Source organism: Lissotriton helveticus, chromosome 1_1 (genome assembly GCF_964261635.1).
Source record: "Lissotriton helveticus chromosome 1_1, aLisHel1.1, whole genome shotgun sequence".
In the NCBI taxonomy this organism is placed as follows: domain Eukaryota; kingdom Metazoa; phylum Chordata; class Amphibia; order Caudata; family Salamandridae; genus Lissotriton; species Lissotriton helveticus.
The window spans coordinates 221,755,163-221,827,251 of NC_136057.1; positions in this window are offsets into that span (position 1 = coordinate 221,755,163).

Here is a 72,089-nt window from a genome sequence, read left to right on the forward strand (position 1 = left end):
CTCATTCTTGTTCCTTTTAGCTGAGTGCTGCCACTGATAGGACCTCACCTCCCTCTCCTGTATGCCAAGACTATGTATATTTCTTTACAGGTATGCCATTGATTTGAATAGAAAGAAATGTTCTAACACTGATAGTGATTCTAAGTGCTAGAGAAGACAGGGAGGGGTGTGACGCTTAACACCTTGTCTTTGTCATTTCAGATCTCCCTCCCCGCTGTCCCCTTCCTTTCCCGCGCTCACGGGATCATCCTGTTGGTCTGTGATATTACTATCTGGCCGCGGGGTGGTCGCGGGGGTGCGGAGTGAGGTCTTTCGACAAAGCCCCGAGGAGTATCGCGTGGAAGCTGACAAAGACAACCCCTACACTTAGTATAGATAGAGCGAGCCCTTTTTACCCTGTTCTGTCTATTATTAATGCTTGGGGTGCACCAATGTGTCTTGCACATAGAGCCTGACTTCCTGGTATAAACGTATCACCCAAGATGGTCCTCGCACCCACATACAACTCTCTAGCTAGACTTTACAAAAAATATTTTAGCATATGTAGTTTAAATAAACTCAAAAAATGATTGCCAATACAGCAAAAAGACCTTTTGTCCCCTATTCAAGTCTGACAGATAAAAGGGGCCAAACTTTTAATGAGACAACCATGAGGTAGTTGGCTTGTTTATCACTATTTAATGTTAACCAAGTCCTCATAAAACAAGTGCCAAAAAACACCCCAGACTGATTCTAGAGCCTACCTGTCCGTCGTTGTCCCAAACGATGACTGAGTCAGGGGGAGGCATTGGGCTGCTCGAAAGAGCCTCTATTTCATACGTTGAGACCAGCTTAACTCGCGTACTCTCGCGAGATTTTGATGGACTACAGAATGATGTCACCAGACCAGGAAGGAGTAGTTTTAACCAACCGCAGCCTGATTGTATTTAAACATAGCGTTGGAAATAGCAAACAGAAAAGGGAAACATTTCGTAAACTCTACAGGATGATGTCACCAAAACCAGGAAGGAATAGTTCAAAGCAACCCCAGCTTAACTCGCGTAATCTCGCGAGATTTTGACGGACCACAAAATGATGTCACCAGACCAGGAAGGAGTAGTTTTAACCAACCACAGCCTGGTTGTATTTAAACATTGTGTTGGAAATAGCAAACAAAAAAGAGGGAAACATTTCCTAAGCTCTACAGGAAGGGTTAGGAAAAACAGATTGCGTATACCGGGATATAGTTGTTAAAGCAGACAGTGTATACCGATAACATCTTTAATCGAGTGCTCTCGCGAGATTTCAAACGGACTACAGGATGATGTCACCAAAACAGGAAGGAGTAGTTCTAAAGCAACCCCAGCTTAACTCGCGTACTCTCACGAGATTTTAGACGGACTACAGGGTGATGTCACCAAACCAGGAAGGAGTAGTTCCAACCAACCACAGTATCAAGAATGGTACAAACCCCAGATCTTATGAAATAGGAAAAAACTACAGAGTAATGTCCCTCAAATAACAGCTGTAGTTACGCAGAAAATAAGCTCAGCTATATGCACTCAACAACTATCGTCTCTTGCATCTTCTGAAAGTTATAAAGACACTTAGTATGGTAGTCTTATAGGTATCATAGAATGCTGCAAACACGTTATAGTGATAAAATAACTCCAACTGTTAAGAACAACATGGAGTGGAATCACATCTTACTGACAGGGTGGTCATGATCATTGTAAATTGAACCACGGAATATCATCGTTGAGCCTAATCCTGTCAGTGCGTAATTTGAAGACCCATTTCTGTTCCTTATAAAATAGGAATTTTGATTTATCACTTATATGTGATGGAATAAACGGTTTCCCAAGAACAACCCACATAAAATCTGTTTCACCATTATGCCCAGGGGTACTCAGTGGTGCATGGGCCAAGTCTTTGTGTGGGGTGTCTTGAATTTAAACATCATTGAGGGCATGGATGGCCTCGGATTGGGGTGATTTTTGTGTGTTTTTCGACTTTTTGGTGGGTTGTTGGGGCCTGGCCATGTGGATGGGGGCCATTTTGAGGCCTGGTACAGGCAGGGCCTGGCCATGTGGGTGGGGGTCAAGGGGCCATTTTGAAGCCAGGCAATGTGCTCAGGCCTGCACACAGTTTGCCTTGCTTTCATCCATTATGCCCAGGGGTATTCAGTGGTGCATGGGCCAAGTCTTTCTGTGGGGTGTCTCTTCCATTAATGTAAACATCCATTTTTGATTAGAATTGCAATTTTTATTTTGGGCATTTCCGTTTTTGGGTGTGTTGTAAAAATAAATGCCTAGTTGCAAACATTAATTGAAGCACGACATATGCAACATTTATTTAACCGATGTTCCTCTGGCTTCCTTTGCTTTTAGGTGCACAAGAGAACCACAAAGGAGTCATTGTTCATCATCAGTGCCAGGAAGAAGTCCTGCTGCGGTGTGTGCAGAACAACGTCATGTGACGTTACGTGTGGCCACAGAAAACTCTGCAACTCGTGCAACTGCGACCTGCTGTTCTGACATCTGAAGAAGATGGGCCCAAAGAAAGGTGGCCGTAGCTCCTCCACCAAGAAAGTGGCCAGTGCCACTGCCAGTAAGAAGGAGCAGAAGAAGCAAGTGGTGCCACTTACCAAGGAGACTGGTGTGCCTACAGACACTTTTTTTTGGAAAACAAGACTACGCCTGCAGCAGCGGGTCTGCCGGGGACCAAGCTGGGAGCAGCACCTCCGCTTCATTGTGCTCAGTGCCACCATGCCAAGTTAGGTCCAAGGCCATGAGGGCTGCAGAGGCAGCCACTTTAATTGTTCAATCACCATCGACCAGTGATGTTGGCTCATCGCAAGAAAGTAGCATCCAATCAACGCAGGGTGTAACTCAACAGCCGCAACGACAACCACAGGTGCAACTACTACAAGCGCAGTACATGCGCAAGGAGAGGCGCATGTGGAGGCGCAAGTGGAGGCGCAAGTGGAGGCGCAAGGAGAGGTACAAGGAGAGGCACAAGGAGAGGCGAGAGGAGAGGCGCACGGAGAGGCGCAAGGAGAGGCGCAAGGAGAGGTGCATGGAGAGGTGCATGGAGAGGTGCATGGAGAGGCGCAACTAGAGGCGCATGAAGCGGCACAACTGCCACAATGCTTGCTCCTCCAGAAGTAGGGGCACATCAGGAAATCGAGATTGAAGCGGAGGTATCATCCGGATGAAGCCACTCCTCCTAATGATGATCCATTGTCTTCCAGATCCCCAGCAAGAAAAAGGTCAAGGAGGGCTACTACAAGTTCTTCTTTAAGCCTCCTTCCTTCCGATGATCTTGATGTTAATTAAAACCCGCCAATGCAGTCTGAGAGTGAGGCACGCCATAGGCCGATAAAGGTAACTAAGCCTAAAAGGAAGGTTCCCGCAAGGCTTCCACTCATGGGTGATGATGACGAACAAGAAGTGGTGTATTCTGCTGCTGATGAACAGTCTGACGACGACCCAGTCATCACAGTCGTCACTCCAGGCCCAGCGGGCATGCATCAGACAGACATTTTTACCCTATCCCGAATTGCTGCTGAGCGAGATGTGGGCGGTGTGGCACTGGTACCACCACCAATGCAGTTAACTACTACACCAACACGACCTACAGCTTCCATATTTTCTCGTCAGTAGGGCCGGCAGGGACCTCCATCCAGATCGACCTCCATTACCTCAAGTAGTGGTGCTGTATGTGCACAACGGAGTCAAATTCAGCCACGCCCATCCTCCACTTCATCTGGCATTGAAAGTAGCACCTCCACCACCAGCAGACATCTCCAGTCCCCAGTTTGGGACTTTTTAGTGTTAGCATAGAAGCGGAAAACATGGTTGTTTGTTTGATTTGTAAAACTGTAGTTAGTCGGGGTAAGCGTGGTACCAACTATGGTACCGGAGGCCAGAGAGGTCATCTCCAAAAACACCACACTATCATTTGGGAGGCGCACATGAAAAAGATCCGGGAAACCAAACGTACAACAAATCCAAATGTATCCATTCATTTTGCATCTGATGATGACGAGGGGCTGATCGTGCAGGGGGGAAGTGAAGAAGCGACAGACATTTTTTCTGGTACACCCAGTACCCCTGGGTGCAGCACTGCAGTGGTAGCGCACACACCCTCTACCCCAGCAACATGTATGAGGCACACTAAGAGTCTGGGAGAGACACCAATGCGAAAAAGTACATCAATAAGCCTAACTGTGTTGAAGAAGTCTGGATCATCATCATCACATATGAAAACGGTCCAGACCACCATTAAAAGAATGTTTTGGTCGGAGGCGCCATTTGAACGCAACCACCCAATGGCACATCTGTATAACGCAAAGCTGGCTAAAATGCTAGCGCTGGACCTTCTCCCTTTTTCTTTCGTGGAAGGGGTGGGTTTTCTAGAATTCGTGGCAACAGTCTGCCCTAAATGGAAGGTTCCTAGCCGGTCCTATTTTGCCAGAGTTGCGGTTCCAGCACTACATGAAGATGTGCTGGAAGTGATTGGGTCAGCTTTGCAGAAGAGTGCTGTTCACACTATCCACCTGACAACAGACATGTGGACCAGTTGCCAAGCCGTGGATTACATGTGCATCACTGCACACTGGGACTCTTTTGCAGGGGTTAGAGAAAAGATGTCTACAGGTGTTGACCCTGCCACAATTTTTCAAGCGAGTCGGAAACATGCAACAGTAGCCATGTTTGCCATGAAGAAATCTCATACTGCATTAAACATTTTGGATGAGTTTAAGAGTAAGGTCTCTAAATGGCTAGTGCCAAGAAGTTGCATGATTCGTTATGTTTCCACGGATAATAGCAGTAATATAGTTAAGGCCATGCATGATGGTGGCTACTTCAGAGTGCCCTGTTTGGCACACTGCATTAACAGTGTTGTGCAGGATTTCTTGAAAAGAGAAAACACAGTTAGCAAGTTACTGACCACCTGCCGAAGAATCTGCACGCATTTCAGCCATTCTTTTAAGGCCCGGAAGGAGATGAGGATCATTCAACGTAGCCATGGAGTGCCAGTCAAAGGACTCATTCAGGAGGTGGCAACACGTTGGAACTCAACCTTCTACATGCTTGAACGTCTGTTTGAGCAATACAAGGTAATCAATGAGTATGTCAATAGCATTAACATACGGTCTGCTCCTATGAAAGACATGAGGCTAGAGCCGGAGGAATGGACCTAGTTCAAAGCCTGACAGACATGCTTCGTTCTTTTGAGGTCTTTACCCATGAAGTCAGCAGGGAGGATTGTAGTTTGGGCAAAGCTATCCCATTGTTGTTTATGCTGGAGCAACAACTGAAGGCGGTGTCTTCAACGTTCCAAGCTGATGTTCACAAACAAGACGCATATCGGTTGGCGGAGAGCTTATTATTCCTTTTGATGAAGAAGATGTTTCACAGCCGTTACCGACAGCAGCAACAGTATCCTCGGCATCATCAACTGCACCAGGCCCAGCCAGATTTAATATTGTCGGAAGTGGATTGGATAACTCGGCAAGGGTTTGCTTGCTCCATTGTTGATGCAAAGGAAACACATGGTACGCAAAGTGGCACACCACCCAGGGAGGCTCTTGAGTGAATGGTGCAGGCCTATCTGGATGACCCAACAGAGGTCTACATTCATCGTGACCCATTGGTGTATTGGTATGGGAAAAGACCTCACCGGCCACTGCTCAGCAGCCTGGCTATAAATTATTTGGCTTGCCCACTCGCAAGCTTGTCTTCAGAGCGAGTTTTCACTGCTGCTGGTGCCATTGTCACTTCAAAAAGGTCCTGCCTCGCACCCAAAAATGTGGAGAGATTAACAATGATCAAGATGAATCAGCACTTCATACCACCATATTACAAAATACGTGAATCCACGCAGGAATAAGAGGACACCGACTTAGGTGATGCAAGCTCCTCTCTGTTAGCTGACCTACTCCATGTCTAATTCACAGAGTTTGAGGAGAAGCTCTACTTTCCAGGCTTGAAAAACTTACTTTTTGTTTTGTTCCGTCCTTTTTGACTTTTATTTCTGTGTGTCTTTCTTTGATTTGCAACTTTTATTACAACAGAACTTTAATCACAACAAATCCATCAGCAGCACTGTCTTCGTCTTATTTTCCATATTGAAGGTGCCGCTGTCTGCATTCCTGAAGTTCACAACTCAGTCATGCTCCTCTATCCTCCTCCTCCAGACTCCCCCTACCCATTTCCCTCAAGGCAGATGGCCGGATTACGCAGAATCTAGAAACTGTCGCTTCAGTCTGTACATGAGTCCCCTCAAAAGAAGTGGGACTGGAATGACTCACTATGCTGACTGCACCTTCTGAAATTGACACGAGAGGCTACCCTGTGGCCGTTCACTTAAATAAGATGATGACAAGTGGAACAGGTAATGAATGATGAGATGGCATGCAGTGGTGACACTGGCTGTCTGGCTCTGATGAAAGCAATTGTTGTTTGTTTGTTGTGCATGGAGTGAATCCTATCTATGTGTTCTGTTATTAATATTTAATCTTTTACACACTAAATGTGATTCAAGTGCACTCTGTTACTTTGTTTAATACAAATTGTACTTCTACTTCAGGGGCCAGCCACTACGTTGCATTTTTCAATATGGAAAATGTCCTTGGGCTCAGTGTGTAGACAACATTGAGTTTGCCAATAACATACCATGATGATGATGAATCTTGATGATTAAAGTTACATAATATCTTTATTTCTTACACAGTCACTGACTGGGATGGATGGATCATCATCATGGTCGGTTTACAGAAGAAATATGGCTGTTTCGTGAGTGGCAAGGCAAACAACAGGCAAACAAGTCAACAACAACCACAGCAGACCTACATGTCTGTCTAGTCTTTGTATGGGAGTGGTCGAGCCAGTGTAGTGTATGCCACAGACCAGACAGCAGTTCATGTAAAATTGTGGCTATGTGGCTTGCTGCATAAAAATAGATATGCTTTGTCTGTCTGTGTCAAAGAGGTATGCTACATCATCAGGTTGGTTCACTCAGTGGTGTCTGCCTTGACCGTCTGCATGGCCCTGGCCTGCTGTGTGCAATTACTATCCTTGAAAAGGAGACTTAGAGCGCGCAGTTTAGAAATGAGGCCTGTATGTGTCGCCTTTGAAATTGTTATTTTTGCTCTACACACCGTACCTTATATTTTTTCTCAGTGCTGTTTTAATATCCCTTCCTGTTTTTCAATCAACAATTGCAGGCCAGCTTTTACCTTGTGCCATGGGAACAACATCAATCCGCAATCCCGCATCCGCCAGGCAGGCATTGGACAGTGTGTCTGGTCACCAAGATTGATCGACGGAGCGTCAGATGGAATGGAGGAGTATCGCAAAGCAGAGGAATGGCTGGATGCATTCAACTTCCCAAATTGAACAGGACAACAACAACATACAGTTACAGTATCCTCTTCACTTCTCCTTATCTTTTAAATAACTTATTGTTGCGAACTTCTATGAGTGCGTCTCTCTGATTCAATTTCATCCCTACAGCTATTTCATAACTTTCTTTGCTATTTTTAAAACTAATGTAATGTACTACTAAGTCATTCTCTCTGAGTGAAATTGCGTAATTACAGCAGCCCTGTACTGTCTAATAGTCTAGTACTACTTAGTAAGTTGTAGTTAGCAGCACTACTGTTCAGTGACCGAACCATCCATTTAGCTTACAACTTCATGCATGCACTTCCTTTATGTCCCTGAAAAGATTTATGGATATCTCATATCTTCGAATCCAAAGATTTGTTTTTCTTCTTTTGTTGTTTGTCCATGCTGTGTTTTTTTTTCCTCTCTCCACAAAACCTTCCCAAAAAAAAACATTCTCATCCAATTTTGAAACCCTAACCCTCTTACCCCGGGCTGTGTAGTTTTAATTGAGGTGTGACTAAATTCCAACAATAATTCCATACTCTTCTCGGGGAGGATAAGGTAAAAGCAACAGAAAATAAATGATGGTGAAGGAATCTTACTGTGTACTGTACTATCCATCGTACTGTTCTAATGTTACGCTCAGGCCACTCAATGTTTAATTTCCTTCATTTTCATATGCTGCTACTGCCAGTGTGTAGTGTACCACTACTACTACCACCACCACAACGATGACATTTCATCTGTCCAGGATTCAACCTTAATCGCCATTTGCCATGCACCCAGCCCTGTGCCGAGCCCTATTCTCAAACACGAATCACAGGTAAGCATTTTGGGGGAGGAAGAATAATGAAGTAGGAGGAGAGGAGAGACTGACGGTAGTACTAGTAAAGTAGTAGGACAATTGAATTCACTAACTCTGTCAGTGGCACTTTTCAAAAAATGTTGGCGATTAGACAATTTGAATTAACCAGCCAGTTGTTTCAGGAAAAGAAACGTACAGTTGAGTTAACCCCCCTTGCCTCCCCCACAAAACAGTAAAAACGTGTATGCTATGTTTAAGTTGAAAATAAATAATAATTTACACCCTAACAAAAATAAACTAACCCACAAGACCCGACCTACCCCCTCCCTAACCCCAACCAATGTCCATGAAATGTCCCGATGAAAAGTTCCAAAACCCCAACGCCCAAGTCCCACCCCCCAACAGTCTTTAAAAAAGGGGCAAGGGACAGTCTCTCCTCTTCTACTGCCGCCGGCGGTGTCCTTTGGCCAGGTGGTCCCGATGCTCCCTGCGGAGGTCCTTGAGCAGGGTTTTCAGTCTTTCCACCTCCTGCTCAAGGTTGGACACCCTGAGGGTCTAGCGGTGCAGACGAGCCTTGCACCTGCTGTGGGGGCAGCTGATTTTTCTGCTGCTTGGCGGTGGCGGGTGGCTGCGGTGCCACGGCTCTGTACCGCTGAAGGCTTGCGCTGACTGGATGACCCAGGGTGAGCGGAGGAGGATGCAGCTGTCGTGGATGTTGTAGATGTCGACTGAGACTACGTGTCCTCCTCCTCCTGGGCCACCAGCCTCCGATATTCGGTGACAATCGCCTCCAGCTTCCGTTGCCTTGCCCGTCTAGCCAGTTCCTTCTGTGTTAGTTTGGAAGGAGCATCTATATGAAGAAAGAAAAACATACTGTAACCAATGCTCTTTAAGATTAACACAAAATAATTCAGCAGAAAGTTGTGTCACAGTAGCACTAGCAACTTGCAAGCACAGTATATAACATTTGTGGCCTGTATGTATCTAACCTCCCACTTCGTCGGCCTCTGCTCTAACATTAGTGGGAGTTTCAGGAATTTTTACTAGCACTATATGGACTCACTACATTAGACTCAGACAGTACACCAGTCTTCTTCTTCTTCTCTCTTGTTTAGCAAAATTGGTACGTAAACTTGTGGAAGCCGGCATAATGCCAGCGTAGTCAACTTACACACGAGTACCATGATCCAGGCATCCATCCATTCAAAGTAAATCTCAATCATTCTTCTCAACTGGACAAACCTTACTTTTTCTCACAGAAAAACAACCTTTTATTTTATTTTGGAAACCGACAGCCATGCATCCATGCTTGACTCACATTTGAATTTGAACCAAATGATATATTGCGCACACATACAGTTTCTGTTTCACCCACCCAGGCAGTCCTCTTTCCTTTCTCCTTCCACCCATCCTTGCTTCAGCCTTCAACCAACCATGCATCATATTCCCAGCCACCTCGTGCAGCATTCAAAAACATGTATCATTCTTTGCCAGTCATTACTTTTAACTCACTCGTCCTTCCCTACAACCCATCTTTCCCTTTTCGTTCATCCCATCCATCAAGTTCATCTCTGATCTGACTTGAGTTCTCGATAAAACTTTCACAGCTGAGTTGAAGTCAAATTTAGAGGAGGCCATTGGTTACTCGTCAACTCCCGCCTCTAATGCTATTGCTAATGGGAAGTTAAGGGTGAATTTATTCTACCTGGTTGACAAAAACTTAGTTCTAAATTTGTAAGTCTTCTTAACAGTAAAGTGTACTTGTACTGTACAACATATACACCCCTGCAGAGAGCCCACTCTGCAGTCTGCAATCTCAATAAGTAACAGAGTATAATAGCTTTGCTTACCACTGCCCGCCACTTCCGTTGCATCCCCCACAGCAGTTCCTGATGGTTCTTGCACCGCATCCGACCCTGGAGTGCCCACCTCCGCGTTGGCCCCGGCACTGGTGCTTGGCTGTGCCGATGTTCCGCCTAGAAAATACATTTCATATTTTTAGATGCCATATACACCACTCCCTATTTTGGCTAGGAATGAAAAAACTTTACTTATACTACATAAACAAATTGACTTATTTGTGACTCTAGTCTAAACTACAAATTGCTCTTTCTTCAGGGAAGGGTGTTTTTTATTTATGCTTAGCCATAACATGTGATGCTACACTTTTTGGCACAACTGATGAATGCTTGCTTTTTAACACACACCATTTTTCTCATAACAGACAGAAGCTTCCCTTCTAAGAACAAAAGCAAGATCATCATTATATCATGTTGGGCGGAGTCATCCCCACCAAGACTTTAAGTTCCAACCAGGTGAGGGCTCTCCCGCAATTAATGTGTGATATCAGCCACTTTTCAGTTTTGAATCCTTCACCGTTTATCTTGAAGTTGATTTTAATACATGTTTTTACTTTTAATAGAGCTTTAAAACTTACATAGACTCTGGTTTTTGGTCATGAGTGAGCGAGTGAAAGGGTTTGCAATTTGCAAGCATGAGTCCGTGGCTCTGAGAGGTCGGGACTCTGACTCCGTAGTCTTATGTTCTGGGTTGCATAATCATTGGGGATCATCACTGCATTCAGAAGCTAAATAATGACTCTGACACACTAGCTAGTCAGTAAGGAGATTGGGGGTTCAACTTCTGTTATGACTGAGGTATGTGGAAAGTCTAACTGCGCCTATTATAATTTTTAACCAATGCCCTATTTCTTGTCCATAGTTCTGTTTGTGCAGAATCGTCCCTGCAACAGTAGTAGTATGGATTGTCCTCCTATCCAATCAAAAAGTAAACTAGTATCTTATTCTTGGTGGCCTTTGACATTTTATTTCTGGGAATTGTCAAAGCATAAACATTTAGAAGACTTCAATAGACATTATGGACAACCCAGAGGACTGCACTCAGTGCATAGAGCTATTGCTGAATAGAATAGGAGTTTTGTTTAACACCTTTTGCCAACTGTGCACGGTTAGTTAGTTACACAGACAGACTAATAATAATCTGGTAGTACCACATGGAGTCATAGTAGAGGCAGGATAAGAATTTAGAAACAGTCTACAAGAAGATCAAAGACGATTTAGGAAAAAATAGAATGAGGAACGTTTGGAAAAAATAGGTGCTGTAAAAGATTGGGAAGTATAATTATTAACCCCTTTGACGCTCATGACGAGCTCAGCTCATCATGAGTTACGCCTCTCGTACACTCATGATGAGCTGAGCTCGTGATGTAACGCGGGTTTTTAAAAAACTCAGCGCACAGCGGGAAAACGCTTAGCGCGCATGCGGTTAATATTAACAGGAAAACTTACTGGGGCCAGCAGAGGAGCCCTCGGTGGACCTCTCCTGGCCTTCCTGGTGTTGTTCCTGCTTCGCCGGCGCTGCTACCTCCTCCTGTGTCCTCTTGCCCCTAGTGGAAGCTGATGTACAACATGAAAGAAAGACACATACATGGATGATTGTTGCCAACCAAATCAAACATTTCGAAAAAACAATAACAAATTATTTCGGAGAGATAGACAACAATTGCACTAAATTTATTGACCTATCTGATGTGGTCTACTAGGATATAGTATTGCTGGATTCGCGGATCGTCTACTTGGAAAGTTATGTAACTCACTAAACCAACTACAAAAAGGTTCTGCTAGGACTGGCAGGCAGAACTCCGCAGCACGCAAAGTGACAGACACAGTCTGTCATGATCACCACCACTATCTCTTCTTAGTGGCAGGAGTACAAAGGAAGAACGGGACTTGAGTCTCTAATGTCTAGCATTACGCAGTTCTGTAAAGTACACTGAAACATAATCATCACCCAGGCCAAATGAGCACAAAATTGAAAACAAGTAAGCATAGTAGCACCGCCACTGGGCAGGCAAGCACCTGCAATCACAGAAGATTTTGAAACATAATTTACCTGCAATGTAATCGGCAGCATTCTTGCTCTTCGGAAAAAACAAACATTTGCAATATGATAACAAAAAGCAGGAGAAAACAGAGTAGTGATTAAATAGCTACTACTACTCACCAAGCCCAGGGATCTCCACGCCTAGCAGGTCGAGCAGGTCGTGTTCCCGGTCCAGGACGTCGGACCACCGGTGCGTCACCTGGTTGTAGGTACGCCGGACCCCAGACTCACGATACATGGCCCGGCACACCTTCCCCCCTAGCTTGCGACGCTCCCGGAGCCCGTACCCGGTACCGGTCCTGCCGCCTGATGCGACGGTCTTGGGGAGGTGGCGCTGAACGAAGAAAACCAGTGTGGCCACCTCCACCGCTCTGAAAATCTCCCGGGCTATTACTGCCTCCCCCCTCATGCGCCCGCATGGGAGCCAGGTACGGGGTGCGGGACACTTTCCCTTCTGGTTCTTCCCGGCTCCCTTTGCCATGGTCCTGGACAGGAAAGTTAAATAAAAAATAGGAAAGAATAGGGAAAAAGTAAATAAAATAAAAGAGGTAAAAAAAGTAGTTTTTAAAGTAACGAAAGGTTGAAAAAAACACAATATATAGATGTAGAAAAAGAGAGGGATAGATAATGAGTAAAAAAGATCAACAAAAGTTCAAAGAAAAAAAAGGATTGCAAAGATTAGGGGAGGATTGAAAAAGAATGCCCAGAACCATAGCAATGAATGAAAAACAAGATGGCCGCGCCCATTGAGGACCGTGTGGGTAAGTTTGCGCGATATTTCCACCGCGAACACGCAAAAACGCTTGCGACCACGTATTCGGGCACCACGTTTGAATGCACTAGCACCCGGAAACAGAAATACGCAATGCAAACAAGATGGCTGCGCCCATGTACGACCGCATGGGTAACTTCGCGGTCGGTGCGCTGAAAGAAGCCCGCGAAAACGCAAAGCACCTCTTGAACACGCAAAAAAAAAATCTGCAAATTCTCACAAATTCGCGGATTATGTGGAATGCGTATTCGCTTTTGCATGAATTCGCGTACTGCAAATTCGCAAATTTTGCCTATACTTAGTGGAAAACAAGCAAAGGTGGCAGGGTAGAAACACCCTGACCCCCTAGGCCTGCACAGGGGATCCCACAGGGACTCCCAAGGCCCAAAATGTATATGTATATTTTTTTTAAATCACGGGGTACGCGTAGGTACGTGTACGTTGTGAATAAAAAAATAAATTTTGGTCTGTTTTTAAAAAAAATTAGCCCCTCGGGGGACCAAATCCCGGGGGCATTATGGAAAAAGTGTGTTGGGGGTCCAATCCCCCCACACTGCCCCGGGGACTGCCACCCCCCGGGGCAAAGTAATTATGCTTGCGGGGGGGGCAAGGCCCCCCGCAGCCCTGGGTACCGCCAACCCCCATGGCTACGTTTAAAAAAAAAAAAATCCTGTATGGGTGGCTCTTTGCCCCCTACTTGCCCCGGGGACCACCACATCCCCGGGGCTGTATTATTGAATATAGGGGGTCCGTGACAGACCCCCCCAGCCCCGGGGACCACAACCCCCGGGGCTTTTCAATATTGGGAAGGGGGCCTCCTGGAGCCTTGTGTGGCCCTGGGGACCGCCAACTCCCCAGGGCCGGCTCCTGTAGTGTCCCAGGGTGCCTACCCCCAGGACACTGCTGTTTGGTATGGTAGGGCGGGAGCCTCGTGGCTCCCGCCCTACCATAGCAAACTGCTTTTCGTCAGAGAGAGCAGCATGTTAGCTGCTCTCTCTGACGAAAAGCAATGCCAGTTCCCCAAGGACGTGGGGAGCCGGCTGTTGTTTTTTAGCCACGGGGGATGGTGTCCCCGGGGATTATAAAAAATTAGTAATAGACGGTATATTTTTTTTACAATAGATTTACCGTACGCGTACCATTCTCGTACGTACGACGTACGGTGCAAAGTCTGTAAGTCATCCCATAAGGGTACCTAAGCTAGAAAAAGTAAAATATTTTCAGATATTTATAAAGTGTATGTGTTTACATGTTGGGTGGCTCTAAAAAGAGCCCTTGTGTTTATTGGGAGATTTTAGTACCTACAAGTAAGTACCGATGTAGAGTCTAAAGTTCATGAGGAAAACTCTGTTCCCTTCATCTGTAAAATGTACACATTTCTCCTATAGATGTCTTGCATATTGAAACACAGATTGTTGTTGTAAATGGACCCTATTCTATAGTCTCGGAGAAAAGCAGAAACAGATTTATTCATATGTTTCCTAGCTTTTTCAATTTGTGGACAAAATTGATTGGACCAGTTCAATTTTTGCCTTTGACATGTATTAGAATAGACAAAGGCAGTTTGGGGGAAAAGTGACATCTGTTCTGTAAAGGTGTCCTTCATAAACATTTCCAGTTCTTCCCAAGTCAAAGTGCCTAGGTCATTGCCACCACAGTGCACAATTATAAGGTTAGGGTGTTGGAGATGCATAAAGGATTTCACCAATGGCATCAATTGGTGCCACGTTAACCCTCTCTATCCAATCTATTTAATGTCTACATTTGGTAAACCTAGGTCTTTGTGAATTTCTTTCTGTTGTGCGTACCTTTCACTCCAGAAAATATAGCTGTGTCCCACAATCCACACTGTAAGCATCTTGAAGAGAGGTCTTGATGCACTCAGATGGTCTCTGTAAATGAAAGGGCAGTTTGAAGAATTTTTTTTTCTTAAATGGTGGATAAGTGGAGTTTTGAAAAAAAGCAAAGAAGTGATTGGTTGTTTGAAATGTTACTAGCTACAAAAGTAGGGTGCAATTTTCTGTTTTTTAAAAGCCTGTCATTTATTGGTTAAGAAAAAGTGATTAGTAAGAACATTACTTAAGATAAGCTGGTATATTGACAAGTCAAGCACACTTGCTGTTTTGTTTTGCAACAATGTATGATGAACATTTTTCACCTGTGTTGTCAGTTAGGTGGTCCCTGAAGTGTTTCTATGGTAACTGGCAGAATGTGGTTGAGGAAAGAGTTGAAAGTTTTGTCAGTTAGAAAGGGTTCAAAAGTTCAAGCAATACAAAAGTGTGTTTCATTTTGATTTAATATGGGAATAAATGTGATTTGTTATTTATTTGTATATGTGTGTGGATTAAATGTGTAGATTGACAGGGAATGTTTGCTGTTTGCTATAGGACCTCCTGACTCCCTTGGGTTAGTTAGGTGGTTTTACAATGATCCCCAATGTCAATTTTTTTTCTTGGTTTTGTACGCTTACGGGACGACTTACGGACTTCGCACCGTACGTCGTATGTACGAGCATAGTACGTGCATGGTAAATCTATTGTAAAAGAAAAAATAGCCGGTATCACACATTTTTTATAATCCCCGGGGACCGGGGTAATAGGCGCAAATTTTTTTTTTTACGAATGATTTACTGTACGCGTACTATGCTCACACATACGACGTACGGTGCAAAGACTGTAAGTCGCCCCGTGAGCATACCTCAGCAAGAAAAATTCAATTAAAAAAGTATATTTTACAAATATCTATCAAGTTTATGTGTTTATGTGTTGGTTGGTTCTTAATATTCCTTTTCTATTTATTGGTACTTATGCATAGTCTAAACTGGTTAAGCAGCAGTGTTTTATAGAGTGCTGAACTTTTGACCTCTGTTGACAGTTAACTTTTACATGATCTTCTGGGGGTAGGGTGGAAAGTTATGTCAGTGGAAAGGTTTGAATGGTTGAAACAATGGAAATGTGTCTTTGCTTTTGAATTATTGTGTGAAGGAATTTGATTTGTTATTAATGTGTATACATGTGTAAATTGAGAGGGAAAATGTGCCATTTGTTTGGTTCTGCTGCACGCACTGAAGCATAGAGATTCTGTGTAAGGCTATCTGCTGTGTGAGTGGCATTCTTCTTAATCTTCCAATCAGTTTGAAAGGTGAGTTGATTACTTGTAAGGGACTGTATATGTTGCATTTTATTTTTAGTAAGAGTAATGTGTTAATTACTGTAAAGTTTGTGGAACCATATTCTGAGTTTTTCTGCATTTGGATAACTATTGTGTTACAATCATTTGGTAAGTTAATGTGTTTACTTAGTCACCTTTGTTCAGTGCAGTGCAGTACTAAAAAATGTAGAATGTGTGCAGTCACTTTTTTAGCTGTAGAATATTTAATAGTGTTGCTTCTGTAGAATTAGGCTTGTGTTCTAAATCTACAATTTTGTAGTCAGTATACATAGACTGCTGCATACACTCTTGGGCAGATTTACAAGCCCCATGGGCCTCTTTCTTGTTTTATTGTGTCTCATTTTTGGATGTAATGTTGGCAAAAAAATAATGGTGCAAATTGCAAATGTATTTGCAAAATGAGTTAGGATTGTCTATTGAAATGCAGTGGTCATATACATGGAATGTGTTTAGTCACTAAAATGTTTTAGTGTGGTAAATGTGTTTTGGTGAAATGTATATTCAATTTTTTTTTGTCTTGAATCACACTGAGCGTCTGTGAAAATTAAAAATTTACACTTGTACCTTTTTCTATAATCTGCACTGTCTCTCTCAGTCTATCTCTCTCTCTGCTTATAGTTTTCCCTCTGTTCTGATATTCTCCTTTATTTTCTTATTTTAATTTGTCTTTGTTCATAGTGCTTGAAAAGATTTTGAGGGGGACCCCTAGTGCAACTAAGGGAATAGAGGTACTATACCAGACTTAAAAGAGAGGATTCCCTTAGAACTTTTACTCAGAGTTACAATCCTACCAAGAATTATACAGTACTATCAAGTGACATGTACACATACTGTTGCATTCAAACTAAATTAAAAACATATATATTTTATTCAGCCAATCTCCTGGCACATTTATTAAAAAACACAGTTATTGCAGAAATATACTACATATTGTGCAATAACTGTGTTTTTTAATAAATGTGCCAGGAGATTGGCTGAATAAAATATACATGTTTTTAATTTAGTTTGAATGCAGCAGTATGTGTACATGTCACTTGATAGTACTGTATAATTCTTGGTAGGATTGTAACTCTGAGTAAAAGTTCTAAGGGAATCCTCTCTTTTAAGTTTGTTCATAGTGCCACTTCTTCTCATACTCCCTCCTGTGCTTTTAGTCCCCCTCTGTCCTTATTGTGTCCTTCTGTCTCCTAATAATAGTCTCTCCTCTGACATCTTAATCCTCCTTCTCTCTCTTAATAATTTTCCAGTCAGTTTTACTAGACTGCTGCATTCACTGTTGGGCAGATTTACAAGCCCCTCGGAACTCTTTCTTCTTCTATTGTGTCTCATTTTTGGATTTAATATTGGCAAAAAATAATGGTGTAAATTGCAAAATGAGTCAGGATTGTCCACTGAAATGTAGTGGTCATATAAATGGAATGTGTTTAGTCACTAAAATGTTTTAGTGTGATAAATTTGTTTTGGTGAAATGTATGGTTTACATTTTTTTGTCTAGAATCACACTGAGCGTCTGTGAAAATTAAAGATTTACACTTGCATCTTTCTCTATAATCTCCTGTCCTTTTAGCCCTCCTCTGTCCCTATTGTGTCCTTCTGTCTCCTAATAGTGTCCCTTCTTTTTATAGTCTCTCCACTGACCTCTTAATCCTCCCTCTCTCATCATATCTCGCTCTTAATAATTTTTCAGTCAGTATACATAGACTGCTGCATACACTGTTGGGCAGATTTCCAAGCTCCTTGAACCTCTTTCTTCTTCTATTGTGTCTCACTTGTGGATGTAATGTTGGCAAACACATTTTGGTGCAAATTGGAAATGTATTTGCAAAATGAGTCAGGATTGTCTACTGAAATGTAGTGGTCATATACATGGAATGTGTTTAGTCACTAAAATGTTTTAGTGTGGTAAATGTGTTTTGGTGAAATGTATGGTTTAAAATGTTTTGTCTGGAATCACACTGAGTGTCTGTGTAAATTAAAGAATTACACTTGCACAATTTTCCATAATCTCTGATGTCTCTCTTACAGTCTACCTCTCTCTGCTTATCGTTTTCCCTCTGTTCTGATATTTTCCTTTATTTCCTTATTCTAATTTGTCTTTCTTTACAGTGCCACTTCTTCTCATACTCCCTCCTGTCCTTTTAATCCCCCTCTGTTCTTATTGTCTCCTTCTGTCTCCTAATAGTCCCCCTTCTTTTTATAGTGTATCCTCTGACCTCTTATTTCTCTCTCTTTCATCATATGTCTCTCTTAATAATTCTCCAGTCAGTATACATAGACTGTTGCATATATTCTTGGGCAGATTTACAAGCCCCTTGGGCCTCTTTCTTGTTCTATTGTGTTTTATTTTTGGATGTAATGTTGGCAAAAAAATAATGGTGCAAATTGGAAATGTATTTGCAAAATGAGTCAGGATTGTCTATTGAAATGTAGTGGTCATATACATGGAATGTGTTTAGTCACTAAAATGTTGTAGTGGGGTAAATGTGTTTTGGAGAAATGTATGGTTTTTTTGTCTAGAATCACACTGAGCGTCTGAATGAATGAAAGAATTACACTTGCACCTTTTTTCCATAATCTCTGCTTTCTCTCATAGTCTAACTCTCCCTGCTTATAGTGTCCCCTCTCTTTTGCTATTTACCTTCTTTCATTATTTTAATTTGTCGTTGTTGACAGTGCCACTTTTTCTCATACTCTCTCCTGCCCTTTTAGTCCCTCTCTGTCCTTATTGTCTCCTTCTGTCTCCTAATAGTTCCCCTTCTTTTTATAGTCTCTCCTCTGACCTCTTATTTCTCTATCTCATCATATGTCTCTTTTAATAATTCTCCAGTCAGTATACATAGCCTGCTGCATACATTCTTGGGCAGATTAGCAAGCCCCTTGGGCCTCTTTCTTGTTCTTTTGTGTCTCATTGTTGGATGTAATGTTGGCAAAAATATAATGCAGTAAATTGGAAATGTATTTGCAAAATGAGTCAGAATTGTCTACTGAAATGTAGTGGTTATATATATAGAATGTTTTCAGTCACAAACATTTTAGTCTGGTAACTGTGTTTTGGTAAAATGTATAGTTTTAAATAATTTGTTTAGAATCACACAGAGCATTTGTGTAGATTAAGGAATTATACTTGTACCATTTTCCATAATCTCTGCAGTCTTTCCTCATAGTCTACCTTTCTCTGCTTATACTGTCTCCTCTCTTGTGATATTTTCCCTATTTCTTTATTTTCACTTGTATTTTCTTATAATGCTGCTTGTTGTCATAGTCCCTTCTGTATTCTTAGGGGGTTATTAGGATTATGGGTGGACTTAGTCCGCCCGCCATCCTCACGGTAGTTGGGACTGCCCGCCATAAGGGCGGGGGTCCCGTGGGGGGTATTAGGATGCGCCTGCCTCAGTGGCAGGTGCATCCTGCATTTTTAACATTGTGGCAGGCGGTGCTCTCAGGATCGCCCGCCACAATGCTAAAAATGCATGTATGAATTTGCACACACAAAGCGGCAGAAATCACGTGGTGCCTGCCGCTTTGTGTATGCAAATGTTGGCGGATACCACAGGTACCCCCCGTGTGCACCTTCAATCACACCTTCACTCCGGGGGCCCGTAGGGGGCCCGCACAGTAAAGACCGCTTGCCTTTCCGTGGCGGCATAGCTGCTACGGAAAGGCATCTGTAGAGGCCTATCATGATATGCCTGGCGGTGTGTATTAGACATCACCACCATGTTAAACCTTTTCCGCCCCGGTTGCAAGACGACCGGGGCGGAAAAGCGGTGGACGGTCTTTTCGACCGTTTCGGACCCCCCAGGCATGCTAATATGGCGGGGGGTCATTCTGGTTGAGTTGGCGAATGACCAAGGCCAAGGCTGGCGGTACCCACTGCCAGCCTGGTGGGGGCAATCCACCTGCCATTCTAATGGGCCCGTAAGTGTCTCTCTGTCCTCATTGTCTCGTCTGTCTCCTATTAGTCCCTCTTCTTTTTATACTCCCTTGTCTAACCTCTTTTATACTGCTCTCCTGTTTCTTAGTACTCTGTGTTTTTCTTCTTATACTCTCCCTTCTCTCCTCATACTGCCACCTTTCTCCTCATACTGCTCATTATCTCTTCATATTTTCCAGTCTTTTCATACTCTATTTATCCCCTTACACTGCAGTGTCTGCTTATATCCTCTTTTCTATTTATATTTCCTATTGTCTCATAGTCGTCTTTCTCTTGTTGTAAGTCCCTCTATTTTCATACTCTTATGTTTGTTGTCATAATACCTCCTCTCTTATTATAAGTAATATAATAGTGTATTTGATATATTTATTTTTCCCATGTGATATTTATTTTTTATAATAGATTCTTTTGATTATCACAGAAAAAAAGCATCATGCCTTTCAAAATAGAAAAGAGGAAAGGACGAAAGAAAGCAGTTTATTTAAAGATAACTCATCTACAACATTTACCTGAAGAACAATGTGTTAACAAAAAGAAAAAAAAAGTCCTGGTAAGAAAACTAAGACTTTTCTGCAAAGATTGTCAACCAGTAACAGTAGTGTGCGCAAAGTAAAAAATACTGTGACTGTTTCTGCAACTAAAATGTATATAGTAAATAATAAAGAATTGTAAGAAGAAATCTGCATTTTATAAGAAGAGGAAATGTATTGAGAATGTAGTTGAGAAAACTTTTGAATTAAAAAAAAACTGTTTGTTTTAGGAATCAATAGAATTTGATCACTAGATAAGCCAATCCATTTAATGACGAGCAAAAGTAAATGGAGAAGAGTAATTAATAGAAGTAATTTTTCTGAAGTTTTTTCGGGTGAATGGAAATATAGTTCAAGTTCTGAGCCTTTTTTTAATAAGGAGAGTTATTTTCAGATTAATGAGTTGTTGCAGGCAGTTGACACTACAGGTCGTGCTTATGAGGTTAAACATGGTTGTCCTATTGATAAAGAGAAAATTGTTCCTTGAAATGTAGAAGAGGTGTTAGCTGATGAAGTATTAGGGATAAGCGCGAATATCTCCAAAAATTAACACCTGCCCTGAGCAGTTCTTAGCCATGTTATCCAATGGGAGGTGGATAACATGACTAAGAGCATTAGCTCGGTAATGCATGAATATCGCTGACATTTCAGCGATATTCATGCATTGCGGCCATATTTTATCGCATTTGCGATAAACCTTGATAATAGCAAGGTCTATCTGCGATAATTTCTGACGATGCTTAGCGTTAAAACATTTGTTGCTAAGCATCGTTAGCGATAAATATCGCTTAACGTTGGTAATATGCCCCTTAGGAACTCCTACATGATTCCTTACTCTAAGCTGTGCTGAATATACTTGCGATGATTTACTTCAATTTCTTCGAGAGGCAAATCCAAATATAATAAATATTGAATAGAAGTCACCTGGAGAATTGTCCTCTTTGGATCCAGTTAATGCATGCAGGTATTACAATCATAGATTTGAAGCTATGATGTCTTTTATCACCAATACAAAAAATCCTCCTCTTGGAGAGGTTGTGGACTTCTTTTGGAGAAAGGAGTATCAAGCAAGAGGTGCTCCTCACATACACCTGCTAATATGGATCAAAGATGCTCCCAAATTTGGAACAGAATCAGATGATACTGTGTTGTCTTTTATTGAAGAATACGCTACATGTGATATACCCAAAAGCACACAGGATAAGGACTTAAAACAACAAGTCTTACGGTTCCAAAGCCATCGTTGTGGGAAATACTGTCATCGAAAGTACAAATATAAGGACAAATTGTATACCAAATGCCGTTTTGGATTTCCACGTCCAGTTATCTCGAAAGGAAGAGTGAACAGTTTTATGTCATCTTTGCAACATACTATCACACATCAGTGATGTCATTTGAGATGCCATCAGTGATGTCATGAGTGATGTCACTGACCATGTCATGAGTGATGTAATATGCGAAGTCATCTGCAGTGCATTGCGGGCGCGCGAGTTATAGTTAGCTGAACCAACTATAATGGGGGAATTTCAATGGTTTTGTATGAGTGAAATGTCTAGCTAACTATAACATGTGTGAAACCTATGTTTTTTTCAGTGAATAAACTTTACAACAAAATTGAACTTTGTGCTTACGGACCAAAAAGGTGCGGTATCTGCAATCAGTACTAACCTCTCCATCTCGACCTCTGGTAAACAGGTTCATTACAGTATTTATTTGTGTGTGGAAATATTCATCCATTTTACCATACTTTCTCGCCTAGGATTCCCCAGGGCTTAGTGCTAATAATTTCCGCAAATTTTATAATTCTCACCATGGAAAAGATGCTGTCAATGTACTAGTAAAGATTGAAGTTCCCAGAGCAAGGGTTGTCATATTCAACACCCTGTACCTGAAGAGCATTTGATTGGAAGTCTTCTTACTTTTTGGAGGCATTTGGGGGTAGATTTACAAGCCCCCTGCGACACATTTGCGCTGCCATTGGGTCACTTCTGTGATGCAGCAGTGGCATAAACCGTGCTCCATGTTGCAACTTATTTACAACATGATGCATCTAGTCAGATGCGTCACATTGTAAAGCACTGTGCCACAAGAAACCTGCATCAGGTTTCATGTGGCCATTCCGTTGCAGGGTGGGCGTTCCGTCACAGGAAAGCCTCGTAAAAGTGACGCAGTGAAATTTACAAGATTTCTATGAGTCCATTTTACGACGCCCCTGCGTCAAACTGTTATGCCTGCTTGAAGCAGGCGTAAAGAGTGAAGGGCCACGTTAAGTATCGGTGGCCTCTGAGCATTGCTGGAGTTGCGGCGTGCTTGCAACACGACTCCAGCATTGCGTGCCCGTCCGCCATAAGATGCGACACACATCTGCCAATCCTTGAGCCACGGTGCGCCGCATTGTAAATGTGACGCATCAGCTGTGGTGCAAGGGGAGAATTGCGTGTCGCATGTATTCTGGCGCATCCCTGCTGATTTGCAGTGATGCACCAGTTCTCGTAAATATGCCCCTTGGTACCTTCAGAGTAGGAGTTGTTTGGACAATGACTCTGATCACCTTCCTAAAATCATCTACCAGATGTGACCTATGTTGCTAATCAGCCAGCTTGACAGACAGTATTGTATCACTTCTACTATTAGTGAGGTATGCCTTTGACAACCTGGACCCAGAAACATCAAACCATGCAAGAAGGTTCTAGCAACACTAAGGGGCCCATCAGTATGTCGGGCGGATCGCCAGCACCCGCATGGTGGTGCCGATCCACCTGACATTTCCTCCTGCCCGCATGCAAATTCCCCCCTACCATATTACCATGACGGGAGGACCCCGGTGGATGGAAAGACCGTCTGCCAGTATTCTGCCCGGTCGATGAGTCGACCGGGCGGAAAAGCTGTTAATATGGTGGCGGTGTCTGGTAGACACCGCCATCCATATTAAGATACATGCAGGGTTTAGCCTTTCCGTTGCGGCAACAGGTGCACATGGGGGTACCTAAGGTACCCCCCTGCATTTCAATGTACAACATTGCAGGCACCGCGCGGTGCCTGTCACGCTGTGCAATGAAATGCACAACTTGCATTTTTGGCATTGCGGCTGGCAGTGTGCAGGATGTGCCCACAAGTGTTGCGGGCGCATCCTAATTGTAGTTGCAGGGCCGCCACATGCATTGCGGGCGGTCCCATTTCCTGGGGCTATGGCGGGTGGATAAAGTCCGCTTTCCATACTAATGAGCCCTCAAGATTCTCAGATGCAAAAATTTTATAAGCTCAAGCAAGCTTGACAGACCTCTGCACATTCTTACATGAGATTGTAGGAGCTCAGGCTAGTTGTGCACCATTCAGAGATATCTATAGAGTGAATGTTGAGCCACTTGAATCTTTAAATGCCTTTTTTGCTGAACGATTGATCTTTTGCATACTACACATTCATATTTGTGACAAAGTGCTTTCTTTTGCATGGTCACTACCATTTTTTGTGGGCTGAATCTGCCGTTTTCCTTTTACTCTCCATTAGGTTCTAGTGCATGTGCTCTGACCGCTAAAACATATTGCAAAAGACTAAAGGCCTACTGGGCATATTTACATTACCTATAAGGCCACAGTATATAGGCATCTAAAGTAAACCTATGAGAAGCAAAATGAAATGTTTCCTATGGACTATAACACTATTGTGCCTTTCAATAGTGTGACCAGACAAATATGACTCCAGGACAACCACTGCAGTCTAGCAGCTGCAGCTTAAACGTGCAATACGACCAGTCAAATAAACCCTCTTGACTCAAGAAAACCTTCATTTTTAAATACTAGCAAGTTACCCCAGTGTAGGACTTCTAGCCCACAAGACTAGGGGCATGGTATTTAAAAGTATGACATGTAGAAATGTAAAGTTGACATGTAATTACAGTGACTAGCACCCAACAGCTATATTTGCTGTTGAAAGAATGGGTTGGAAAACAATCAGAAACAGGGTTAAATATTAATTCTGGTATCTGAGGATGAGGACCAGCTAGCAATATAATGCAGGGACAGTTAATAGTTATTATAAGCCCACTCAATGGTGTCGTCAAATGTTTTCTTTTTTTTGTAAATAACTGGACCCTGCTGGTGGTCTTGCTAGAGTGCGGTTTGACCCGATAGTGCTGGGATCCATGGGTGCGTCTAACTTGATTACACCAAACATCCCTGAAAACCTAGGATTTAAACATTTTATTACTTGAAGACCTTTCGGGGACAGGACAAACCTGCCAAGCCAATCCACCAGAGATGGCGTGAATCTTGATCCCCAGGTGAAGGATTGTGAGGTCAAGAAATCCTTTGTGATGTGCTGAAGAAACAGGCTTCCCCTGATCTGGGCTTCTCTGCAGCAGCACATCAGATTCAGTGAGGCTTTTCCAAGAAAATATCCAGCCTTGTGAAGCCCTGTTTGGATACAGCCCTTAGCATTGCTCGACTGGAGGATGCAGAGCTCCAAAAAGAAACTAAGGGACACATTTAATTTTGATACCTTAGCATTACTTTTTGTGATGTTCCAATGGGGCAGACTTTGAATTCATATGTATGAGGCCATGCAAAACAACTTTGCGTGGTTTTGAATGGCATCATAGATACAGAGTATGGTAAGGAAGGGATTTTGGAAAAGGGGGGTGGTGATGGACAGAGTTTCTGAATGATGCAGAATACTCTTACCAAGTCAAGAGATCATGGTTTTAATCCATCACCGTTTTTTTAGCTCAATGCACCATCCCAGCTCAGAACCTGGCTATATGCAAATTAGTCTGTTCCTGTCCCAGTGCATGCTGGGAACAGGGCAAACCAAACTACCAAGCCAATTCTTATACTGGGAATGAAGCATGCTTCCGGGGACCGGTTTCTGGCATCACAGCCTTCTTCGGCCCGGCTTGCTTGAATCCTGATGGTGCAATGAGCAAGGGACTCACATCTGAGCATACCCTCCCACGCATAGTGTGGATAAAACCGATTTTGGAAAAGGGGAGTGGTGATGGACAGAGTTTCTGAATGATGCAGAATACTCTTACCAAGTCAAGAGATCATGGTTTTAATCCATCACCGTTTTTTAGCTCAATGCACCATCCCAGCTCAGAACCTGGCTATATGCAAATTAGTCTGTTCCTGTCCCAGTGCATGCTGGGAACAGGGCAAACCAAACTACCAAGCCAATTCTTATACTGGGAAGGAAACAAGCTTCCGGGGACCGGTTTCTGGCATCACAGCCTTCTTCGGCCCGGCTTGCTTGAATCCTGATGGTGCAATGAGCAAGGGACTCACGTCTGAGCATACCCTCCCACACATAGTGTGGATAAAACCGATTTTGGAAAAGGGGGGTGGTGATGGACAGAGTTTCTGAATGATGCAGAATACTCTTACCAAGTCAAGAGATCATGGTTTTAATCCATCACCGTTTTTTAGCTCAATGCACCATCCCAGCTCAGAACCTGGCTATATGCAAAGTAGTCTGTTCCTGTCCCAGTGCATGCTGGGAACAGGGCAAACCAAACTACCAAGCCAATTCTTATACTGGGAAGGAAACAAGCTTCCGGGGACCGGTTTCTGGCATCACAGCCTTCTTCGGCCCGGCTTGCTTGAATCCTGATGGTGCAATGAGCAAGGGACTCACGTCTGAGCATACCCTCCCACACATAGTGTGGATAAAACCAATTTTGGAAAAGGGGGGTGGTGATGGACAGAGTTTCTGAATGATGCAGAATACTCTTACCAAGTCAAGAGATCATGGTTTTAATCCATCACCGTTTTTTAGCTCAATGCACCATCCCAGCTCAGAACCTGGCTATATGCAAATTAGTCTGTTCCTGTCCCAGTGCATGCTGGGAACAGGGCAAACCAAACTACCAAGCCAATTCTTATACTCGGAAGGAAACAAGCTTCCGGGACCGGTTTCTGGCATCACAGCCTTCTTCGGCCCGGCTTGCTTGAATCCTGATGGTGCAATGAGCAAGGGACTCACGTCTGAGCATACCCTCCCACACATACAGCCTGATTCATCAACGGGCCGTTTTGCGAGCCCCTAATAGCGAATCATAGCGAATCGCTATTAAGGACTCGCAAAACGGTATTCATGTAGGAATTGCTAAATAAATAGCGATTCCTACACATTCCTTATTTGCGAGTAGCAAATTGCTAATCGCAAATTCCTTATTTGCGAGTAGCAATTTGCTACTCGCAAATAAGATAACGATTGAAAGGGTGCCAGGGGTGTCCAAAGGACACCCTGTAGCACCCCTGAAAGGCAAATTGAAACAGGTGTTGCGCACACACATGTCCAAGGGACATGTGTGTGTGCAACATGCAACTTAGAAAAATGCTTTTAAAAGCATTTTTCTAAGTTTTTGCTATTTACCGAGAGGTCTGACCTCTCGGTAAATAGCAGCCCAAAATTGCAAATTCGCAATTTTTAAATGTGTCATGAATAGCATTTAAGGAATCTCTAATAGAGATTCCTTAAATGCTAATCCTCGCATATTTGCTAATTCTTTATTAGCGATTTTTGCATTTGGGATGATGAATCCCAAATGCAAAAATTGCACTTGCAAAGGGCCAGATTCTGAGAATCTGGCCCTTTTGCGAGCGCATTTAGCTTCATGAATCAGGCTGTTAGTGTGGATAAAACCGATTTTGGAAAAGGGGGTGGTGATGGACAGAGTTTCTGAATGATGCAGAATACTCTTACCAAGTCAAGAGATCATGGTTTCAATCCATCACCGTTTTTTAGCTCAATGCACCATCTCAGCTCAGAACCTGGCTATATGGAAATTAGTCTGGTCCTGTCCCAGTGCATGCTGGGAACAGGGCAAACCAAACTACCAAGCCAATTCTTATACTGGGAAGGAAACAAGCTTCCAGGGACCGGTTTCTGGCATCACAGCCTTCTTCGGCCCGGCTTGCTTGAATCCTGATGGTGCAATGAGCAAGGGACTCACGTCTGAGCATACCCTCTCACACATAGTGTGGATAAAACCGATTTTGGAAAAGGGGGGTGGTGATGGACAGAGTTTCTGAATGATGCAGAATACTCTTACCAAGTCAAGAGATCATGGTTTTAATCCACCACCGTTTTTTAGCTCAATGCACCATCCCAGCTCAGAACCTGGCTATATGCAAATTAGTCTGTTCCTGTCCCAGTGCATGCTGGGAACAGGGCAAACCAAACTACCAAGCCAATTCTTATACTGGAAAGGAAACAAGCTTCCGGGGACCGGTTTCTGGCATCACAGCCTTCTTCGGCCCGGCTTGCTTGAATCCTGATGGTGCAATGAGCAAGGGACTCACGTCTGAGCATACCCTCCCACACATAGTGTGGATAAAACCGATTTTGGAAAAGGGGGGTGGTGATGGACAGAGTTTCTGAATGGTGCAGAATTCTCTTACCAAGTCAAGAGATCATGGTTTTAATCCATCACCGTTTTTAGCTCAATGCACCATCCCAGCTCAGAACCTGGCTATATGCAAATTAGTCTGTTCCTGTCCCAGTGCATGCTGGGAACAGGGCAAACCAAACTACCAAGCCAATTCTTCTACTGGGAAGGAAACAAGCTTCCGGGGACCGGTTTCTGGCATCACAGCCTACTTCGGCCCGGCTTGCTTGAATCCTGATGGTGCAATGAGCAAGGGACTCACGTCTTAGCATACCCTCCCACACATAGTGTGGATGAAACCGATTTTGGAAAAGGGGGGTGGTGATGGACGGAGTTTCTGAATGATGCAGAATACTCTTACCAAGTCAAGAGATCATGGTTTTGATCCATCACCGTTTTTTAGCTCAATGCACCATCCCAGCTCAGAACCTGGCTATATGCAAATTAGTCTGTTCCTGTCCCAGTGCATGCTGGGAACAGGGCAAACCAAACTACCAAGCCAATTCTTATACTGGGAAGGAAACAAGCTTCCGGGGAATGGTTTCTGGCATCACAGCCTTCTTCGGCCCGGCTTGCTTGAATCCTGATGGTGCAATGAGCAAGGGACTCACGTCTGAGCATACCCTCCCACACATAGTGTGGATAAAACCGATTTTGGAAAAGGGGGGTGGTGATGGACAGAGTTTCTGAATGATGCAGAATACTCTTACCAAGTCAAGAGATCATGGTTTTAATCCATCACCGTTTTTTAGCTCAATGCACCATCCCAGCTCAGAACCTGGCTATATGCAAATTAGTCTAGTCCTGTCCCAGTGCATGCTGGGAACAGGGCAAACCAAACTACCAAGCCAATTCTTATACTGGGAAGGAAACAAGCTTCCGGGGACCGGTTTCTGGCATCACAGCCTTCTTCGGCCCGGCTTGCTTGAATCCTGATGGTGCAATGAGCAAGGGACTCACGTCTGAGCATACCCTCCCACACATAGTGTGGATAAAACCGATTTTGGAAAAGGGGGGTGGTGATGGACAGAGTTTCTGAATGATGCAGAATGCTCTTACCAAGTCAAGAGATCATGGTTTTAATCCATCACCGTTTTTTAGCTCAATGCACCATCCCAGCTCAGAACCTGGCTATATGCAAATTAGTCTGTTCCTGTCCCAGTGCATGCTGGGAACAGGGCAAACCAAACTACCAAGCCAATTCTTATACTGGAAAGGAAACAAGCTTCCGGGGACCGGTTTCTGGCATCAAAGCCTTCTTCGGCCCGGCTTGCTTGAATCCTGATGGTGCAATGAGCAAGGGACTCACGTCTGAGCATACCCTCCCACACATAGTGTGGATAAAACCGATTTTGGAAAAGGAGGGTGGGGATGGACATAGTTTCTGAATGATGCAGAATTCTCTTACCAAGTAAAGAGATCATGGTTTTAATCCATCACCGTTTTTTAGCTCAATGCACCATCCCAGCTCAGAACCTGGCTATATGCAAATTAGTCTGTTCCTGTCCCAGTGCATGCTGGGAACAGGGCAAACCAAACTACCAAGCCAATTCTTATACTGGGAAGGAAACAAGCTTCCGGGGACCGGTTTCTGGCATCACAGCCTACTTCGGCCCGTCTTGCTTGAATCCTGATGGTGCAATGAGCAAGGGACTCACGTCTTAGCATACCCTCCCACACATAGTGTGGATAAAACCGATTTTGGAAAAGGGGGGTGGTGATGGACAGAGTTTCTGAATGATGCAGAATACTCTTACCAAGTCAAGAGATCATGGTTTTGATCCATCACCGTTTTTTAGCTCAATGCACCATCCCAGCTCAGAACCTGGCTATATGCAAATTAGTCTGTTCCTGTCCCAGTGCATGCTGGGAACAGGGCAAACCAAACTACCAAGCCAATTCTTATACTGGGAAGGAAACAAGCTTCCGGGGACCGGTTTCTGGCATCACAGCCTTCTTCGGCCCGGCTTGCTTGAATCCTGATGGTGCAATGAGCAAGGGACTCACGTCTGAGCATACCCTCCCACACATAGTGTGGATAAAATCGATTTTGGAAAAGGGGGGTGGTGATGGACAGAGTTTCTGAATGATGCAGAATACTCTTACCAAGTCAAGAGATCATGGTTTCTTTTCCAAAATCGATTTTATCCACACTATGTGTGGGAGGGTATACTCAGACCTGAGTGCCTTGCTCATTGCACGATCAGGATTCAAGCAAGCCGGGCCGACGAAGGCTGTGATGCCAGAAACCGGTCCCCGGAAGCTTGTTTCCTTCCTAGTATAAGAATTGGCTTGGTAGTTTGGTTTGCCCTGTTTCCACCATGCACTGGGAAAGGAACAGACTAATTTGCATATAGCCAGGTTCTGAGCTGGGATGGTGCAGTGAGCTAAAAAACGTTGATGGATTAAAACCATGATCTCTTCACTTGGTAGGAGTATTCTGCATCATTCAGAAACTCTGTCCATCACCACCCCCTTTTCCAAAATCGATTTTATCCACACTATGTGTGGGAGGGTATACTCAGATGTGAGTCCCTTGCTCATTGCACCATCAGGATTCAAGCAAGCCGGGCCGACGAAGGCTGTGTTGCCAGAAACCGGTCCCCGGACGCTTGTTTCCTTCCCAGTATAAGAATTGGCTTGGTAGTTTGGTTTGCCCTGTTCCCATCATGCACTGGGACAGGAACAGACTAATTTGCATATAGCCAGGTTCTGAGCTGGCATGGTGCAGTGAGCTAAAAAACGGTGATGGATTAAAACCATGATCTCTTGACTTGGTAGGAGTATTCTGCATCATTCAGAAACTCTGTCCATCACCACCCCCTTTTCCAAAATCGATTTTATCCACACTATGTGTGGGAGGGTATACTCAGACGTGAGTCCCTTGCTCATTGCACCATCAGGATTCAAGCAAGCAGGGCCAACGAAGTCTGTGATGCCAGAAACTGGTCCCCGGAAGCTTGTTTCCTTCCCAGTATAAGAATTGGCTTGGTAGTTTGGTTTGCCCTGTTCCCATCATGCACTGGGACAGGAACAGACTAATTTGCATATGGCCAGGTTCTGAGCTGGGATGGTGCAGTGAGCTATAAAACGGTGATGGATTAAAACCATGATCTCTCGACTTGGTAGGAGTATTCTGCATCATTCAGAAACTCTGTCCATCACCACCCCCTTTTCCAAAATCGATTTTATCCACACTATGTGTGGGAGGGTATACTCAGACGTGAGTCCCTTGCTCATTGCACCATCAGGATTCAAGCAAGCCGGGCCGACGAAGGCTGTGATGCCAGAAACCGGTCCCCGGAAGCTTGTTTCCTTCCCAGTATAAGAATTGGCTTGGTAGTTTGGTTTGCCCTGTTCCCATCATGCACTGGGACAGGAACAGACTAATTTGCATATAGCCAGGTTCCGAGCTGGGATGGTGCAGTGAGCTAAAAAACGGTGACGGATTAAAAGCATGATCTCTTGACTTGGTAGGAGTATTCTGCATCATTCAGAAACTCTGTCCATCACCACCCCCTTTTCCAAAATCGATTTTATCCACAATATGTGTGGGAGGGTATACTCAGACGTGAGTCCCTTGCTCATTGCACCATCAGGATTCAAGCAAGCCGGGCCGACGAAGGCTGTGATGCCAGAAACTGGTCCCCGGAAGCTTGTTTCCTTCCCAGTATAAGAATTGGCTTGGTAGTTTGGTTTGCCCTGTTCCCATCATGCACTGGGACAGGAACAGACTAATTTGCATATAGCCAGGTTCTGAGCTGGGATGGTGCAGTGAGCTAAAAAACGGTGATGAATTAAAACCATGATCTCTTGACTTGGTAGGAGTATTCTGCATCATTCAGAAACTCTGTCCATCACCACCCCCTTTTCCAAAATCGTATGGTAAGGAAGGGCACATTTCTCTGGTACCTTACTGGGCACTCGGGATGCGTTCTGTGGCCGATGTGGTGGGTGTTCCTATGCAACACCCATGCGTTTTGATGCTTTGCCAGATTTACAAGACCATTGGGATGCACCAAAACCTTATGCCTTCCAAGATGAGTGTTAACAATGAGAAGAAAGTTTTATGTATCCCTGTATATACCTCTTTCTGTGTGTCCTGCAGAATCCATGTGTGCTGCATTCTGCAGCACACACAGAAAGAGGGAAACGCCTCCTAGTATTGTTTAAGTGTATAAAGGTACCCCTTCCTGCACAAATCAATCCTGCAGACAACACAGGCACCCTTGCTCCATTATGCAAGGGTGCCTGCATTGGTGCTAGGCTGCCTACACGGTGCAAGCGCAGGGGGAAAGGAAAGGAATGCACCATTTTGGACAAATACAGTACATTCCTTCCCTTTCACTTTGACAAAGGGTAGCACAGCAAGGTGACTTGCTGAGCTGACCCGTGCCAAAGCTGCATGAATCAGGCCTTAAGTCTAAAGGTAGAAATTTTGTATGTGGGCAATGAGAGGACTTCCGTGGGCATGAACTTAGATTTTTCCTGCTTTGACCTTTTTCCACCAATTTCTTCAGTGGGCACCTCATCCAATGCCTCTTTAACGTTGTGGAGAACTTTTCAAACACAGCCTGCTGCCTTTCCTCACTAAAGGATTTTCACTTCCTGAAAAAAACAAGTTAAAACCTCTCACCTGGTTTGTGTATCCAACACTTGCTGCATTGCAGTAAGCCTGCAATCTCACCTGGGTCGCAGTCTACCATGACCATTGACTATTATTGATGCTTTGCGCTTTTTAGTGCTGTTTGAAATTAAATATTTAAAACTTCATATCTTCTGTTCACTTTATGGTATTCTGGTCATTTTTGTGTCATGTTAGTCATTATATTATTCCCTACATTTATAAATGAAAGTGGGATTTTTATTGTGTTTTGTTTTCAACGTTTTAATGTGTTGAATCTGGATTTGCATGGCTTTGTAAGTCCCAAAATGGTTTTGCTTCATGGTTGCACCAAACAAGTGACACAACCCTGACGAAAAATCTCAGTAAAGTCTGGGCCTGCTTACCTTTGACAGAAATGTAATATCCAAGTGCATGCATATCAATATACTTAATAGTTCAACATTCTGTTCACAATAATCCCCTATTTTATTATCTCACCAACCAAACAGTTGTTCCTTAATGAACAACTTGCGCTAATTCCCCTGGTGTCCTTATCTTTGTGTCTTTTTCTTGCTTCCCAGTGTTGTTTTTTATTGAGGCCACACCCCTCTCCGGAGACCTGCTATTAGAGTAATTGAATGCCTAGAATGATGAACTTCATGATCCTTCCAAATTGCGACCCACTCTAGAGTATTCAGTCCCTGTGGCCTCTGGCAGGAATAATAAAGGCTTCTGCTAGAGAAGCAGTGACATGCTTGCCCTGTCGAGATAGAAACTGATTGTTTTCTGCAGAATATGCCAGCTTTGGGGGTTTTCAGTTCAGTAAAAGTGATATTTATTGTTGGGAAGAGAAAAAAGGACTCTGGACTCTGACAAGAGGGAGCAGAGAGCGTAGAGTGCTGGTCATTGAATTCAAATTAGAGGTGAGTCTGTATTCACCTTCTGTGGATGTGACCCTTAGTCTAATTGTTTCTTTACAGACCTTCACCTCACATGTGCAACCCACGGATGGCAGAACGGGCACAGGTTTGCACAAACACACAGGTAAAGTCTTCAGGTAGTGTTGTAAACTAGAATTTCTACCATTACTGATCGATCAAAAGACATCACACCCAGAAGTTTGGTATAGAAAGCAATCTGATTGGGTAAAATCAACCAGATTTATTAGAAATAATAACAATGACAGTAAATAAAGTTGTTATCATTAGTTTTAGTATTATTAATAATATTCTTGTTATTGTTATTATTATATTTATTATTATTATTATTATTATTATTAATGTAGTGTTAATATTATGTATGCAAAAAATCTACATAAGGTTTTTTTGTATGCAACAAACTACGCAAACCCTAATGCTTTTAACACAATCAATGACTTTGAATGTGGTATTTCATAAAGAAAATTCTACTGCCTATTCATTCATTGAACTACAATTGCTCACTGGTCTGAGTTCCTCTAAGACTCGAATAAATGATCAATATAAAGTAGTCCTTGGACTAGTATAGTCTTGAGAATACTAAGGTAGGGAGAGATAATGGGTCACACCTGTAAGTTAAGTAGCTCTACACTGATCATGTAATACAGCATTACTCTTGCATGCTTATCCCACCTTCTTCCACTAGGCATCTGTTTGGTACACACAAGCGCAGGCTTGCCAACTAGGGTGGTAACTATTTCAGTGTTCAAAGGTCAATACTTGGGAACACCCTCCATCCGTAGATGAAAGCTGAAGACTTCATTTCCAATCTAAACATGGCTGCTTGATAATATGTTTTATACAGATGTGCCCCTTTACTTGTACTCTAAGACTTGTGCTGCCTACAGTGCTTTATGTATGGAGCACTGTAAACACATGCACTGAGGGGCATATTTATCATTGAGTTACATTGCCCTTGCACCACGCATGCGGGAGCAACAGAGACGCAACTACACAGACCCCATTACTATGTTGGGCAGAAGGCCTTCCGACAGCTCGTCTGTGGCGTTCTGCCCGACATCTTAGGCATTGGACCGACCACCGTATTATTATACGGACAGTCCAACAGATGCCTCCGGGGGGTATTTACTCCACCTCCAACAAGTTCAAGAAGCCTGTTGGGGCAGAGGGAGGGTCGTCATCCCACTAATGGAGGCATTGACTGCTTAGGCACAGCTGTGGAGATTACGATGCACGTTTTCTACAGTCTTTCTATGGTGGTCCGACCACCATAGAAACGTTGCCAGAAAAGGACTGTGGGGGCCCCTAGCAGGGCCCTTGCCCCCCATAGCCTGCGCTATGAGACCTAGGGGGCACCTTTCATGGCTTGATAATTCTAGAGGAACGTAACACAGCACAAATTGCTAAATTGTGTTACTCTGCCACAGGGAGGCACTCATGGGTGGAGCGTGGTTGTTCCCAGGCATCCAGATATGGATTTTGGCACATTTCCAGATTTACCATTACTGGTGGACCTGGGAATGTGTCAAAATGCTCCGCATCGCCAAGTGAGGCGTAACAAGGAGACAGATCCTTGTTTCTTCCTCTCTCTAAGTGTGCTGTATTCTGCAGCACACATAGAAAGAGGAAAATGGCTCAGTGGATTGTTTTTGTGCAAGAAGGTGTTCCTTCCTGCACAAAAACAATCCTTCTTACAACGCGGGCACCGTTGCACCATGGTGCAAGGGTGCCTGAACTGGCACTAAGTGGCTTATTGTGCACCAGTGCTAGGACATTACTGGAATACATTATTAAGTGACGCACATTCCTGCCATCGCGGAGCATAGGAAGGTGACTTGCTGCGCTGTGCTACGCTGCTCTGTCCTGCCTGAGAATTGGGTAAATAGGGTCTCATTTATGAGGCCTTGCTGGAGTTGCGTCACTTTTGTGGCACACTCCAGCAATGCGTCACTTTTGCGCTTTCAGATACGGCAGAAATACTGACGTATCTGTAACTCCTTGCGACATGATGCATCATACATTAAATATGACGCATCCGGTATGTCGCAAGGAGTGTGCACTGAGAAGTGACGCATCCCTGCTTTCACGTAGCGATGCGTCATTTCTCATAAAGGAGGCCCATAGTTTATAGGCATGGGTACATAACAAAAATGAATGTCTAAATGTGAATATTGGAACTGTGCACATATCCAAACTTTTAGTGCAGTCTTTCACTCCAGAACAGTGAAACTCAGATTAACTACATGCAACACCCATGTCCCAATTGAAACAGTCTGTCTTCGCCATGTGCTGAATGCAGGAAACGTGTATGGTAATTATGAAGGTGGAGAGGTACAAGAGCAGACTGGATGGTAGGATGTCACATGCAACAAAATAGCACCAGACACAGAAATGTTTACTTTCGCTAGTAAATAGCATGTATTATTCAAGAAGTTTGAAGCTGGCGGTAATAGGCAGCTGTACATCCATGGGTCTTGTGGTGAGGTGTGGATGCAGGAATTTCTTTATACAAAGCAAAAGTGGTTGAACATGGACTTCTGCATAAAAAAGCCAGACTTTTAAAGTTAAACATTAGCTTTGTTCATGTAGAATGTTCCCAAATCAGTATCAACTGGGTTTCATGATTAATCACTATAAATGGTTAGCATGGACATGTCCCCTCTAGTATGACATAGTCGTTAACCACCCATTTTCAAGAAAATTAAACAACTGGATTGTGCATGTGGAACATGAACATGTTTGTTACAGTTACGTGGAAAACAAAACCGTGAAGAAGGGTTGATGAAAAGTTATTAGAATGTGCATACGTTTATCAAATTTATAATTTTGTTGACATGTTTTCGATAAAGAAGGGCTAATTCAGAATATATCTTTATATATTTTCCAAAGCAAATTCTTGTTCTCTGGAAACGTTTGATTCTTCATCTTTGTGTAACTTGCTGGTCACAGTGTTGATCTGTGGCAGGAATGACTCACGTATGCATCCATTTCAAAGAGTAGGAAAGGGTTTCTCAGACTTTTATGTGCTTTGAAGTTTATTGAGCTAATATAACTGGGCGATGGTAACATTAATCATTAGCTTGTAGGCCAAAGGTTTGTATTACAGTGTTTTTTTAAATAGATTGATCACTGATCCATCCGATAAGAGGGTGTCTTTGCTCCATTTCTGAAGAATTAAATTATAAGCCATTCTTCTTAGAGTCTTATTAGCTCAGGTAACAGGAGCTGTTATCACCCAGCTCAACACTAAACAGTCCAGAGAGGTGTAAGACTGAGCAGCTCTGAATTTGATCTTAGAGGTAAAGCTGGACAAGATGAACCAATGTATTCTACTTCTTTCTGAGTCTGGAACCCATGATTTTCGATAGCAGTGGATGTTATGAGGGCATGCTAGGTTGTTCTGCAGAATTATCCTTCCTCTTGTATAGCATAGACAATGTTTCAAAGGGTTTCGTTTGGTAGGGAAAAATATGTTAGATGCACAATAAATTTCGGAGAAAATGACGAGAGGGTACAGGGAAACAAAAGACCCTAAAGTGAAAAGGTAAAGGAAATGCCTAACACATATATTTCATTATATTGTACGGTCAACACATAAATACCACCAAATTTACACTGCGTTACATTAAATGACATGTTACCTGTGAAGTTGTGCACAAGTGCTCGTGAGACGTGTACAGCGCTAGTGACACGTGGAGGAACATAAACAGCGGGGGAAAAAGGGCGCCAACACGCTTATATGTACAATGGGGCAGATTTACAAGCCCCTTGCGCCACGTGCCTTGCGTGACGCAACAGTGGCGTAAACGTGGCGCATCCCTGTGAGGCACTTACAACGTGACGCATCTAGGGAGATGCGTCACGTTATAAAGCCCAGCGCCACAATGGGGGTGTTCCCACGCAGGGTGGGCGTTCCGGCGCCTGTGCGCCTCGCAAAAGTGCCTGCGTGAAATCTACAAGATTTCACGCAGGCACTTCCGCGACGCTGCTACGTCAATTCCTTACGCCTGCTTGAAGCAGGCGTAAGGACTGACGCAGCATGTTAAATATTGGGTGGCCCCGAGCATTACTGGAGTTGCGTCGCGCTTGCGACGCGACTCCAGCAATGCGCCGCCCTTACATCACGAGATGCATCACGCATCTGCCTACCGTTGCGACACAGCGCGCCGCATTGTAAATGCGGTGCTTCTGCCGTGACGCAAGGGTTGTTTTGCGTGACGCATTTGTTCTGGCGTATCTCTGCTGATATGCAGAGATGCGCCAGAACTCGTAAATATGCCCCAATTAATTCATCTATGATGCCTGTACAGTTTGAAAATCCATAAACAAGTTAATTCTCCTGGGCAATCACAGAGAAGGAGCCGTGAATTACGCAGTGGGGGTCGACGGCATTCCGGCCTATATACAATGTCAGGCCATCATCAGGACCAGGTTACAGATTTTGGAAATATGAATAGAAAATGGTAGCTTTCAATGGTGTGCCATTAAGTCGGGAAGCATACAGATTTGGAAAAAGACATGGTAATGAGCCACAGGTAGAAGGACATTTGTAATGCTGGGCCCAATAATTGCCAACTCAGGTAATTTAAGACAGTCAAGAGCATTGGATTTTGGAAATTAATATCGTGTCTAGGCACAAGAAGCGAAGAAGGGGAAACACTTGTGAAAAGAAAGGATGCCAGCCTTGTGAGCCAGGTGACAAAAGTTAATTGTGAGAAGGAAACGCGAGAGACAGGCGGTAGGGCCACTTACTAGGAAAGAGCTAATCAAGAGTCATTGAGGGAAGTAATGTTTGTGTGACGCCAGGTGAAACTAACCTGTGGTGAGGCAGACAGGAGGTAGAAATCTCTCTAAAGAGGAAACCGAGTCCTTCAGTGTGGCACTGATGATAGCCACCAGTTTTTCACAATGCAGGGCCGTCCTTTGACTGCTAGCTTACCCCAGCAATGCACGATTCTGCGTTCTTTACAAATGATATGGAAGTCTAAAATCAATAAAAGATATGAGGCAGTGTGATTTCTGAGGTATCTTATTATTCAACAGCTGCTGAGGAGCCTTATGCCAAGTGTATCCTCTCAAAATACAGATGTTGACATTGACTTTTTTTGTATTTCAATACATATTGCACTAATGATACACAGCCAATGAGAGCCAGTTTCTCAGCAAAACAATAAGGGTTTTTCCACTCATTTATCCAATCATTAATAAGCATATGTCCTTAGCCATATGTGGACATTCATTTTTGAAATCAGCAATAGAAGCATAGCAACAGCTTGTCACATACAGTTGTAACGTGGTCAATTCATAAGCCCTTGTGGTTTCAGCAAATGCACAGATACTTCAAGTTCACTTGGAGGCCAAAAGACCTGTCCACCTTCTGTAAGTTTACTTCTATTTAGTGTCACAAGATGGAGCCTGAAATTAAATTGAATCCACATTGTCAGTGACCATAAACGCTATGAGGAAATAAATGGGATAAAAAATATAGATAGGAGACTAACATAAGAGCAAGGTAACATTTTACATACTCCACAACAAAAATAAAAAAAAGACAGAATTTCACAATCATGAAGCAGAAATAAATAGATGACATCTTATGAAAAAGAGAATAATGAAGAACTGAGAAAGAAACATAAGCTAACCAGCACTCCAGCTACCAAAATATTAAACATGGTAACTTAGCAACAATATATATATATATTTATTAAAGAACAAATATGAGAAGGAAAATGAGAACAATTTTTCAATACGAATCAAACATAGTTTTAGGAAATAGCTACTCTTTCAAATTAGAAGACAATATAACAACGATTAGGATCACCACTGAAATGCTGTAGAAAAAAACAAGTAGATACAGATGAAGGACACCATTTAGAAAAGCATAAAGCTATTACAAATATAAAAACTTGAAGAACAATAAACAAAATAACATTGCAAAACAATGGAAAACTTCAGAACTTTTCTCAAACAACGCCACTCAAAGTTTCAAAGTTTATTTATTTATGTTTTGGCTCTCATAGAGGGCCACATAAAGGAAAAAAGAAAACATTTATAACATAATTAAAAGTAAGATATAAAAGAAACACATGAAACATGTTCAAGGATAGGTACAAATTCAAACAAAATATTCCACCAACATATGTAATACAAGTCCATGATTCATCCATTAGCAAGAGTACCACCAAAAGGCCAATAAGATTTTTATAGCATATTAATAAATATCTAAAAATCCTTTAAAAAATTTAAAAATGTAGAAGCAGAACATTTCATTTATAGGTAAGTACAAAAATTGTAGGAAGATATTTACATTGGAAATACCCAAGCGAATGCAAATTGGTTTTAGCCATTTAAGGCGCAAAGTACGAAGTGCCGGGCAAATTAATAGAACATGCATACGATCCTGTATACTTAGGTTACAAAAATTACACATTTTCGATGTTCCATACCATTTGGACAAGAGGATATTCAAAGGCAATAAATCATGACGAATAAGGAACCACAACCTTCTAATGCCATGAGGTATATTCCATAATACGTAGGCTTGGGCTTTCTTGGCAACATATGAGTTAATAAGGAGATCACAACCACCTTTTCTTTGTATCTCATTCTTGTCTAGTTGAAAGCCTAGTTCCCAAGATGCATGTTTTAGCAAAATTTTTAGTTGTGCTCGCGAGTGAAGGAACAAAGTACTTTCATCCAGTTTCAAGAGAGTCACCGCTTTTCTGAAGTTCTTTATAAGTTGTGAAAACTCTTTAAAGTTGCCTAACAATTCGCTTTTGAGTAGAGCTCTCATCGTCCCCGGTTCTGCTCTGGCAAGTGAGGCCACCCAACGTACCAGGGCACATAATCCCTGCACCCAACTGCTCCTTAGGCCGAACTCAAGTCTGCACGCTGCCAAGGAGCAGTTGGTATTTAGTGAAGTCAAGGATCTTAGTAGTTTCCCTTCAGTTTTATGGCAGAAATCCCAGAGTTTTAACTCAACGAGTTCAATACCATAAATAAGGGTAGCGGGGATCTTAGCTCTGTAAACCTCAAGCATACAAGAGAAATGTCTTTTCCCAGTTGCTACGTATAGTGATTTTATGCCTTTACCATGCGCAAGGGCTTTTCGAGAACAGTGGTCAATATGAGGCCTCTCGCTCAGGTTGGCAGCAATGATCTTTCCCAAGAAGGTATAGGTTTTAACTACCTCCAACTTCTGGCCACCAATCGACCACCCAAAATTTTCTGAGCGGCACAATTTTTTCCCCTTTATGCACATGATTTTGCTTTTAGATATATTAATCCTCATAGAGTGGACAACTGCAAAGGCATGAAGTGCTTGCAACCTATTTGCTAACCCTTTGGGTGTTAGATCCAAAACGAGAATATCGTCAGCATACATCAAGCAGGAGATTGGGGCCCCCCCTAACACTGGAGCAATGCCCTCACAAACAGATACGGCTGCAGGTAAATCCTGGGTATATAAAGAAAATAACAGAGGCGCCAGAAGGCAACCCTGTTTCAGGCCGTTTAGAGAGGGTATACGATCAGAGAGACCCCTTTCACCCCCCTGCAACACCCTACACCAAGTTTCCGTATGTAATGTACGAACAAGTTCCAGCAAGTATGGGGGTACTCCAATAGTTGCTAATTTTCTCCACAGCGTTCTACGATCCACTCTATCGAACGCCGTGGAGAAATCGATAAAAGCTGCATACACAACTCCCCCTCTCACCTGCGTATACTTGTCCGATATCACATGGAGGGCGGTTAGATTGTCTAAAGTGCCATGCTCCCTACGAAATCCTGTTTGTTCACGTGGTAAAATATTGTTCGCATCGACCCAGTCCGAAAGTAAATTTAAAAGACACTTCGCAAAGATCTTACCGACTGCGTCGAGGAGAGCAATTAAACGGTAATTGCTGGGGCTATCCCTCGAGCCCTTCTTAAAGATAGGGACCAGGATACTACCCCTCCAAGATGCTGGAACCTTCTTTGAATCAAAACAGGATTTAAATAAGGGGTAGAGTATTTTACTCCAGAGGGAGGGTTCCTGCTTCAGGACCGTCATAGGTAATTCGTCCGGCCCCATTGCACCGGACGAGCGCATGTTCTTTATGGCCATAGCAATTATTTCCTCTGATGGATACATAATTTCTCCATCAGTGAATACATCGGGGGGGCAAGAATCTGCTAAGTTACCATACCCCCCGTAAAGATCCCTGATATAGGCAGACCAAACCTCTTCAGTAATAGGGATTGGGCAGGGGGCTAATCTATTGCCACATCCCATCCCGATTATGGACCAAAATTTGCGGATCTTACCATGCGCTACTGCTTCCCTTAGGTTTATCCAAACCAGATCTTCCTTTTCCTTTTGTAATTTCGCTTTCAGTCTAACTCTCTTTCTTTTTAACCTCAGAAGTTCTTTTCCCCGTTCCCCAGATCTATTTACAAATTGGGCACGGACTAATTTATTTATTTCCTTATTCAATATGTACAGGGCATTGGGCACATATGCCCGCTTCGGGGGCCGTCTAGCCTTTTTCACATCAGAGGTGATGTTCAACATAAGGTTCTCAAAGCTAGCAATTTCCGAACCATACCAAGCATTCAGATCTGCTATGGTTTTACGTAAAATAATATGCACCCCGGAAATTAAAATTGGATTCCAGAAGCATCTACCGGAGGATGCATGGAAGGCTGTATCTTCGCTGTTAATCGCCCATGAAGCCGTACTAGAAGGTTTTGAAGAGATAGTCAAGAGTATTACATTATGGTCACTCAATATCGTGGGGACTATCATCAGATCCAAGATACAAGGAAATATATTAAAGTCCGAAATCGCATAATCAATTATAGAAGATTTATTGTGCGATTTATGCGTAAATTTTGCAGGAACGTCCGAGGGGAATCTTCCATTTAGGATAAGACCCTCGACTGCCGAAAGTTCCTCCAACAGTATCTTCCCTCTTTTATTGGTTGTTATTTTATCGGGAAAAAGGGATTGGGGAATGAAATGCGCCTCTTCTTTGGCTTTATTTCTAAAGAGGTTCATACTGGAGTTAGATATTTTACAATTTAAATCACCCACAAGGATCACGTCTGAAAGGGGTGATATTTTTTTAACCTGGTCAATATATTGGAAGATCTGCTTCAACACAACATTAAAACCCTTTCCCGGAGGGATATAAGCGTTAATAATTATAAGAGATGCCGTCTTAGAGGGGGTGGGGAGATTGGCTAAAGTTATGGCTTGGAAGAAGTTACTTGGGTCAATATACTGAGAGAATTTCCAATTCCATTCATTTGATAGCAAGCACGCAATACCCCCCTTAGCATGCCCTTTCCTAGAAGCAACCGCCGGGACCTCCAACACAAAATAATCCTTTAAAACATCCATTCTATTGATACACCATGTTTCTTGAATGCAAATCACATTTGCACCCAAGGAAAAAAGAAACTCAAATTTCTCCGGACTACTGTGTATCCCGGCAGCGTTCCATGAAATAATTTTCAATTGATTGTTAAAGGTGCTGAAACAGTTTAGGGTTGTCAGTGGGTTTGGAAGACAAAGCGTTGTGCAACCAATTCCACTGATTAAAGTCCTCTAATTGCGAGGGTTTTTGAATCAGTGGTGGAGGTTTCACCTGGGCAACCACACGTTTTCCTTTTGAAACCCAGATCTTTATATCTTTAGGTAATAAGGTAGCCCCACTCTGACCATCATCCTTTTGGGACAACCCATGGGAAACGTCTTTGTAATCCAAATTCACAATAGGTAAAACATCAATGCCTGTGCGTTGGAAACTCTCTGCTTGTTGCAAAACCAAATTTACAATTATTTTAGAGTAGAATTTGACCCTTATACTGGTAACATTATTTCCCCCTAGCAAAGAGACTAACTCAATATCGCTTGTTTGAATACGATGTAACTTATCCATTTCGCTAAAGCGTTTGAGTAGCCATGATCTATTTAAAAATAAGTCAACCTCAAATAGTGGAAGAAAGTCCAACACATGAGTGTCCACATAGGGTATAACCTCTTTTTGTTCCATAGTGGGACGAAGCGGTTCCCCTGTCCCACCTGTAAAAGGGAAAGGAGCAGCCAAAGGATTAAGTAGCTCAGGAATAGCTGGCTTGGGACTCATTAAATTTGATTCAAAGGAAGAGTTAGAACCCAGGCCATCCTCTCGTACCCGGGCCTCCTTGATCCTACATGGAGAGTTTCCAAAGATCTCTGGAACACAATAGGAAGGATTGGGTTCCGGAGTCACCGTAACGCTGGTTCGAATAACTTCAGTGGCTTTATCTTCCTGATCAAGTAGAATTATAGAGTCAAGAAACCTTATCCGCCTCTGTCTTCTCTTCTTATGTTTACGCACCAGTTTCCTTTTGTTGCCTTTATGTTTTATACATTTTCCATTTTTTCCCCCTCCTTCTTGGTTAACCTCGGAAATAACTTTTTTATTTTCCGAGCAAAAGATCGGAAAAAGTTCTTGTGGTGCTTGGCAGTCAGGGCTAGGCATGATTTCTTCCGTTATCCCCAAATCCGCCTTCAAGATACAGTTCGGTGCAGCAGATACACATGAACCTTTAACAATGCTGCAGTGAGGTCCTGCTAACACTGGTTCGGGGACCGTTATCTTGGAATTTTCTATATGCTGCTCGGCCTCCCCCTTATTTAATTTCATGCCCTGTGGAAAAAGGGGGGTATTCTTCATTGCCGGTGCTTTTTGCAATAAATTTTCCAAGATTTGAGTAACCGAATCCAGAATGCAGTCCGAGCTGCCAACAAATTTCCCCAATAGGAACAAAATAGAGGCTAACAGATGTTCCAGTGCAATCAAGGATTCTGATAAAGGTTTATCACCGGCCCCGACTGTAGGACAATTGCCGGATAGGTTGAAAAATGGATTCCTGGAATCATTTAATGCATCAGATAAACATTGACTGTTCACAGATGGGGTACTACTAAAAAGTAGCAGCCCAGACGGAGTCGCCCCTCCAATAAGATTGTCCGTTTCTGGAGCAGCCGGACTGATTGGCTTCACATACCGGCCACAGAGTTCCAGATCAATAGAGAGAGGTGGTGAGGCTTGAGCCTCCAAGCTGTTCAAGGAAGACTCCAGGGGAGGCATGGAATTATTCACTAGCGAATCATTCAGTGTGGGGGCAGAAAGAGTATTAACCTTGCCCTCCTCCGAATGCACAATGCAGGAAGTGTCCATACGTGACACCATTGGTGTCTCAAGCGGCCCAGAAGAGGCATTAGCATCTGCAGTGTGGTTATCATTCACTTGAATGCCAGAAACAATGTTACCTTTTAGAGCGGCCATTGGGGAATTTTCCACCGGTTTCTCCCATAGTTCAAAGAGCTGACACTGGCCTTTTAACAGCTGTTGATTCACGACCATATTTCTCAAGGGGTTTGATTTAGTTTTTGCACAGGTTCTTCCACCTACCATTCTCCCCGAGCGAAGTTTTTTTGTCATCTTTTACTATAAACTTCGCCCACTCCGGCTTTGCGAGATGGTGGTATATATAAAAAATAATACGTAAGGGTGATTAATCAGGATTTAAAATAATAAATTAAGTCAATGCGGTCAGTGGACAGGTACTCAGGATAACGGAATGGTGCAGTCCCTCTCAACTCGAGACCTTACATCATCCGGACCAAACAACATAAGAATAGGATAACAGAATATAAAGAGACGGGGCCCAGCCCGGCCTACCTCGGCCACTGAGGGCCACAGAGGGCCCGCCCTTTGCCCGGGCTTCGCTCCGGGCGTCCCGCTCGCGTCCCGTGAGACGGGGGTGATGCGCTATTTGAGCGCCTCCTGGCGCGCTGCTGACGCTGGTGACGCGGCGAGCGCCGCTAAGCCTCCTGGGAAATGGAGTTCCCTCGACCGCGCTCTTCTCGGTCACCACTAACTCCCAGGTGGCAGTGGAGTCGGGCAACACGAGGCGGGAGGCGGGAGGGCAAGACAACAAACAGCGAGTACTTTCTCCTGGGCTTTCAAAAACACAGCAGCGTTTCCTGGTTCTGGATTCCCCCCCTCGACCGGGGTGATGCGCTATTTGAGCGCCTCCTGGCGCGCTGCTGACGCTGGTGACGCGGCGAGCGCCGCTAAGCCTCCTGGGAAATGGAGTTCCCTCGACCGCGCTCTTCTCGGTCACCACTAACTCCCAGGTGGCAGTGGAGTCGGGCAACACGAGGCGGGAGGCGGGAGGGCAAGACAACAAACAGCGAGTACTTTCTCCTGGGCTTTCAAAAACACAGCAGCGTTTCCTGGTTCTGGATTCCCCCCCTCGACCGGGGTGATGCGCTACTCCTTCCAATCTCCATCTATTCTTTTGTATGATTAATAAAAACTTTCAGTGCAGCAGGATCATGAAACCTAATCTGATTTTCATTTCTCAAAAAGTTGGATGCAGTTCTAAAACATTCTTTCTCCTGGTTGCCGTAGATCTACAGACATCTTGAGAGAAAACGTCCTTGTGGTTCAACCATTACAGGTGTTTTTTTAGACTTTGTAACCAATAACACTGCCATCCAATCAGTGTGGTTAAGAAAAAAATATTATTATGCTTCTTGGTTTAGTGTTGCTGAAGAGACCTAATGTTACAATCCAGTTACAATTGCCCCCTAAATACCAAGAAAAAACTGGTGATTGAGGCCTAGTATTTGAGGGAAGATAAATTTAAAAGAGGTGGTGTGTGTTCCTGAATGTTTTATAGTCTCAATATGTTCCTTATATTTCCTTTTTCCTTATCTCTGATGAGCCTTTTAAGTGAATCAGTCCTTTTAGACAAGGACTTGACTCATCCATCTTATCCTAAATTTTGTCAATTCCATGCTCAGTGGGAGACACTCTTTTGTCAAAACATGACAATTTCACTTTAATCCTATGCAGGGTTGAATTAGTGTCTTTGAGAATGTAATTTAATGTAATGTAATGTAATTGCCCATTTATACCGCGCAACAATCGCTCCAGGGAGCATCTCGGCGCCCCTGCATAGTCAACCTAGTGTCAGATGTTATCTTACTGCTTGGTTTGACCAGGACCAGAATCACACTAGAGCTCTGGCCATGTGGATTATTAGTTGGAGCGAATGGTAGTCTTCTTCAAGTAATTGCACAATCCTACTAGGTCCAGTTTTGTTTTAGTAATTTCAACCTGAGCACAACACTGGGTAGCTGTAGCAAAGAGCAGACTGCCATAAATTAGGAGAAACAATTGTAATTCATGTATCATTAACAAAGCAGTTAATAATTTGAAACCACAACACAATAAAAAGCCCATTCCAATTAATAAAATAGAGATAATTTTGATCTTTAAATAGATACCGGAAAGACAAAAATCTGATTTAGGAAACCAGAGATTCAATTTTTCACAGTTTGAGATGCTTCTGATGGAGTGCAGGTCTGAATCAGGGATCAGGGTCATCCTGCTGGGAACTTTACCTTCTGAGAAAAACCAAAGGAAATGATGGACGGAGCGTTGACAATACAAGCACTCACCCCCAGTCAGCTGTTCTGGGTTTAATCCATCACCGTTCTTTAGCCCACTCTGCCACCCCAGTTCAGACATGGCCATATGCAAATCAGTCTGACCCTGTGCCTCATGGGAACAGTCCAGCCCGAAATGCCAAGCCATGCCTTCCCTGGACCGGAAACAAGCTACCGAGGACCTGTTTCTGGCATTTCAGCCGTCTTCAGCCCGGCTTGCTTGAATCCAGTGGCAAAGTGAGCAAGGGACTCATGTCTGAGCATACCATGCCAACTTATTGTGAACAAATAAAAATCCAAAGGAAATGATGGACGGAGCGTTGACAATACAAGCACTCACCCCCAATCAACTGATCTGGGTTTAATCCATCACCGTTCTTTAGCCCACTCTGCCACCCCAGTTCTGACATGGCCATATGCAAATCAGTCTGACCCAGTGCCTCATTGGAACAGTCCAGCCCGAACTGCCAAGCCATGCCTTCCCTGGACCGGAAACAAGCTATCGTGGACCGGTTTCTGGCATTTCAGCCGTCTTCAGCCCGGCTTGCTTGAATCCAGTAGCAAAGTGAGCAAGGGACTCACGTCTGAGCATACCCTGCCAACTTATGGCGAACAAAGAAAAACTAAAGGAAATGATGGACGGAGCGTTGACAATACAAGCACTCACCCCCAGTCAACTGATTTGGGTTTAATCCATCACCGTTCTTTAGCCCACTCAGTTCAGACATGGCCATATGCAAATCAGTCTGACCCTGTGCCTCATGGGAACAGTCCAGCCCGAACTGCCAATGCCTTCCCTGGACCGGAAACAAGCTACCGAGGACCGGTTTCTGGCATTTCAGCCATCTTCAGCCCGGCTTGCTTGAATCCAGTGGCAAAGTGAGCAAGGGACTCACGTCTGAGCATACCCTGCCAACTTATGGCGAACAAAGAAAAACCAAAGGAAATGATGGACGGAGTGTTGACAATACAAGCACTCACCCCCAGTTTGTCACAGTTACGTGGAAAACAAAAACTTGAAGAAGGGTTGATGAAAAGTTATTAGAATGTGCATACGTTTTCCAATAACCATTATCAAATTCATAATTTTGTTTACATGTTTTCGATAAAGAAGGGCTAATTCAGAATATATCTTTATACATTTTCCAAAGCAAATTCTTGTTCTCTGGAAACGTTTGATTCTTCATCTTTGTGTAACTTGCTGGTCACAGTGTTGATCTGTGGCAGGAATGACTCACGTATGCATCCATTTCAAAGAGTAGGAAAGGGTTTCTCAGACTTTTATGTGCTTTGAAGTTTATTGAGCTAATATAACTGGGCGATGGTTACATTAATCATTAGCTTGTAGGCCAAAGGTTTGTATTACTGTGGTTTTTTTAAATAGATTGATCACTGATCCATCTGATAAGAGGGTGTCTTTGCTCCATTTCTGAAGAATTAAATTATAAGCCATTCTTCTTAGAGTCTTATTAGCTCAGGTAACAGGAGCTGTTATCACCCAGCTCAACACTAAACAGTCCAGAGAGGTGTAAAACTGAGCAGCTCTGAATTTGATCTTAGAGGTAAAGCTGGACAAGATGAACCAATGTATTCTACTTCTTTCTGAGTCTGGAACCCATGATTTTCGATAGCAGTGGATGTTATGAGGGCATGCTAGGTTGTTCTGCAGAATTATCCTTCCTCTTGTATAGCATAGACAATGTTTCAAAGGGTTTCGTTTGGTAGGGAAAAATATGTTAGATGCACAATAAATTTCGGAGAAAATGACGAGGGGGTACAGGGAAACAAAAGACCCTAAAGTGAAAAGGTAAAGGAAATGCCTAACACATATATTTCATTATATTGTACGGTCAACACATAAATACCACCAAATTTACACTGCGTTACATTAAATGACATGTTACCTGTGAAGTTGTGCACAAGTGCTCGTGAGACGTGTACAGCGCTAGTGACACGTGGAGGAACATAAACAGCGGGGGAAAAAGGGCGCCAACACGCTTATATGTACAATGAATTCATCTATTATGCCTGTACATTTTGAAAATCCATAAACAAGTTAATTCTCCTGGGCAATCACAGAGAAGGCGCCGTGAATTACGCAGTGGGGGTCGACGGCATTCCGGCCTATATACAATGTCAGGCCATCAGGACCAGGTTACAGATTTTGGAAATATGAATAGAAAATGGTAACTTTCAATGGTGTGCCATTAAGTCGGGAAGCATACAGATTTGGAAAAAGACAAGGTAATGAGCCACAGGTAAAAGGACATTTGTAATACTGGGCCCAATAATTGCCAACTCAGGTAATTTAAGACAGTCAAGTGCATTGGATTTTGGAAATTAATATCGTGTCTAGGCACAAGAAGCGAAGAAGGGGAAACACTTGTGAAAAGAAAGGATGCCAGCCTTGTGAGCCAGGTGACAAAAGTTAATTGTGAGAAGGAAACGCGAGAGACAGGCGGTAGGGCCACTTACTAGGAAAGAGCTAATCAAGAGTCATAGAGGGAAGTAATGTATGTGTGACGCCAGGTGAAACTAACCTGTGGTGAGGCAGACAGGAGGTAGAAATCTCTCTAAAGAGGAGACCTTGGGGCATATTACCAAGCAATAGCGATAATTATCGCTATTGCTTGGTTAGAGACAACAATTTACCGCTGAGCTGCGGCGATTTTTATCGCAGATAAACCTTGATATTACCAAGGTTTATCGCAAATGCGATAAAAAACGGCCGCAATGCATGAATATCGCTGAAAAGTCAGCGATATTCATGCATTATCTAGCTAATGCTCTTAGCCATATTATCCACCTCCCATTGGATAACATGGCTAAGAACTGCTGAGGGCAGGTGTTAGCTTTTGGAGATATTCGCGCTTAGCGCGAATATCTCCAAAAGTTGGTAATAGGAGATAGCGATGTTAGCGACCGTTTCCAGTCGCTAACATCTTGGCACGCCCACTTTGCATGTCATTAGTGATAAATATCACTGACATGCAAAGTGGGGCCCAAGATGGTCGCTATCTCCTACTAGCTGTCGCTAACTGGTGTTAGCGACAGCTAGGTAATAGGGAGATAATTTTATCTCCGCTTTCTTGGCTTTTAAAGCCAAAAAAGTGGAGATAAACCCCCTTGATAATATGCCCCCGAGTCCTTCAGTGTGGCACTGATGATAGCCACCAGTTGTTCACTCTCACCAATGCAGAGCCGTCCTTTGACTGCTAGCTTACCCCAGCAATGCACGATTCTGCGTTCTTTACAAATGATATGGAAGTCTAAAATCAATAAAAGATATGAGGCAGTGTGATTTCTGAGGTATCTTATTATTCAACAGCTGCTGAGGAGCCTGATGCCAAGTGTACCCTCTCAAAATACAGATGTTAACATGGGCTTTTTTTGTATTTCAATACATATTGCACTAATGATACCCAGCCAATGAGAGCCATGTTCTCAGCGAAACAATAGGGGTTTTTCCACTCATCTATCCAATCATTATTAAGCATGTGTCCTTAGCTATATGTGGACATTCATTAATGAAATCAGCAATAGAAGCATACCAACAGCTTGTCACATACAGTTGTAAGTTGGTCAATTCATAAGCCCTTGTGGTTTCAGCAAAAGCACAGATACTTCAAGTTCACTTAGAGGGCAACAGGCCTGCCCACCTTCTGCAAGCTTACTTCTATTGAGTGTCACAAGATGGAGCCTGAAATAAAATTGAACCCACATTATCAGTGACCATAAATGGTATAAGGAAAAGAAAGGGATAAAAAATATGGATAGGAGACTGACATAAGAGCAAGGAAACATTTTACATACTCCACAACAACAATCAGAAAAAAAGACAGAATTTCACAACCTTGAAGCAGAAATGAATAGATGATATCTAATGAAAAAGAGAATAACGAAGAACTGAGAAAGAAAGATAAGCCAACTAGCACTCCAGCTACCTAAATATTAAACATGGTAACTTAGCAAAAATATATATATATTTTTTAAAGAACAAATATGAGAAGGAAAATTAGAACAGTTTTTCAATAAGAATCAAACATAGTGTTAAGAAATAGCTACTCTTTCAAATTAGAAGACAATATAACAACAATCAGGATCACCACTGAAATGCTGTAGAAAAAAACAAGTAGATACAGAAGAAGGACACCATTTAGAAAAGCATAAAGCTATTACAAATATAAGAACTTGAAGAACAATAAGCAAAATAACATATTGCAAAGCAATGGAAAACTTCAGAACTATTCTCAAAAAACGCCACTCCTTCCAATCTCCATCTAATCTTCTTTATGATTAATAAAACCTTTCAGTGCAGCAGGATCATGAAACCTAATATGATTTTCATTTCTCAAAAAGTTGAATGCAGTTCTAAAACATTCTTTCTCCTGGTTGCCGTAGATCTACAGACATCTTGAGAGAAAACGTCCTTGTGGTTCAACCATTACAGGTGTTTTTTTAGACTTTATAACCAATAACACTGCCATCCAATCAGTGTGCTTAAGAAGAAAATATTATTATGCTTCTTGGTTTAGTGTTGCTGAAGAGATCTAATGTTACAATCCAGTTACAGGTGCTCCTTAAATACCAAGAAAAAACTGGTGATTGAGGCCTAGTATTTTAGGAAAGATACATTTAAAAGAGGTGGTGTTTGTTCCTGAATGTCTTATAGTCTCAATATGTTCCTTATATTTCCTTTTTCCTTATCTTTGATGAGCCTTTTAAGAGACTCAGTCCTTTTAGACAAGGTCTTGACTAATCCATCTTATCCTGAATTTTGTCAATTCCATGCTCAATGGGAGACACTCTTTTGTCAAAACATGACAATTTCTCTTCAATCCTATCCAATCCTATGCAGGGTTGAATTAGTGTCTATTAGAATGTGGATTATTAGTTGGAGTGTATGGTAAGTAATTGCACAATCCTACTAGGTCCAGTTATGTTTTAGTAATTTCAACCTGAGCACAACACTAGGTAGCTGTAGCACAGAGCAGATTGCCATAAATTAGGAGAAACATTTGTAATTCATGTATCATTACCAAAGCAGTTAATAATTAAAACCACACCACAATAAAAAGCCCATTCCAGTTAATCAAATAGAGATAATTTTGATCTTTAAATAGATACCGGAAAGATAAAAATCTGATTTAGGAAACTAGAGATTCAATTTTTCACAGTTTGAGATGTTTCTGATGGAGTGCAGGTCTGAATCAGGGATCAGGGTCATCCTGCTGGAAACTTTACCTTCTGACCTAGTCATTTTTTGTACCAAAGTCTCCTCACCAAGGTCATCAGCAGTCAAGCTGTAGACTAGATAAAAAACGCCAGCTCGTCAACAGTTATAGAATTTACATTAAGTTTACGGGCAATCGAACGCAATTCCGTCATACGCTCGAAATGTAACCTGGTACGTTGTTTGTCCTGATTATCCTCGTCCGATTCCACATCCGGAGCCGGAGGCTGAACATACAGAGGCGGGCAACGATCTAACAATGAAAAATCATCTAATTCATTAGTAAGGACAGGATAGAGAGGACGCCGAAGAGGAAACTGGCCATTAACTTGTAAATTACGCTCTCGACTCTCTTTCTCTTTCTGTTCCTGCAATTCCTTCTCCTGCAGCTGCAAAGCTTTATCCCGAGCAGCCTTACGCTGCTCTTTGTCCGCCAAGGCTTCTTCACGCTTCATTCGTTCACGCACCGCTTTCTCCCACATACGCACACAATCAAACATGTCCTGTCTAGACCTGTGCTGGAACAAACACTGCTCCACATACTGGACTTTTCGCAAGTCGAATGACCCATGTAGTGGCCATTGCAATTCACGATCAGATTGTGTATATTTGTGCCATAACGTGCTATACATTATGGGAGGAAGGCCAAATTTAATGTACATTTCGCGATTAGGAGTCCCCTCTGGGGGAGCCAGCTGAGATTCATTTAATCGGTAACTGGTACCATTTCCAAAACAGCACATTCCTCGGAGTGTGCTGAGAACAGGCATGTTCAAAATATCACAGAAACGTGATATTAAAACAAATGGCACTTAAAGGTACTTACGCACGATGTGCCGTTCAAATAAATTCAAAATCAGAGAAATATCCCTACATGCCTGCCTATGTGAGGTGCACTCCACATATAATTCAAATCATAGGTCCAAACGTTAGCTAACTCATACAAAATTCAAATTCAAATTCAAATTCAAAAAAGTCACAGTAAGTGTCAGTAGACTACCTTACCAAACATAAGCTTACCAAATATCTTCAAAAGTGTCCAGATTTCCAACTGCCAAGTTCCGTAGCCGCATCAGCCAAAACGGGCACTACACGACAAACAAAACGATCAGGATCTCAGTCGAAGACCGGCCCCACCTGGAAGGTCAGATCAGAAGGAAGGGTAAAACACCGTGGGTGCCGAGACTTGGGTCACTCAGTGGCAGCGTATGCGTCCATAGCGAGTTTCCAATCCTTCGTCGTGACCTCTCCTTCGGGCATCCGAGTCGCCGATGAGTCCCTTCGTGGTCGCCAATTGAGGTATCGGGTTCTGTCAGGCCTACATACTCTGCAAAAACACTCAAACACCATAGACAGAAGTTGGCACGGAAACTGAAAATGCAAAGAGACAAGTTTATTAGGACCCCATGGGGTGGTGGTACATTCCTACAGCACCCTTCGGTAATGCAAGAAGTATCACACCGAACATCGGTGCGCGACCTCTTTTATACAGTTTAAAGGTAATAAAAAGGTAGGCGGTATACATTTGAACAGTTTTAGGTACATATAAGGACATTTTTGGAGCACAGCCAGCATGTGGGAGGAGCTTAATACCACTGGTCAGTTAGGGGAACATTCCTAAAGAGTGACAACTCTTTAGTCCAGAGATCGTGTGTGCGCATGCGTGAAACTGACCATCGCTAAAAATGGCCTGTTGCCAGGTAAAGTGAAGGTTCATTGGCATGAAGGAAGGACAAAAGGGCACTCTAACCACGAGGCCGCATGTTCGTACAAAATGGAAGCCACCAAATACAAAATGGCCCCCGTACACTTAAGTCAAGTTAACAGAAAAGGTCGTGTAGCTGAGCTAAACGCTAACTCAGGTGCTGCCAAATTACGACAACCAGGCCCTCGTCAGCAGCAGACTCGACTACGGAAACGCCCTCTATGGTGGAGCTCGACCAAGCTCATCAAATGACTACAACGCATCCAAAACGCCTCAGCGCGACTGACCCTCGACGTACAACGACACGGCCACATCACCCCCCACTTGGGAAACCTGCACAGGCTCCCCGTCAACAAGAAGATATCCTTCAAGCTCATCATCAACACACACAAAGCACTCCACAAGACCGGCCCAGCCTACCTCAACAGATGGCTCTCCTTCTACTTCTTCAACTGCCAGCTACGCCCTGCTGACCTCTCACTCGCCACCATCCCGCGCATCAGAAGAACAACCACCGGCAGGAGATCCTTCTCCCACCTCGCCGCCATGACATGAAACACCCTCCCACTGAGCATACGACAGACCCACGACCTGCTGACCTTCAGGAGGATACTCAAGACCTGGCTGTTAGATCAGTAGCGCCCCCTTCCCGCGCCTTGAGACCCTCGCAGGTATGTATTGCGCTTTACAACTGATTGATTGATTGATTGATTGTGCTGAGAAACAAAGGGAGGGACAGACCGCTAAAGAAAACCTCTTGCCAAGAATCCTGCTTGCCTGAACGATATGTAAATGTGTGCAACTGGTTAATCTGCAAATGTAAATGATGCTTAGAAGGCAGTATTGGCTTTATTTGCTGGAGTCACTTGAAGCTTCCTAATTACAAAGATGTATCCTTTTTCAGTGGGATTGCAAAGGAGTTACCAGCTGAGGTTTGAAGTCTCTGTTTTTTTTTTTTTTGAAAACCTTTATTGAATTATGCAAAATACTACAGGCGCAGGCCTACAACCACAGAGGCCGGCCGCAAAATCAGGAAATAGACCAGGAGACATGTAAATATATGTGACCAAATAATATCGACGATACAAATACAGCATGTGATTGTATGTGGCACTATGCGAAGGACATCCAAGGTTCCATTTTAAGTTATGAAGAAGCAGTAGTGGCTGCACTATCAATGGCGTCACACCATGCAATAAAATTGAGTAGAGATGGGGGGACGTGCCCCTCAGTGCAATCAGGACCAGGTGATAAACAATACAGCTTTAGATACACTACGCCCGCCGAGGCAGACAAGGAGTAAAAGGCAATATAATAGCAAACGATTTAGCAGGAGCACCACCCCGATTACCCACCCTCCAGAAACAGGGAGAGAGAGGCAACATAGGCGCCAGAGAGAGAAAGAAGTGAGAGAAGGAAATACAGCCAACCCTACTGAGGAAGAAAGAAAGCCCATCGAAAAAGAAGAAGGAAAGGGACCATAGAACAAAACAAACTAAAATAACAAACCCCCCCCGCACCCACCACCCTGCACCCCTGTAATGGCTACGGCCTACCCCAATAACATCGTGCCTGTCGCCCCGGAGCTACCCCAAAGAAGGGAAGAAAGAAAGAAAGCGGAGGAGGAGAACAACAGACACATTTCCGGCCCCCGTACCCCACACCATTAGCGACCCCCCCAAAACATTTTGTCCATTTTAAAAAGCAAGTACTGAGAGCTTACATGGGGAGGACATCAACTAAAACCGCCCGACTCCCAACGAGATACACGTTACAATCCCGATATAGACCACATAGCATAGTCAGTTCCAATAGCCAAAAGCAACCTAATCAGTTCAGTCCTGCACTAAAACCCCACGTCACCCAGGCCATATCAACCTCAAAGGGAGCGAAACGCCCCAAACAAGTCAATGCGATGGTACCGGGCCAAGGACAGGATGCTGGGTGGGGTCAGCCCCGACCTGTGCGAGTCGTTATGAAAACCCATGTCGCCCACGCCACAATAAGCATGAGAGAAACGGGGCGTGCGTAGCAGTGCGAGGCAGCAGAATCGGATCAAAGACAGGATATAAAATGGTGAACTGCGGCCACACAAATTGCCGAATGGTAACGACAAAGTAGTACGACCAGCGGGATCATTAGTAGCCAGCTTGCCTTCCGTACCCCAGTAGCACAAGTGAAAGTCCCGCACAGGCAGCAGACAAAACAATCACGCAAACATCAACCCAGACCCACCCGATCAAATGCATAGACGCGACCCGTGTCAATTACTGCAGCTGAAAGCAAGTACCGAACTGGACTGAGGTAGTAATGCTGGAGACTGGCAGTATACAACAAAACACTGTGAAGCCCCACATCACCAACATATCCAAGAGCCATCAGAAAATCACGTTGCAGTCTCATGGTCCACAGCACAGGGTCCGGGATAAAGGAGAAAGACATGCCCTGGCGCCGCCGCAACTCCTCGACCGCGGTCGGAGGGGGAACAACACTGAGTAGCATTCCCACAAACAACGCCTCCAACCGATCCTCCGGTTCCGCCAGGAATACCGGGCGCCGCTCGTGAATGCCGAATGTCTGGCTATCTTGGACAAACAAGCCACTTATTACACACTCCCGTACCGTGAACCCCGGGGGGTATTCAGCAGCCGGTTGCCTGTCCGCATATCGTCTCACAGCCGCCGAGGACCCATCGGAAGCAGGGAGGTCCGCGATGCACGGACCCATCCCCGAAACTACCACATCAGAGCCGCACTCCGGGGTTCCCAGCCCCCAACACAAAAAGGAGTGTAGGTCCATAAGAGCCGCCATGACATCGCTCAGCGTTATTTCCGTTTGCACTTCCCCATTAGCGGCCCCCATTGTGGCAGTCGGAGCACCACCGTAAGAGGCAAGGCTATCCGGAGCAGCAAACCGGACCAGGGCATCGTCATCGGCAGGTCGAGCCATGAACACATCTGGGCCCCCTTCAAACTCCATCACCTGCATTGCAGCTCGAAATGTGGACCACACTCCGACAGGCAGAAAAACGTCCCGTAGTTGCTATCGGTCCGCCGGGGAACAATCCCGCCAAAGTCGGGACACAGCTGGCCAGAGTCGGGCGCCCTCCTCTCATGTAGGATATTTGCGGACGGCGTGCGGGGAATCCCTCCTGCGGGGCAGCCAACAGTGGGGGGGCACTTCAGTCACAAGCAGAGCAGCGTAGGCTGTTTCCGCTACTGCCGCTGAGAGAACGCGCGTTCTCCCGTCCAATCCGGGAGGGTCCCAACCTCGCACCCCACTGCCGCTGTTGTTCGATTCGGGGCCACTCCAGCACCATAGATCCCGGTCTCAAAGCAGGGGTCGGCCGCAATCTTCGTGAAGCCATATCTCCGTCCACCCCGCAAGTAGAACACTCGGAGACACACCGCTCGGCAGCATTTCCTCTCAGCCGCGCTGGGACATGGCAGGGACGCAGGATAAAAGGCAGGATGTAGTGGCAGGAGAAGGAGGTCAGCGGAGCCGGGAGCCTAAGCGGCCATCTTGGTCGCTAGCCTGGCTCCTCCGAAGTCTCTGCTTTTAAAGGACAGTTATAAAAACAAATTGCAATACTTACATTTTAGTATTACTGAAATCTATATTTCGGAAAAACATTTTTATCTTAAACCTGGCCTAAATGGTATGTGCGTATCAACCCAATGTAAATAAAACATGGCCTAGGTGCCGAAAGGTATGCTCAAACATGGAACCCTTGCTTGCCGTGCCACTGGAATCATCTTACACCCAGATTAACAGCCCCAATTAGGGTGTAATGGATCTTGGCTTTGGCATGCTCTATTTCAAAGAGGACCTGGCTTGCAGTTCAGGCTGAAATGTTGAAATAGGAACAGAACCAAGACTGATTTGGATATTGCTGAGGCTAATCTAAACTGACATGGTGAGCAAAACAATGACGGCTCGGAATGCTACCTGAGCGATTGTCAGTGGTTAGTCTTATTGCACGTATCCTTTGTAATAGGATGTTAGGTGGAAAATCCTGATCAACAGGCACTGGCATTTGGCATCTGGCTCCCTGCCAACTAACAAGTGAGCAAGAACATGGTTTATACCAGGGAGATGCCAGAGAGTCTGTCAGGGAATCATTAAATCATTAAATGGAAGGAAGGGCTGAGCTGTTGCCAGCCTGGGCTGTTGAATTTCTTTTTTTTGTGTTCAAAGTAATTTATTAAAATGTTATAGCCAGTGGCAAACAAAATAAATATACAGTAGGAGAGGTAGGAAACACTAAGGGGATGGTTAGGAGGCTGTGCATAAAATGATACAGTAACCAATCTGCAGTAGGAGTTGATCAGAGTGTTGCATAAGGGATAATACAAAGGCATGTAGGTACAAGTACCACAAAGTAAACATATCATGTCATTACATTTCATATGATGTGAATTCCAATACAATAAATACATGTTATACATCACCGTTTATATGATCAAGAGTGTTAGAACCGAGGAGGTTAGAGACATGCATTTAGTTATTTACCTTGACATCTATGACATATTGGAATACACAGGAGTGAATACAATTATTTAGTCTCACATGAGTGTGGGAAGATGGTGGCATGGGTGGTTGTAGAGCCTAGTGTAGAGGAAGTTGAAATTGCATGGGGGAGTCATATACAATGTGCAAGACGAGGTTTGAGGGGGAGATGGGTTTATCTGTGAGAGGGGTCATGGTGTATTATAAGTAAAGGCACTCATGCTTAGCTCATTCCAAATTGAGCACCGTGAAGATCTCCACTGGGATATTTAGAGAGCAATGTTATCAGTGCCTCTAAGAAGAGTTAGCAACTCTTGCCATTTAGAAAAAGAGACCGCTTTGAAGTTTTTCCAGTTGATTAGGATTAGTTTGCTGGCAAGAGTAAGCATTAATCCAGGAGGAACTGATCATTGTCTTCCTTGATTTGGGGGTCCAAAGGGCCCAATATAATATATAAAAAATCAATTGTGGGGAGAATCTTTAGGGTATGTGTTATGTAGCCAAACACTTTAACCCAAAAGTCTTGGTAGAGGGGGCACTCAAATAGCATGTGTGCAAGGGAGCCCTCATGTTTGCCACAGCACCAACAGTTGGGGTATTTTGTAAGGGCGACCTTCAAGAGTCTTGCAGGAGTCCAGTAAGTCCTATTAACTAACATATATTTACTTTGAGAAAGGATAGGGGAAATATTAGGTGAAAAGGGGGATTTGTTGACGGTGGCCCAGTTGAAGGCAATGTTTAACTTGTTAGACTCAACTTCCCATTTCTGTTGATTATGAGTCAGAGTTTTGTTTTTATTCGGCGTGAGAATTTTAATTCTGAACGAGACCACGTGCCCTACCTTGGTTAGATGGTTCTGGTGGGTGGTGATAGATGGACTAGTGCCCAATGGGTTCAATTTGGCAAGCCCTCCTTTAAAATGAAGACATTTGTAGAAATACAGATTAGCAAGATTGAGAATGGTAGAGGAAAGGTGTTTTCAAAAATGTCTTGCACTAGGTTAATGCCCTTGCATGACCAGTATGTCCAGAAAAATTAGGAACCATCAATTTTGAGTGTTTGGTTACACCATTGGCAGGATAGGGGGGAGTGTTTTATCTTTACCTCCAGATGAGAGTCAAGCGGAAGGATGGCTCTTTCGGTGTTTCTAGAGTGCAGTAGGTGGGATATATCCATCGTAGCTAATGCAGTGAGAGGTATGATCTTTATGAGGGACTTTTCTATCATCACCCATTATCAAGAAACCAATTTGCACCCTGTTTGCAAAAAAATTAAAAATCTGTTTGATAGTTTCTGAAGATGGGTAGGAAGATGCCCCATTGTCCTTGGCCCCATAGTCCTAGCCGGGTCTGGTGGCTCAGTGGACTAATGCATCCATTGCAGGGGATTGTGTTCGACTTTATGATCACAGGGTCAAATCCCGGCGGGTCCACTCAGCCTTTCATCCATCAGAGGTTGATACAATGAGTACTATTGAGTTGAGTAACAATGAGCATCTGTTATTCAGCGCCAAGAGACCTCTGGGTGAAGATGCTCTTTACAAATACACATGTTATGTTATGTTGGCCAGACTGAGCTTTTTCGTGGTGATTCTGGGATTTTTGCCCTGCTACAGGTATTTGCTAAAGGTTTTGTCAATGTTTTTTCAGAATTCTTGTGATAAGAACATGGGCAGCATGCTAATAAGACAGTTGACATGAGGGGTTATCATCATATTTAAGGTATCTGCTCTTCCCCATCATGGTAACAATTTGGGAGACCAGGGGGCATATTACCAACAACTAGCGATAATTATCGCTGTGTTGGCTTAGCGGGAATATTTCTATCGCCGCCCTTCAGCTGTTTTTATCGCTGAGATACCTTGCTATTAGCAAAGGTTTATCTCAGGAGCGATAAATAACAGGCGAAATGCGTGAATATCGCTGTCAATACAGCGATATTCAGGCATTACCGTGACAATGCTCTTAGCCACGTTATCCACCTCTCATTGGATAACTACGGCTAAGAACTGGTCAGGGCAGGCTTTAGCTTTCGGAGATATTCGCGCTTAGCGCGAATATTTCCAAAACTGCGCCTGTATTGATCATAGGCGATAGTGATTGCAGCGACTGTTTTCAGTCGCTGACATTTTGGCACACCCACTTTGCATGTCATTAGTCATAATTATCGCTGACATGTAAAGTGGGCCCCTAAATGCCCGCTATTGCCTACAAGCTGTCGCTAACACCAGTTAGCGACAGCTTGGTAATAGGGCGATAAAATTATCGCCGCATTAGCGGGAAAACGTCCCTCTAAAGTGGCGATAATGGCCCTTGGTAATATGCCCCCAGGAGTCTAGAATTGAGTCTATTTTTAAGGACAACATTTTTTCATTTGAATTTAAGGTGGTCATTAGTTTATTTTTTGAATTCAAGATCTAAATGATTGATCGAGTTTGGTTGCCAGGTTAGTCCTGACAAGCCTAGAATACTTTTATCACCATATCAACTGAGTAGTTTTACCACAGATTTGTTCTTGTTAGTGTCATGGGGCACGAAGACGGGACGCGCACAGTCTCGCGCTGACCAGTAACTACAATTCCCGGCAGCCTCCTGTGACGCGCTGTGTCAGACGTCACGGCATGCGTGCACCACGTGATGCGGAAACCGGGTAAATCGGGCAAGGGAACATCAGCCGCTGCCGATTATTTCGCCACTTGGGTCTTTGTTGCTGCAGTCCTGCCGTTTGATTCCTGGTTGGGTAAGGGTGCCTGGTGCACCGCTTTCCTATATCTACTTCTGGGGATTGCTAAAGATCTTCGTACAAGAACACGGATGGTTCTTGTATATGCATATTTTGCCGCTTTCAGAGTCTAGCCTATTCTGTGGTCACGCTAGTTCCCTGCCTGTGTATCTAGCATTCTGGTGGTCATATTGATTCTGGAGACTACCGGGAGGGTGACTAATAACTTCCTTGCGTTGGAGAACTCCTATTTCTGTGAGTTCATGTGAAGGCAGTTAGGTTACGCACTCTCTAGTCGGAACTACAAGCAATTAAGAAACTACTTGAACTTTGCTTTTCATGAGGTTGAGTGACGTAACTACCCTCGTGAGGTGAGGTTGTATGTGTGTTGGATGATTTGGTGATCTCTGCATCAGGAATTATCCGGTTGACTATCCTGTATTGGATGACTTATTTTGGACATTGTTATTCTGCTCACACTATTGCACTATTTTCTGTTTCCTAATTACAGTGGGGTTCTACGACTGATTGTCATGATTGAGACTCATGAGAGTTCCCCAGCATCACAGGTGATAGAGGTCAGAAAGGCATACTGGGTTATGTATTAAGAATTGCTTAGAAGGTTCTAACATATGCATTAATATGTTTTCACAGACGAATATGTGATCGGAGAGCCAGCTCACCCCACTGTGCACCAGATATTGTATTTTCCTTTACAGGTCAGTAGGAGATAGGGAACAGAAAGATATATGGAAACAGTATATAAGGTTGATGGTTAGTTCTGACCTCTCCTTTTGTATCTCGTTTCAGATCCCCCTCCCCGCTGTCCCCATCCTTTCCTTCCCTCGCTTAACCATCCTTTAGTCTGCATGTGTATTACTATCCAGACTTGGGGCGGTTGAGAGGTGGACTCCATAGAGCATCGGTTCGATCCTGAGGATACCACACGGCCTGGGACAGTTAGGGAATATCCAGATATTTCTGAGAAATGGTGTATGGTATTCATCAGTGCTGGGATTGCAGTGGAGGCTTCTTCAGTGACAGTGACAATCAATACATAGTCTGCTTATGTGGCAAGCTTTATGATTGAGTCACTAAAGGAGACAACAGTAATGTCCTTATTTTCCCTGATATGCTGTATGTAGGGTTCCAAAGCCAGGAGAAAGAGGGGAGGGGTCGAGAGAAGACAGCCCTGACGTGTCCCCTGGCGCAGGTTGAAAGCAGGGGAGACTATACCTCCAGCTCTAACTTTTGCAGTGGGATTGTGGTAGAGGGCCATTATCATTTTGATCAGGTTATCGCCTAAGTTAAACTTCTCCTGAATAGCCTTTAGATACCTCTAATCAACCTTATCAAATGTTTTATCTGCATCTAATATGATGGCAACCATAGGAGAATGAAGGAGTCTAGCCTTTTCTATGGTATGACATAACAGACACGTGTTGTCGCTGGAGGGCCTGTGTTTTAAGAAACTCACCAGAGATGGGTGTATTAGATGTGTTGTGGAATTCTATTCGAGAAAATTGATGCGTCAATTTTGCAATCTAGGTTTATTAATGATATCGGCCTGTTGCTGTTAGATAAGAGGTTGTCTTTACCTTGTGTAGGACGACTATGGTTGCTTCCGCTGGTGTGCCAGTGACTTGGCCAGTTTCTGAGAAGTGAATAAATAGCTTTAAAAGTGGTAACAGTAGGGACGGAGAGAAGGTTTTGAAAAATTTGGCATTGAACCCGTTGGGGCCTGGGGCTTTACCCAATTTCACTTTATTGATCACTATCAGTACCTCATTTTCAGTGTTCAGGCCGTTTATTGATGAGTTCTCTTGATCTGTAAGGCTAAGGAGAGTAATACTGTTTAGATAGTCATGACATTTTGAGTGCTTTACGTTAGTGTTTACTTCGTATGAGTCATTATAGAAGTCCATGAACGTGTCAGCTATTTTTTGCAGGTTAGTAATAATATTCCCTACCTTACCCTTTATTTGTAAATGTAAATGTAAATGTAGTTGAGCTTATATAGCGCACAGCTACCCGCAGTGGGTTTCCCGGCGCTTGCTTAGGGAACCCTTCCTGATATTCCCCTGTGAGATAGCAGGGTATCCACAAGGTGAAAGTCAGGCATCCCGCCGCGAGGGGCTGTTGTGGAGATTAAGCAAGCTATTGCCCAGAGTCACAGAGTGTGAACTCGTGAGTCGAGGAGGTACCAGGGCGAGAATTATCGAGTCCGTGGAATTTTTTGGCCCAAGACCCGCCGAGGCGGGGAATTGAACCCTGGTCCAGGACCGATCTCAGCTTCCGGGTCTACTGCCTCTAACCCCTGAGCCACACTTCTCCCGTAGTTAATTAAAACCATTGCAACACAGGTATCAAAAATTCTAAAAACATCCTTATAAAACACATTATAATAGGTCATAAAATAGAAAATTCATTACGAAGAACCTCAGCAAAGCTGAATACTGTGCATTCCTTTTTTCACTATCTGTAGTCCTGGAATCTATATTATGAAGCTCTAGTCCTGTTCAGCCAGTTACTGTGATTGCCCCATGGGCTCTGCTTGCTCAACGGTGTAGCACTAGTACTAGACGTTCATGTTCAGTAAGATGACAGTCAGTGACCATCTGTTGATTGGCCCGCTTCTGTAGTATTCTCCGCCAGTTTTGGCATTCTATGTTCGGCCGCTCTCAAGAAGTTCACAAATCTGCAGTTTAGTTGCGTATTTGATGGATTCAATTGCCTTCTAGTGTCAATCCCTCTTTGCTTAAATTGTTCTTTAAGAAGTGATTGACGGGCGCGTTGCAAGTCTTCACATAAGCAGATTACGTGAAGGCTGTCCCCGTTGCTGGAGTTACATAGCCTGCAGGTCTCATTGCCATCCTTCCTCAGCCATGGTGGTAAGTACCGCATGCATGGCAGAATCCCTAGTCTGTACTTTTAAAAGCTCATTTTTATGGCTCTGGGGTACCCCTGGTTAAAGTATGTTTGTGTCATTAGTGATTTATAGGAGTTTAGAGTCATCCATGCATGTGATCTTTTTGAAAATAAGACCTGGTCCTCTAGTAAGGAGAGTGATTTGACATTTTTCCAGACAATTTTTTTGAAGTTGCTATGCCCGAGCTGTTTGTCCCAGATCTTGGAGAGTTTGGTGACCTCCAAAGCTGACTGGAGGTACATTCTTGCCTCTGAACCCACTCTGCTTTGTATATCACTCCATAACAGAGAGTTGAATGTGTTTGTGGTAGCGCTTCTTAATTTGTGGCAGCAAATGATGTAAGCTCCTTGCCTGGCTAGGTCTTGTTTCTGCAGGCCGGAACTCCAGTCTTATTTGAGCTGGAGATGTATAGGTCGGGAGTGAGAACATTGTTCTATAGGCCTTCACCTGTATGCTGTCCAGATCCTTGGAGTCCCTTCCCCTCATCGCCTCGCTGCCATAAGTGATCGAGGGCAGCAGTTTTGCCTTGATTACCTTCAGAAGCGGGGTCATGGTCGGACCCATCAGTTTGGTTGGCAGATTTCTCATCGTCAGGGCAATCAGAGCGCCTCTCCTTCTTGTTTCCTGCTTTTGGTGCGCAAAAGAGCCTCTTTGTCAAATATGACACCCAGGTATTTATACTCGCGAGCTGGATCAATTATTATCTCACCGAGCAGCCAGCGCTTGCATCGTTTTTTGTTGGCGTTTATAGACATTGTACGTGTCTTACTGAGATTGATTTTTTAATTATTTTCCTTGGCGTAGTTCTGCATTTCAGTTATGGCGTTAATGGCATATCTCTGTATTTAAAATTTTAGATAAGAGGCGAGGGATTTGCCTGCCCTGTTAGATTCACATAATTTGATGATTTTTTGTTTGCTGATTCATAGTATTTCCTGTTGAGCATCTTGATAGATCTTAAGGTTACAGTTTTCTAGTGTGTCTCTGAGTGTTCCCGGCTGCAGATTGATGGTGGAGTGCTGAGAAGGAGAGTTTGTGGGTTCTTAGAAGTTGCCAAGGTTGGAGATGAGTTACTGTAGGACTGTCTGAGAAGGCCTTTATGTATTCCAGCATGAATCAGTGTTTAACAGTTGTTTGAGTCAAAGTCTGCAGTTAGGAAATTCAAGTTAAGGAAGCATGGTTAATTTCTGTCATTGCTGAGAACACCCTTTACTAATTCAAGAGCAGATCTCTGTGTGCTCCACTGTAATCTGAAACTAGACTGGTAGTCCTTTACATGAGTGGTACCTAATTCTATAATTTTATCTATGAATGATAGGTGGTTCATGGTGTGGAAGGTTGCGAGGTCTTCTCGGTTAAGTTTCAAGAGAGGGAGGAAGTATCCTGTTTAGAGGTATTTTGAGAAATATCCTAAAATGAGAGTGGAATTGATGATGTTGAGGAGGGGTGTGAGAACATTTCTTTGAAGAGGTTTGACAATAAAGTATAGTCAAATGTCATTTGCATATAAGGGTGCCGTGTGTGAATGAATGATGTTGGTGATGTTAGTGTGTGAGAGGAATAAGAAGGCTGTCCATCTGGTGATGAAGTGATTGGATATAGTTGGAATTCACACGTGTGTAGTGTGTTTTCTAGTGGAGTCTGATTCTGTTGATCTTGTGGTGATAGTGTTGACACTACAAATGAAATAATTAAGAGGGTCGTGATGTAGGATAGGGACTATATGTGTCTTTGGAAGTCATTGTGAGACTGAATCCGAAGGCAAAAATAAAAATGTTCACCAAACAGTATTCAAAGTTGAAATCATTAAAGTTAATTTAAAATTTAGATTATTACAGAAAGCAAAGAGTTCAGCTAATGAATATTCCCTAGAAAAGAATAAAGGAAAGGATCTTTATAGTTACAAAGATAGGACTAACACACACGATAACATAATGTATTCATACGTAGACCGTGGCTTTGGCTTCTATTTCAGTGATTTTCTAAAATAAAAAAAGCACACAGAAATTTATGCATGTGGAATTGCATTTCTTTGCGCAAATATGAATGGATGTTAATGCAGGCTGTCTGAATCCTAGTCAGGCTACTCAAACCATGTCTAAATCAGGCGCTATTTTCTATTTATTAAAAATGCTCCACAATAGTGATGCACTTTTTGATTGAGTGAGGAATGTGAGGATTGTGGGAGAAAATCAATGCGTTGCTTAATTTCCTGAAATAATAATTTTCTTATGTTTGCTTCATTATTGATAGCAGTTCTGTTGAAGCTTTTCCTGTGGGTGATTAAGGGTCTGTCAAGCAGATTCTTTTGAGTAGGGGTAAGGTCATTAGATAAATCAGCATGTTTCCACTTTTTGTCCTGTCTACATATGAAACATTTCTTGCCAGAGTTTTCATTGATTACCAAGGTGAAGATGGTTTGGAACTGGCAGGCCATATTTTAAAATTACATTGGTGCCTTGTAGATGTCTCCAGTGCTGGAAATATTCCATAGAATACATTGCCAGAGCCCACACATCTGGAGCCTTTAACATTAAGGAATAGGTGAACGTTTCAATTCCTCCCGCACAGCTGGGTGAAGAAGGGAAGCGGTGCCCTTTGTGAAGGCACGCAAAGCAACATGACATTACCCAAGGGAAAGACTAACACACCCACTTCTCACAAATGTAGAAATTCGACAACACAGTAGAGCAGGTAAGTGAGTACACTATATTAGAGCAAGCAAAGTATGTCCTACAGCTTCAGTGGCCGCCTTCAAATGCCACCCACACCCCATCATTCTAGAATCCCTCCAGAACCTGTGGAATCCTGTTACCAAAGAACCGGTAACCAGGATACCACATCTCCCTTCTTTACACAAATGAAACTGAAACTTTACTTATTTTAAATGCAAAGAGCAATTGAACCCAAATCATAAGTACAACAGGAAGTGAAACTTCCATGGTATAATTTGCATACAAATAAAACACACTAACGGAATGTTTCTCAAATACTAACAAAATAAGCTAGAATACTAATAAAAGGTTTTTTAAAAAGATAACAAAATGAGCTGGCTAGAACAATGGAAGGACGTCCCAGTTGAATTCAAGGCATAACATAGATTCACATTCTCAAACGTCATTAGTTACACTCCATCTTCCTCCTTAATAAAATGTGTTACATGACAAAACTTCAAAATCTTTTGGGTAGGACCACTGGTCTGCCCTTGCGTGTAATTTTCACATCCCAATACTGGCCAATTGTAACAAACACTCACTGGCTGCAACTTCCTTCGAAAAAGAAACAAGTATAGCAGCATTTCCTGTGTTAGTATATTTCACTTCCTGCCACATCCAATCTATAGTTGTTGATGCAACACTTCTTTTGTAATTTTCACAACCCAGAATTCTATTGCACCACGCCATTCTGCTGTGATGCCATACCTTTTTGTCACTTAATTTTGCTGACTAAGAATATGCTTCAATTACTTGCACCAGTACTTAAAACTTGCTTTCAACATTTTTTGTTTTGAAACTGTCAGGACTCGCAGGAGGTTTCCTCCTTTTAAAGCAATAGTGGCTACCATCTCCCCCCTACTAAGTTATCAAAGGTCAGTTCATCCCTCAAGCTGGAGTACTTGTTGGCACCGATGGAACTCCAAGATGGCTGCCAACATGCACATACTGCAACAGCATACCGCTGTTGGCAGTCTAGTCTTTTAGGCTTCAGAACGCCTGGTGAAGTGTGCTTCAACATTCCACTGTGCACTTCACTGAAGAAATATTTGGAAGACCACCTGCTTTCCCAGCGTTGTGAAAGTCAGATAGGGTAGTTGCAATAACATCTGGGTTAGCTTCGTTGGAACTACATTCCCTCACTAATCAGGTTAGTGTTAAACTTGTAGCTAATATAAAAAATTCTGTGAGAAAAGGTTATTGTGTCAGAGATAAATTTCTATTTAAAAAGGAAACAAAGTCAGAATATATTTTCCTTCCTTTGAAAACTGGAACAACCTTTCAGTAAAAGCTTTCCTTAGCTGAGAAGATTAAATAAAAAGCTTTTTAAATCAAGCTGTCTTATTCAGCTGTTCAAGAATCTGTCAGACCCAGGTGTGACCTTTCAACACATGGTGGGTAACTTGTTCACTCTTCAGATAATTAATTAAAAGGTGAAGTCAGGGTCAAAAGCCCAGCATATTTCTTTCTCTTGCCATGTGTTAAATTTGAAGATAAATAAGTAAAGGCCCAGTTAAAGTACTCCAGTAATGTTCTATGGCTAGAATAAATTAACTCTTCAGCAAACATTAAAACCCAGTGCAAATAAATTGTGCTTCCAGCAAACATTAAAACTGAAGGCCTGAATAAAAGGAAAGCTTCCTTTTAACATTTAACCAAGGTTCTGAAGCATTGTTTAAGAACTAATTAAAGACAGAAAAAACAGTCATCCTACTCCAGAAACCCCAGTTTAAGGCCCACTCCAGTCTCTTAACAGTGAGTTAATAGAAAGAAAGAGAAACCCAAATATTACGTAAATTAGGAATACAGAAATATATACTTACCTTATCTTTCTTACTTTAAGGAATAGCAGATTCAAGTGCAGATTGTACCTGAGAACGAAAGTAAAGAGATTTGAGTGAAGACTTCTCATATAACCTAGCAAACAATACATGAGAAGTAGAAGAGAAGTAAGCTTCAGTAAACATTCTCGTAAGATAAGTTATTTATACACAATAGAAAAAACAGTAAGTTAAAAGGCACAGTAAATAAAGGTTTTTACATGTTACTGTTGCAGTCCTGTAAGAAGAAGAAGAAAACGTAGCTGAGCAGGCAGATTATTGGAGCAGTCTCTTCTCTGTCCCAACCCCTTTCCCCCCTTAGAACTTACCTGCAATGGAATACTAAATGACCTAGCAGGGTTGGTTCTGAGTAGGGTATTGGGATCTAGCGTCATTCTGCTCCTGTGTGGTTCAGACAGCAATAAGTATATAGACCCTGACAGAACCCCAACTTTACTCTCACCCAATATCCTTGCTTTAAATATACATCCTTCATACCATGTTTCTTATCAAATAAGATCTACAGACTTTTTGTATTTTCATCAAGTTGGATCTCACCACAGCATGTGACCATTTCCCTCAAATCTTCGTTTTGTTCCATGCAACATTGTCCTTAGTTAATGGTTCCCTACCCCTCTCGATCCTAAATGGACTGTGACCTGTACCCATGGGTGTTATTCTATGTGCCCAAATAGTGCTATGGAGTTCCTTTACCCATTTCTGACCAGTATTTTTGGAAGCTTCAACGCTCCCCATGCCAACTCTGTTGAAGTGTTCCACAATGACATTACCAGCTGGATGATAAACAGGTATTTTATTCCCACTTATACCATTCCTGCTTTGGAGACCTTCAAATCTGTCAGAAACAAATTGAGGACCATTATCACTAATGATGGATTTAGGAATTCCCTCCTGCAAAAACAAATTCTCAAGAAAATTGACAGCACACTTGCTGTTACATCTGTCAGTTACTTCCACCTCAGGCCACTTGGAATATTTGTCGATGGCAACTACAACATGTTTGTATTCTCCCTTGTCATCCAAAATGGGACCCAACAAATCTATGCTCAATTCTTCCCAAGGACACTCAGGAGTCGGTCTGCATCCTAAAGTGGGTCTTAACATATGTAGTTTTTTGTCAGAATTGGCACACATTTTACACTATTTTATGAACCTCTCAATATCAGTGTCTATATCTGGCCACCAATATAATGATTTGACTCGCTTTTTCAATTTGAAAATACCCAGATGTCCCTCATGATTATCCCTTGCACCTTACTTCTTTGGAACCACCAATCTATCACCCCTGAAATACATAATTGGCGTTATTGACAGACAACTCATCTTTGATTTCCCATAACACTCTTAACTCCTCCTGTAACTCGTTATTCCCAGGCCATTCTTTAACAATACATTTGGTCACATTGCACAACACGGTGTCTACTCTGTACTCCAGATCCCAATTCCTCCTTCAGAATTGCATCTTTTTTCTCCACGTTAAAATCATCCCACTCCTCCTCAATTACATCCCTACACAGTAAAGAAGATCTACTTAAGTAATCAGCTACTTTATTCCTTTACCCTGGATGATCCTCCACTTCATACATAAAATCAAGCACTTTTAGAGTCATCTACACAATTCTGGGAGTAGATTTAACTATCCGTTCAGAAGCCAAAATGTTTACCAAAGTGTTATGGCCCATACGCAAGGTAATTTGAGTCACCCAAACATATTGCCTGAATTTCTCCATCGCCCAAAAAGTGGATAACCTTTTTGTCTCTATAACGGAAAACTTCTCTTCCGCTGGGGACAAGGATTGAGAAGCAAATGCTACTGTGGCCTCCTCACCTGAGTTAGTCACTTATGTTAGGACTGGCCCTTATCCCTTCCCACTGGCATCAGTGGTTATAATACTATGTGCTGCTGTAGTGTAGTGTCATCCTTTCAAAATCTTTTTGCAGATTGTAATTCCACATAAATTCCTTTTTTAATTTAAAAAACTGCCTCACGTGTTTTCATAGCAAAATTCTGTCCACATTTTGAATAAACTTATACTAACCCTAAGAATGATATAACTTCCTCCTTGGAATTGGGACTAGACGCATTGCTGATAGCATCAATTAAACCTTTCTTGGGAGAGATCCCATCACCTCCTACCTCATGACCTAGGGGTTCTCCGGATTTCAGTACTAGGTGACAGACTTCATAGCAAATTTGCATTTCTTCAATTCTGCTGTGAATCCCTTCTCTGCTAATCTGTTTAGGAATGCTTTTAATCTCTCATCGTGTTCAGATTTGTTTCGGCACATCAGCAGTATATAATCTTGGAAATATACGTCACCCCCTTCATGTCCCCAAACATCTTATGCATTATGCGTTGGAATACAGAGGCAGCTGATGCAAGACCAAAAGGCATGCATACAAGCCTGTAGCAACCAAAGGGGTTGATGAACGCCGTCAAGTTCATACTGGGGGTATGCAACTGATCCTGGTGGTAGGCTAGGTAAATTCAATAGTGTAGAACCGTTTTACTCCTTTAGATTGTGCAAGAAGCTTATCAATCTTGGGTAAGTGGAATCTATCCACCACACAATATTTGTTTAAATCTCTGAGATCAATGCAAAGACACAAATGACTTTCCAATATGCGTGCGAGGACCAAGGGAGCCATCCATTCTGCACTTTCAACCAGTTCAATTATGCCTTTGATCCCCAGTACATCCAACTCTGCCATCACTCCCTCATGCACGCTACTAGGAATGTTTCTAGATTTATGACCACTGGTACAGCACCTTCTTTCAGAACTATTGTATGTACAACTCCACACATCTTACCCACCTTACTTAAAAAGACACTGGAAAATTGCTCCCTGACTTCCTTCACAATAACTTTCATCATGTTCACTTAGTAACAATATATGGTCCTTTCTGTTGGGATCAAGATTAATCCCTAAAGCCTCCTGATCAACACATCCCAACAATGATGGCCCTTTTTCTGCTACGCATAATTTCTCTTTTTGAATTGAAATTCCTCCAACACACACTCAACCATGGAAATCTCCTCACCAGTGAACACTAGTGGACAAATATATGAAGCCTTCAAGCATTTTTCTATCACTTTCTCAAATTTTCCTCCCACACTGAATGCTATATTGTAGTTTAAGGAGACCCCGAATCAGAAACAATGTGTATCTGTACTCCCCCAATAGTTAAATCAAACGTTGGTTTCTTCTTTGATTGGGGACAAACATCCAGAAGCACATTCACACGTTTCACATATCATCGATACACAAAACTCCGTCCTCGCTCAACGATTCACTATCCTACCCTTCCTCATCCTCCTTGTCATCCACACACTTCACATATTTCTAGTTCTCTATGTGCAACTTCTTTCTACAAACGTTTGCAAAGTGGCCTATAATCCCACCAAAACTAAATGTGGATTTCATAGCTGGACAACAGTTATATCTGGCCACAATAAGATTACGATTATTACGATATCAAAAACAAGTGGGGCATTTGTCTTCCCCATTTAATTTGTTTT